Raw genomic sequence first — 71,481 nt, forward strand, 5'->3', positions numbered from 1 at the left:
GCACTCAGTGTCACAGAAACTGATGCAAGCAGAAACAAGCTACAGTTCAGCTCAATCATTTCGTATTTATTTGCCTTTTACGGCCACTAGATGATAGTATGGTAACACGCGGACATCTCAGCAGCATGACAGGTCTTCATTTGCTGAATTCTTGATTGTATTCATACTTTTATATGTAAAGAATATACAGAAAGCATCAATACTACACAGATAGCCTTTCAATAGCAGTGGTTAATTTAATCCCCATTGACTTTATACATTAATATACCCAAAGAGTAGTAGATATTATTAGCTATAGACTCAAACTGGGCTTTATTTAGGAACAGACATGATGCTGAATTTTTTATCTCCCTCTATTTTTGTAGATACTCATCCAGAGCTATGACGAGACGCTGATAGAAAAGGGCAGGGTAATTACATTTCCCTCCCAGGAAGCACAAGAATGGCTGGAGGTAACATTTACATTCTTGTCATGGGCAGCTTGCTCACTGCTGGTTCTGCACATCTGTTTTCTGCTTCTCCCACCTTTTCCATTTCTCCCCCCCTCAAGAGGATTCCGCTCCTCATCCAGCTGAGAAGCTCCAGGCTAGGAGACATGCAGCCAGAACAACACCTTGAGCGCACAGATATCTTCCTCTCCATAAAGCCTTTCTCTCTCTTAGTTCACATGTTTTGTTGTCTCCTAATGCAAAAAATAAAAAAATAAAAACAAACTGTTCACTCTTTCACTGTAATAGTCAAAACCCTCCAGTGGTGCATTTTTTTCCCTAAGTAAATCTTAAGACTCCACAATAACAAGGTCTGTTCTCCTTTCAGTAATCTAGTATGCATCTTCCCAGCCCAGAATATGCACCCCAGGGATTGGCCGAGTGGCTGGCTCCAGACCTGCATATTAACTTTCAGGTCACATTTCCAGATGCCACAGTAGACAAAGGAAAAATCTCCCAGTCTGTAACCTGTGGCAGACAGGTTGAGTGACATGAGTCTATTGGCACCACAAGACAAATGAAAATAGAAAGGCAGAACCCATGGTGAAAACAGACTGACTCTTGGGATGTACTCATGCAAATGTTTATATAGAGAGGTAAGTGAGCAAAATATCTGAAAACAAAAGCTAAGGGGAAGCTGCCCAAAAAGTGTGAGGAGTAGAGTAGTATCGAATCATCAGGCTGTAGGCTAATGTGTCTACTCAAAGGTTTAACTCAGTCAGCAATAGCACAAGTCGCTGGCTTTTTCATAAAAATTGGAGCTGGGTATAGATCTAGGGAAAACCTGGAATTTCCATTTTGCTGCATATTTGGTTACTTCTACATCATTTTGTTTTAATTCAAGATGAAGGTAAATTTGTAAGATTTTCATATTTAAAATACTTCTATGAGTTCTACATTAATTTAATGAATGGACATCTGTAATATAGCACATAAGCTGCTAGTTACATGTGTAACACTGAAATGAGTAATTTTCAATATTACTAAGAACATCTACTTCATGCTGATTGAACAGACTATTGCTTTGTAGAGTGTTTACCGTGCCACATCAGTTCCAGGAGAAACTGATTCAAGCATCAAACTCAATATTTGGACTAATGAGAACTTTGAAAGATAACTTGTTCCAATTGGAAACTAAGACATAAAGAATAAAGTAAAATATTTCGGCCATTACACTGAGTATTTTAACTGACATGGTGTAAAACACTTTAACAATGGTATAAAAGTCAAATCCCTTTACAGGTCAAATTGAAGCTTCAGAAATCAGAATTGGAATTCCTAAAGAAAATGTCTTTAAAAATGTCTGCTTTGAAATTTCTTTGTCCATGCTGAAATTTCATCTTATTTTACGCTAAAAACATATTTAATCTCACTTTCCATTTTTTAAAAAATTGCTTAATAATAATGAAAATATAAACATCTGCTACTTTATAATTCATATTTGAGCTGGCATATCCAGAGCTTCTGTAAAATGACGCAGCCCATTTTCCTTGTAGCAATAAGGATGGTCTATATCTCATGTATAAATACTAAATTTTGCAGTCCTGCTCTGTGACTGAAGACAGTGTAAAATCCACAGCCAGGCAGGGGTTCTGTGGCTAACCTGCAACCTGTCATGAAACAGTGTTTTCAGAGAGTCATATAAGCTGTCAGCATGCAGTGAGGGCTAGCTGGTCCATGGGGGATGACAGACTGGGAGCTGAGTGTGCTAAGGAAGATAATGAATGGTCTCAAGGTGTACTAGGGGAGGTTCCACTCACCGGGTGAGGAACTGGCTGGATAGTCACAGAGTTGCAATAAACAGCTCAGTGTCAAGTGGAGACCAGTGACGAGTGGTGTTCCTCAGGCTTCGGTGCTGGGACCAAATGCAAGGTCCTGACCAAGCACAAATAAAAACCGGGCAGAGAATGGCTTGAGAGCAGCCTTGAGGAGAAGGATCTGAGAGGTGTTGGTTGATGAAAGACTCAACACGAGCCATCAAAGTGCACTTGCAGCCCAGATGGCTCACTGTATCCTGTCTTGCATCTTGAGAAGCATGACCAGCATGTCAAGGGAGGTGATTCTGTCACTCTACTCTGCTCTCATGAGACTCCACCTGGAGTACTGCGTTCAGTTCTGAGGCCCACAAGGCAAGAAGGTCATGGAGCTGTTGGAATGGGTCCAGATGAGGGCCACAAAGATTATCAGAGGGCTGGAGCACTTCCAATACAAAGACAGGCTGAGAGAGCTGGGAGAGGAGTATGATTTGAGAAGACCTTATAGTGGCCTTCCAGTATCTGAAGGAGCCCTCGTAGAAAACTGGGATGGGGCTTTTTACAAGGGTAGTGACTAGATGAGGGGAAATGGCTTTAAACTGGAAGAGGGTAGACTTACATTAGATATTAAGAAGAAATTCTTTACTGTGCCGGTGGTGAGACACTGGAACAGGCTGCCCAGAAAGGTTGTGGATGTCCCCTCCATGGAAGCACTCAAGGCCAGGCTGGATGGAGCTGTGAGCAACCTGGTGTAGAGGGAGGTGTCCCTACCTATAGCAGAGGGTTTGAAACCAGCTTGTCTTAAAGGTCCTTTCCAACCCAAACCATTCAATGATTCTATGATCAGGGTGAGGCATTATCTGGTGATCTGCTGGGAAGATGACAGTGACAAGGCAGCTTGATCCCAGCCAGATGGGTTCACCTATGGTTCACCAAGTTGGCTCTTAGAAGAGAATGCACGCCTGGCTCTGACATCAGAGAACAACAATACAACCTTAGCATTTAACAATGTGGGCAATAGGTGAGGAATGTATTTTATGTGAAAAAGTCATTCAAGACCCTGAATGGGTGACTATATATATATTTTAAAAAGCTTTTATTGTTTCTTTCAAAGGCAAACTTTTAGAGTAAGAGTAAGAAACGTAAGAGCAGTTTGGGAAACCTGTCAGTGCATGTTTGCCATACAGACAAATTCAAAAAGCTTCTGCAGAGCCACGCAGAATGAGTAACGATCTAACAAAGCAGATTTTAATGCAAATGGAAAATGCTCCAAACTAAACTAATTTGCCGTGTGATTTTTTCTGATAACAGTAGCTCCAAATTCTACTGAGAGCACCATGCTCTTCAGCAGGATTTGCGTAGGCTGAGAGCCGCACTAATCGTTGATTTCTGCCTCCAGCAACGGCCTGTATATGTGGGTCAGCAACTGGAAGGTGAAAGAGATGATCAAGGGCTCCATCACTTCCAAGCTCTCTTTCTTTCTTGCCCAGTTCCACACAGGGGTAAATATCAGATGCGTAATCTTTGCTTCTTGCAGGATAGCTAGAGATCTTACTTACAGCCTTGCTCCCCTCATCCAGTGAAACCAGAACCATGGCAGCCAAGAGAATAAAAGAATATACAAGGCTCTAACAATTCATTTCCTTTCCATCTCATGTTTCAAGATTTGCAAAAACGTATCCTGGTGAACATGAAAACTGGGTGAAATAAATGTTATTTACCTTTCCTTTATTTTTCATATTTTAATTGAAATTTGGAGTGTTCTACATGTCAAGTCAATCATTACAAATTTGGTGTGGCTTCCAGAAGTAAAACAGAAGTATTCGGCATCTGAAAAATCTTCCCACCTCCTCAAAAGGTGTCTTTTGATGTTTCTGAGGAAAGCAAATGTTACAGCAGAGACTTGCAAAACCTGAGCGAAAAACAACTAGCACCTTCAGTAAGTGCATAATGAGGGAACTCCAGATATCTGTAACTCAGGTTTAGTCTTCTTAATATAGATGCAATTATTTGACAGAAGTATGCTTAAGATTTGAAGGATTCCTCAGGATTTCTATAGTGGGCAGGATATAACCATGATATTCAAAAGTCAACTGTAAATTCTGTAAAGAGTCTTGAGTATTGGTGAAACATATTCACATTACTAGATTTCAATACACAGTCTGAAGAAAGCCTAATGCATAGGAGTCATGCCTAGCTTCATAAGAAAGAAGGTGAAGCAGTCAAAGAACCATTTGTTTCTTAGAATGGTTGCTCTGGAGCTGAGATACTCAAATACCATAGGAATCTGGTATACCATAGGAACAGGAGTATCAAACGTGTATAATGGATTCAAATTCACAGAGTAAATATATCAAACAAAATAGTTTATTAGGTATTTAATAATAGTATCACACCAAATGTTGTTAGACTGTGGATATGAACAGAATTGTCTGACTGCTGGTTATGTATCACGGCACTTTAGCGTTGATTTCAGTTGGTCATGTCTTGCTGTGGAACCACAAGCCAGATCCAATTTGGATACTTTGTAGACCAATCTCCCATAATTATCAGATAAATATACTGATTGCTATGTTATACAAAGGAACATTTCTCCTTAAAAAACAGCATAAAACATTGTGTAGGGTATTCCTGGAAAAAAAAAAACGGTCTGAGATTTTGTAGTTTTTCTATGCCTAACAGTGAGAATAAGATGTCATGCAACTGGCTCCTAGGAAGATCCAAAGTAATTCATTTCCTTTGTGAAATTATGTTGCTGACTTCTTAAAATATACATCACATTTTCCATCATACGCAATTGAGTACATAAATTATTTGTGCAAAATCACATTATTGCTATATACATAAACAGGAGAATTTTGGACAATTTTGCTGCTTTTCAGGAGGTCACTCTCTCAATCTGAGTCACTATATAGGCTTTTTTCCTGCCAAAACAATTAGCTAAACCACTTCTATGAGATTTGTTGTCCACTAATGTAATTTGCCTTAAACAGTGAAGGGTCAGTATTTTGTTTGTTTTGTAACATGATGTACCAGGATCATCTTTAACAAATGAGAAACACTTTAAAAAAAATAATTGTTTGAGGCCTTAAACAGTTCATTCACGGAATCATTTTCAACTAAAGATAGCAGAAAACCAAAATCTTTTACCTTTACCCAATCCCAAAGCACTCATCTGGCATGGATCCCTCTTTCTGTACTGAATTACATGAAGTTAATCCTCCGCCAGCACTAAAACTGTTTACTGAAGGGCCTTCTCATGATATATCTGTGAATATTTTAATAAAGAAACTGTACAAAATTGGCAGGACTCTTAATTTGTTGACTAGGCTTGGCTACTTAAAAAAAAAAAAAAAAAAAAAAAAAAAAAAAAAGAGTTGTAACACCTTTACATCCCAAAAAAATAGTAATATTTGTGCTAATTAACTGGAGTATGCAAATTATTTGTCTTCTTGCTGGAGTATCCCTGTAGTGCTACAAGCAATTAACATCTATAACTATTAAATTTGCTAAGGTAAAAGAATATTAAGAATCTATTTCTTCAGAAATGATCACTCTGAAAACTAGAGGCCAAATTCACACCATCACACGTGTTAAATGCTTTGAGGGCAGAATTTAGCCCCAGACTACAGTTTTCTCTAAATACATACGCTCTTCTACAGAAAAAAACCAATCTATATCTTACTCATCAGTGCTCTTCCCTTCTGAAGGGTAAATATCGATATTTGAAATACCTAAATTGTATTTACAGCTGTACAACACTGATGTCACATATGTGTAAAATATTACTTGTACTCTATAAACATGGGCTAACTTATACAACCTGCTTAAAAACTTTTCTTAAAATAAAGAGCCAGCAAGCTTACACGTTTTCTTTATCGAATTCACACACAAAATACATGGTAATATGACATGCAACGTCATTCCACCCTCCAGATGCCACCATCTCCACACAGTCCTCCTCATCGTAGGCATTGTTGGGCTCCCCACTGCGCCACTTGTTGAAGGTCTGCATGGGTGACCGGTCAGAATAGACAAAATTTCCCTCTTTCTCTAGGTCGTTAATCCCAATGAAAACTCTGGTGAGCCCAGCTTGGTTGATGTACGAGGCAATCAGATTGTTGGCATTCTCATCCTTGGGCATGCTCAGCGTCCCTCCTCTTCCATGGCAGTAGAGCTGGGCTTCCTTGTATCTTTTTTCTTCCTTCACCAGCAGATAAATCTTATTATCTGTCTCACGCACACCAGCAACAGCTGCGGGGGAGGGCAGTGCTGAAAAGTGAGCACTCGCATTTCTATAAACCAACTTACTGTACACCCCAAAATAACTTCACAAATCCAATGCATGGCGATACTCTCTACGAGCAATTCACCATTAAAATGCAGCAATGAGAAAGGAAAATATATAAAGTTAGCCTACCATTTTTTATGAATTTTAGTTCTGTCGTCAGCTGGGCCACTTGGATATCCATTTCACCAATAGCCTTCCTTAGCTGGCTACACTCACAGGGGATGCCTATGAAATGAAACAGACGTGCTGAAGTCAAAAAGGTGTCTAAATTCAGTAATTATCTAAATAACTTCATGAAAAGGCCCAGCTGGGCAGCCCTAGGGGACATCTGCTTCACAAGTAATGGTCCGAAACCTGTAGCCTTTGCTAATACGTGCCATCATGATTCTCACAGTTGTCTGAATCTAATCATGACATCTCCTTCCTCTGAAGCTTCAGTTCTGTGTAACTAGGGCTAATCTGAACACAGAGAGATATCCCCTGTCAAAAAATAAAACAAAACAAAACACTAAAAATGTTTGTCAAAACATCATATTTGGGTGAAATTATCATCTTCGGTCTTTTCCAAAAAGCACTTTATCCAGAGCAAAAATCTACAGTTTCTTGTTCACCTGTTCCTCATAAGGAATCTAGAACAGTAGATCAAAAAGACTAACGTTCTAACCATGTAATGCACATAATTAGCTGTAAAATGCAATTCTTTACTTTTCAAATACAGAAGTTACTGTACCTCTTCCAGTCAAAGAATAGAAAGACATCTATTATGCCAAATTGATATTGATTTGACAAAGATAATCTGAACGAGAATACTAAAAGGATAATTGTTACTTCTATGAGTTCAGATCTCAAAAAGAGAATAAATTACAGTTTCCAGTTCTATATGCAATTATTCAAATCTGCATTTAACTGCGCAATTACTCCATGTAGATACCTAAGTCTAAGTGCCATGTAGTTGAACTATAAGACTGCCCTTCAAGACAATACCTGGCTCAAGAATTGAGTGACAAATTATGTTCTCATAAGAAAACTAACTGATGCACCTTCAGTGCACTCTGCTAGGAAGGAACAAAAATGGGCAAAATCAGGAGCCACTTTTCTAAGGCTTACATTATTATTTTTTTTTGCCAGACTTCCACCTTTTCTTCTGGAGGACCTTTATTCCTGCTAAGCTCCTGCAATGATACCCAGTGGAGGGGCATGATCTTCTGACCTGCTCCTTTGTGTTGGCTGGAATCCTGAGCAGACTATACAGAGATTTCCCCTTCCAATAGTGGTGAATGATACTGAGAGTTGCACTTCATTCCCACTGTATTCACCAAACCTCTGAGTAGCTCTGAGACACTGTTTGAAAAAATACACTACATGTCCAGCAACTTCAATATTATTATTTTTTTTTTTAAGTAATTCGAAAATATTACTGTGAGGAGTAGCTATCTAAATATTTATTTATCATGATTTTTCTCAGTATTTTAAAAGACACATTTTTTGTGATGATGCCTGTATGTTCTTAAATCCTTCACATCGTGGACAAAGTATGTTATAGATTACCTGGGTCACCATTAGGACCTGGTGGTCCTATGTCACCATTATCTCCCTTTTCACCTAAAATATGAAAAAGAATATAAATTTAAGGAGGCTTTTTCACTAATAGTTAAACACTTTTTTTTTTCTCCCTCTAGTAACAGGCAAGTGTGAAAAGTAGAAAAATGCCCAAGGAAGAATAAAAATGCTTCTGTCCCAGTCAATCCACAAAAAAGGCAAACCAAACCTATGAATGAAAAGAATATGTACTGATATCACTTTCTTTTTTGTGAACCTCACAGAAGCAATAAATTCAGATCTTGTAGACGAAAAGGGCCATACACACTATATTGCAACCTAAATCTAGATTCATAATCCAGATGCTTAGGTAAACATGGTTGGTCCAAATGACCAACCCTGTGGCGTATGAAAAATTAGAATTCAAGTACTGTGGTTCCTAGAAGGATACCAAAATACAGTGTCTTCCTATCTACTTCTCTTAACTGTCCACACTTATCTGTTAGGATGTGAAGCTCTTAATTTAACCATAAACCAGGATGCTCAAATCTTAATGCTTCTATAGAACAAAAAGTAACTGCTCGACAGATCTCAGCCAATAAGTAGTATCTCATACTGCAGTCAGCCAACTATGATGAAGTCTAAGAGTAGCTAACCAAACACAGATGATAACATTTTTTCATCTAAAACACAAATGGAGAGGCAATTGCACGGAGCATACCTTTTGAACCAATAGGACCAATTTTTCCATGCCGTCCCATGCTGCCTTTCTGTCCTTTGTCTCCCATTTCTCCTACATGTACCAAAAGACGAAACACATTAACAGTGTATTCTGATTAATTCAGATTCCAGCATATTTGCAATACTAGATTTTTCAGTGAAGAAATATACGCTATAAACCCAACATTCATTGAACTTCAGAAGTTCAATTCACTCCAGGTGACATTAAAGCAGTAAGCAGGTGCAAATGAAAACAGATCTTGGCTGAGATCCACTGGAAAAACATTTTACAAACTTCTATCAGATGATCATGCCAAAATAATGTTGACAGTAAGGGAGGATCCCGTCAAAAACATACGGATCAATGTATTATGGAGTTGAAAAGACCTAAGGGGTCCAAGCACAACAAATAATTGTGAAGTAACTCTACTGCAGCTGAGTTATAGTAAGGCTGAATTTGGGCTTTGTTGCTTAATTTTTCCGTAGCAGTCGCATCTTCATTCTTTCTTACATTCGAAGACTATATTAAAGAAAAATGAAAATGAATGGAATTCATATTTGAGCACATACACATGCTTGTACAAATGTGAAGTCTGATACAAAACAGAAATGTTAGATGTTACTAACTTTAAACATGCTTCAGTAGAATACTTCAAACAGCACTTGTAGCAAAAAAAGCTGTTCAAAAATCATTTCTCTTAGCTGTGTTTTTGCAAATTAAAACCAATCACCCCCCTCTCAAGGTGAATTGAAATTGTCAGCAAATCTGCTTGAACCAGCCACAGCCACCTATCTGTATATATCCCTGATGTATAGCCAGAAATCAAATGTAAGACAGCCTGATTCACTTACTACGCCTGACTTCAGCCTCTTTTCTATGAATTGTACCTTCCTTTGCAATATGAAGCAAATATTAGAATGGCTTCAGGAGAATTTGCAGTGGAACAGACAGTTTCTTTCCTATCACTGTCTTTACAGACCAAGCAGAAGCATTGCTACTAATAAAGTGTGTGCCATAGTCCAAGTATTGATGTAATAGAGCTGAGCTCCTCCAGAGCTCAAATGATAAAACAGATGAAACCTGCCTGTTACATCATGCAGCTTTTCTGTATGGCATTTCTCAAACATTATGAAAAATAATTATGTTAATGACGTAAATCTGAGAGAACTTAGCCTGTAATAGCAAAGCCTCATTCTATCCTTTTTTTCTTGCTTTATGTAGACTTTCTGAGACCTACAGAATGAGAACTGGCAGTCTGATGTTGGTGATACTCTTTCCTGAGTGAATCAATGCTCTGCCATTCAGATTTAAGCCTCTTTGTATCATAATGTCAAGAAGAAACACGGCTTGGAGGCTGCAGAGCTGTACAACTACATCATATGAGGTAGATTCCCTACTGTACCACACAACATTAACAGAGAGAAGAGATGGAGGGACTACAGAGAGAGAAGAGATGGAGGGACTACAGAGAGAAGACAAATGCCTCCTGAAGATCCCATGTGAAGAAACACAAGACTGAGACTGCTTTAGGAAACATGGAGGCAGTTGTTTCAGTTAAGACTGTTTTTCTGGTGTTTTTTTTTTCTTTTGCTCAAAGCAATGCCTGTTATGCACTATCCTGCTATAAAAGACCAAGGAGAAAATCAGATGTGTTCAGAGGAAAATCTACCACAAGGATCCATTAACTGAAACTCTATAAACTGTCATTGCTCAGCCTCAGTTCTGGAACTACAACTGAATATCTGTTGTCAGGATGTGGGATTCAATGCACCAGGACAGACAACTGCTTAATTTCTATACTTTTAAAACTGAATAATTTTATGACTGACTTCATCATTACCTTTAACTTAATGACATGTTTCAGAATATAAATTGACTACCACCGGAGATGTCTTCCTCATTACTACAAAAATTCTTAAGCAGCCATCAGCCGAAGGCATATGACTCAGAAAGAGGTCAAATGAGAAAGGTCAAAAGGATGTGGTGGAAAAAATGAACAGGAACCAGCAGTGTGCTCCTGCAGTTCAGAAGGCCAATGGTATCCCGGGCTCCATCAGACAAGGGGTGGCCAGCAGGGACAGGGAGTGTCCCTCTTTACTCTGCCCTCATGAGGCCCCACCTGGAGTACTGTGTCCAGGCATGGGGCCCCCAGTACAGAAAAGGTGTAGAGTTGTTGGAGAGGGTCTAGAGGAGGGCCACTAAGATGATCAGAGGGCTGGAGCACCGCTCCTATGAAGACAGGCTGAGGGAGCCGAGCTTGTTCAGCCTGGAGAAGAGAAGGCTGCAGTGAGGTCTCCTTGCAGCCTTCCAATATTTAAAATGGGATTATAAATGGAGGGGAATGACCTTTATACAGGGGTAGACAGTGACAGGACAAAGAGGAATGGTTTTAAGCTGAAGGGGGGAAGGTTTAGCTCGGATGTCAGGGGGAAGTTCTTTAGTATGAGAGTGGTAAGGTGCTGGAACAGGCTGCCCGGAGGAGTCTGTAGATGCCCCAGCCCTGGAGATGTTCAAGATCAGGTTGGATTGGGCCCTAGGAAACCTGGTCTAGCACCAGATCCAGAGGTTGGTACCCCAGCCTGTGGCAAGCGGGTTGGAACTGGATGATCCTTGAGGTCTCTTACAACCCAAGCCATTCTATGGCTTGTTGGTCTAATTCACCTGGCAAGTCCTACAATCAGTTTTCCTTTGTTTCCAAAAAGGATCAGATTCAGCCTCTACTTGAATTTTTATCTTCAAGACCACAAAATTGTTCTCTTATTCAGTATATTCTTACTGAAAGAATGGAAATAACGCACTCAGCTGCTGATTTACTTTCTGGATATTGCTTCAGTCTCAGAATAGATTCATGGTTTGCTTCAAAGACATATTTCCAAGGAATTGTGCAGATTATAAAAATACTGACTGCAACTAGTGGATATTTATCCAACAGAGATAGCATAGCCAGAAAGTATTTCCTTGAAAAACCTCAAAAATGTTCCAAACTTCCAAATTGGGATTACAGTAGTAATGTCAGACGCTATATTTGAAATGAAATAAACATATGCCTATAACACATAAATGAAATATAATATATAAAAGGACATCACATTCTTTCTCATAAATACTGCCCAGAAGATGAACAACTTACAGAGCAATTGCCAATAAGAACTACATGATCTGCTCAGAAGTAAAAAGTGTGCTACCTCAAACAACAAAGACATACATTAAGTCCCTTGTGCTCATTAAAGAGGTGTTTGGATTAGCTTTTCTCTTACAGTGAGTAACCCCAGCTTCTACTCCAGGGGCTTGCTTATTCTGCTTCTTCTGCAGAATAAATCAGATAGCTTCAAGAGAGACCCATCTGCCTTGAGGGTTTCAAAAGTTTTAAAACCTTTTAAAAAGTCCTTTTCAGTGGCCCTATGATTGCCAAAAATGCAGCCTAAAGAGTCTTAATGAAATCAGGAAGTGAGAGCTGGAAAGAAATGAGGACAATGAAAGAAATTAAGTCTCCATAGACCAAAAGTAGGAAACTTCACTGAGAGTTTGAATGGAGAATACGAAGCAAGTCATCTGTCATCTCTCAGATGAAGGTGATATACATTGGAACCAATTATAGAAGACATAAAGGATTTTAGGGGGAACTGAAGAGAAAGGAATTCTAATTGATCTTCTTGTTGGCCTTGTCAGTTTCACAAACAAGAGAAGAAATAATAACCAGAGATGAATGGTGGGCCGCACAACCGGCAAAAAGATGAGGGCTTTGGCTCAGTGCAACACTATAAAAGGGGTGTTCATACAGTATGGCCAATTTCTTCAGACAGAACTAATTGGAACAGAAAATAGGGCATAAAACTACTTTTAAAAAAGAAGGTGCCAGAAAGAGAAATCTAGTAGAAACTCAAATTCAACATTTCACAGCTAAATTGAATTGAGTAGTGTCAAAGAGAAAAAGAGAATAGTAGTTTACTTCCCAAACATGAGGGACAAATTCTTTATAATTTGACATAGTGGACATCACAAAGATCTACTCTGCAGCATAAGAGTCCCAAGCCAGACCAAAACTCTGTCAGCTCCAGTGCCATCTTTGACAGCAGTCAGCAGAAGATACTTACAAAAAGAATACAGAATAAAAAGAATAAATAAAATATAGAAAAAAAGAATAAAAGATACAGAGGTACAGTGTCTTCCACAGTACATCTTAGTCTTGCAGCCAGTATTCCCAGTGCAAATATTTAGCCTGACTTAAATGAGAATAAAAAGTATTTTTAAAAGATATAATGATGCTATGGCATAGTAGTTATTCAAGTATCTTCCCTTTTTAGAACTACTGGCAACTAGAAATCCAAAAATTCTGAATGCCTACGTGGCATTTCACGTGTTTGGGACAAACTCGTCTCACCCAGCATTAGCCACCTGAAGGTTAGGTTTTTAAGCTATTTATCTAAGTTTCTCTTGTGATTAATGGAGAACATCTCTTAGCAGTGATCCACCCCACTCATGTGAGACAGCTAGTTTAGCAACAAAATGCATCTTTAAAAGCTCTGCAGAACAAATAGAGGTGGGGGAAGAGGAAACTGTTAACAGCTACCTATACTGACAAGAAATTAGAAAGACTAGAAAATTTGTAACGAAAGCTAAAGGTAGTAGTACAAAAAATAATAATAAATAAAATAAGTATAGGAAAGCAGTGAAAAAGTCTTAATCATTTTGAAGTTCTGCTGCTAAGGATTTCAGGGTAGTGTTTGAGTTTTAAGCAACAGTTCTATTGTTTGGCGACTCGTAAATATACATTAAACAGTGTATCCCTAAGGTCCCTATTCTACATATTTACTTACACTGAAGCCTATGTTGAAGCCTATTTTGTCCACACTGTTTAGTACAGGTTTTCTCAAAATCCTACTGATTTCAGTTGGATTTGGAAGATAGTTTTGAATTAGATACCCACTTTGTGAATCCGCAGCTGCCAATGTCAGGACTTTTATGTGGAATTTTGCCTGCAGCGCTCCTTAGCGAGCAATAAATTCATGTAAAAGTTGACTCCAGAATGTAAGGGATTGATTGATTACATATTAATGAGCAATCAGTAATATTAAAATATAAATTAAGACGTTATTACCTCTCCTTAGAACTTGATTATACAAATGACTGAGCACTCTGGATCCAATCCAGTTAAATTAATGACTCCCCTCTCATACTTAAAGGCTATGTCTGTACTAGTAAACTAAATGCCTGGGACTGCTCCCCAGCACTGGGAACCAGCTGGCCAAGAATGGTGCACTCCATAATCTTAAATCATCTTTCTCTTCAAACCAAGGTAATCAGTTGCAAGCTGTTCATTGTGTTAGTTCCCAGAACATGTCTGAGAATTGTCTGGGAAAACATCAGCTGACAAGCTGAAAAAGAGCCTGGAGCATCTTCCATACAAGGAAGGGCTGAGTAACCTGAGTCTGCTCAGCCTGAGAAAAAAAAAACAACTGAAGGGGGATCTGATAAATGTTTATAAATATCTAAAGGGAGGTGGGAGGTAAATGGATGAGGCCAGGCTCTTGGTGGCATGTGGCAATAGGACAAGGAGCAATGGCCTCAAACCTGAACACAGGAAGTTCCATACCAACATGTGGAAGAACTTTTTTTTACAGTAAAGGTCAGAGAGGTGGTGGAGTCTCCTGCTATGGAGATATTCAGGACCTGTCTGGATGCCTACCTGTGCGACCTATTGCGGGGAATCTGCTTTAGTAAGGGGGCTGGACTTGATGATCTCTTGAGGTCCTTTCCAACCTCTGCAATTCTGTGAAGTCACACCAGAGGCTGTGTTAACACTGCAGAGGTAGAGACTGTTGGGTCCCATCCCAAGAATATCATATGACTGTGCTTAACATTTTACTTGATCCAGTGCTCTACACTTTTCATAAGGACAACACAGTTTTCTATTCTGCTGACACGCTATGCATCATAATTGACCTATACAATTAATTAAAAGCAACGGCAGAAGTAAGTGAATTTAACTTTAATCAGTGCCCAAAGACATTGGGATATCTGATGTCACCCTGAAACATCAGGACATGCAGAAACAGATTTATTTCAAGAAAGCATCAGAAAGTTTTAATGTTTATGAGGGTCTGAATTACTAAAATATGACAATATTACGAAGAAAGAATATGATGGAAACATTTGCAGCACTTTCTAATTCTGAAGTGTTCGTTGCAGGTCAAATGTACCATAAAAAAAACCCTTTCTTATGTATTTTATTTGTTCACTGACTGTTGTACTTCTAAATTCAAGAAACTGAGCAAGTTTCCTTACAATGAACTTGCCTAAGAAACAAAACTGAGAAAGGAAAGTGAAAAAAAAAAAAGCTGTGATTCTGATATTGTAAATTAACACCAAAACAGAAGAATTATAATCTTTCCCTCGTGTAAGCCAGCACTTATTCAAATAGTAGTGACATACAATGAAATGTAGCAGTTTCTATCCATAGAAGGAGATGAATATTAGCCCAATAACACATCAATTATCAAGCTTCAATAAAAATATGCTTAAAAACTACAGGGGGCCATATGCATTAACATCAAGACTGAAGTTTAACAGCATACTGAACAGAAACAGAGCTTCTGTGATCATCCAAGTGTGCTCACAGAATGGGACAAATGGAATGTGAGACAATAGTATTATTCATCTTTCATTATTGACTAAGCTATGTGTTAAGTATCTGGATCATGAGACTAAGCTTTACACCAACTGCGAGTTTAAAATAGTTAGCCAAGACTATCAAGGGCATTAGTGTTATATGCCCAAGAGGACAAAAATAGTGCTAAAAGGCAAAGCCAATAGCAGATCACAAACGGATATTTGATAATCTGATCAGGAACAGATGCTGAAGTGGTTATTTCTGATAAAACTATGGTGAAATTTCTTACTGTACTAAAATGAAGCATTTACTAAATATTACAAGTCTATACACATGTCAAGTCAAATTTGGATGAGCAAGAGAAAAGCAGAAAAAATGCGGCTACAGAAACAGTAAGGATTATTGTACTGCAAGCGCTCCCTGGAAAAATGTGATATAGAATGCATTAATATTCAATTTTGTTTCATCTCTTTTCTGTTTCATGTACATTTCTCTTGCAGTGAATGTTCACTTCAATGTTTCTTCATCCATTCACATCAATGTTTTGGACATATTGACATATGAAAACTGGAAATTTCTAATTATTTATCTAATTATTCTAATTATTAGAATTGAGCTTTCCTTAGAATGATTTTCTAAGTAAATGCAATATTGCATATAAAATTATATAAATGAAATGTTACATTGTGGAATTGATTCAACAAAATGCAAAGCTCAAATAAATATTTAAGACCGTGCAATGGGAGAGATTCTCCAAGTCCCCATGAAAAAGGTGATATGACCACTTACCCATCTGAAATACCAGTGAAAAACAGTCATAACCTGGGAAACAAACAGGAGAAACTGGGAGTCTACTTAATGACATCAGCCACTCAGATATGATGGGACAACAAGCACAATGGAAGCACACAGGTTAGGCTGGGCACAGAGAGAGGCTAATAAAAAACAATATGTAAGTATTCCTTAGGTATTCAGGGATGAAGTGAGAAAGGAAAAAGTTCAGCTGGAGTTGATCTTGGCTGAGTATATGAAAATAGCTTGAAACACAGTACAGGTAAAGCAGCAGTAAAAATCAGACTGAGGATAGCACAGGCACTCTGATTGGAAAGAAACAATGATAAAACAGATGGACAATGCTGAGATACTTGGTACCTTCTTTGCTTTTGTTTTTACTGGCAAAGTGTTCTACTGGATCTCACATCTGGTGACCGAAAGTGGGGAGGAGATGCTACCCGTGTTAGAATCACAGAATCACAAGGTTGGAAACAACCTGCAAGATCATCTAGTCCAACCACCCTCCCATTCCTATTAGTGCCACAAGCTACTAAACCATCTCTCGTAGCTCAATTAGCCAACAATTGAGTATACTTCAGTTGGACACACGTCCATAGCACTCGTGAGAAGGCATCCAAGGGTGCTGAAAAATTCAGCTGAGCTGCTGCAAGGCTGACAAAATCTAATCAGTAGCTGATTATGAGTGCCACTCTTCAGGAAGTTGGTCCTGGGACCAACAGTGTTTAAAATCTTCATCAGCGACAGGAAGGAGTGGAAGGCAGCCTCTGTGAGTCTGCTGGCAATCCCAGGAGTGGTTAGTGTGCTGGAGAGTAGCGAGTCCAGTCAGATGACCTTGACAAGCTGCAAGAATTTGTTGACAGGAAATTCAGTCAGACCCTGAAACACTCCACACCTGGGATGCATAGGCACACTGTGGTCAATGGCTGCCTAGAAAATTGCCGTGCGGAAAAGGACCCAGAGATTTTTGCACCTTCAAACAAGAGAGAGAAAAAAACTGGAGTCCAGCTGAAGAAAATCCTTTTATTTAGCCTAAAGAAGACAAAGGTAAGGGGGGAAACCTAATTTCATTCTTCCACTACAGGAAGTTTGCAGAGAAGATGCACCTTTCTCTTCTGAGAGATATATAGCAAAAAGATGAGAGACAATGATCACACATTGCAAGCAAGAAAATTTTGATTGACCTTAAGGAACACATATTTCACAACAAGACTGGAGAGCAAGCCAATCAAAAAGATTGTGGAATCTCCATCCTTCGAGATTTTCAGAAGTCAGCCAGACAAAAACCTTGAGCAGTCTCATCTAAATTTGAAGCCTGCCCTGCTTTAAGCAGAAGATTGGACTATAGACCTCTATATGACCTTTTAACCAAAGTTATTCTGTAGTACTTCTCTTCATGCTGCATTACCCTGCAGGAGTTAAAATTTTAGTTTCTAAAATTTTTTATGACAGTTGTCCTTGAAGGCTACATCTCCATTAGGAAAGTACACTGACTTAACACACACACACACACACACACACACACACACACACACACACACACACACACACACACCCTCAGGGAGTTGTAAGTTTCTCAATGAATTTTAGGGGATGAGCTCTACCCATGGTTCTTGGTCTCAAGGGAGACTGCAGAAATAAGATTTCCGTATCTGCCCAAAAGTACTTTGTAACAGAATACACATCACTGAAAGGAAGAATGAATTACCACTGTGATGGCTTTGAAAAGAGGCTTGCAAATTCAGTTTGGTAAGAACTCCGACATTCTAATGATAGGAATGTCAAATGTTTCATTTTAGTATTTAAATAAAAGGTTTTGACTACTCCTAATGAGTTTTTTTTAGTATATGCATCTCCTGGAGAACACTTGAAGGTCAACTTTCCCTTTTTCAGGAGGAGAACAAATGCGAAAAGACAGAATTTCTTGTAGGACAGAAATGCTCTTTCTCCTAGCTCTATAACTTAATACTGTTGAACTCCATTCCTCTCAAGAGCTCAAAATATTTTTTGAACTACAACATGAACAGTTTTAATACCATCTTCCCATAAATATCACTGAACTATGGTCTAAGAAATGTGAAATCAATGATGGCCATCCCTGCCTATTATGGCTTAATGCCTTCCCACAATGGTTTTAATTAAGGTGCTGAGAATATTCATATGTACAAACAGAAGGAAACCAGGAAAGCAAACCTCATGATTTCTTCCCTCTGCCTTAATTTGAGGACTGCATTTACAGTGGGCATTATGATACTTAAAAAAAAAAAAAAAAAAGAAAAAACATTTTTTCCAAAACTTTTTGCACCTGAAAGCAAAATTCAGTTTACAAATAAGCTTATAAAGGTACATGGAAACATCTAAAAATGGTTTAATCATCCAGTGGAGGATGCCCATCATCATTGCCTTACAAGAAAAGGCAGCATTTGGTAAGGAATTACTTTCAAAATATCTTCTTTAACAACGTTACCTTTTTCTCCTGGAGGGCCAACTCTACCTGGACGACCCGGAGCACCTTTCTCCCCCTTTTCTCCGGCCTCCCCTATTAACATAAAAAGAAAGAAAAAGAAGAATCATATTAAAAAAAAAAAAGAACTATTTTCTATTGGTGTTAGTGACAAGAGCGTCATTTTCCGTGCTGAAAATACAAACCTACTAAAGAGAGAAAAAATAAAAACAAATGAAACATATCTTGAGAGCTCTGAAGCACAGAGAATAGACTTTCCTGCAAGGAATGTAGACACTGACAAAACCAAAGTCAATAAGTTACTGAACCCTCAAGGCTCCAGTCAACACTACAATGACAACACTACAATTTAGTTAAGAAAAAGCCTCAGAATCAGGCCTCAACTCAACACATAACCTTCTGTTTCCACATTCTCCAAGCACATCTTCAGTACACAACAAATATTGCCTCTTTATAGCAAAGAATACCAGAGGACACGTTTAAGTCCCAAGTGAAAATGGCATAGCCATAACTTAAAATTACCAAAAAAAAAAAGTTTATACCAAGTACTGAGTGAGAACAAATCTATAGGATAGCACTGCTACATCCATCATTTACTGGATCATTTCCAAGCGTGGAAAACTGTCTATTTAATCTGCATTCTCACTTACATATATCTATCACGCCTTCTGATTGTCACGGTTTGAATCACCACAAAGTAATCACTAACTATATTCACAAGACTCATGTTACGTTATATGCATTGAGCATATTTAAACATAAAAATATGTATGTAGCAATTGGACAGATCAATACAATGGGAAAGGCATTGCAACAAAAGTGTGATGATGGAAGGATCGGCATGATAGAAAGGTGCTATAAAGGAAGAAGATTGCTCATGTGTATCAGAAGACTCTAGGTTCACAGGGGAAAGTTTCACCAAGGAAGGATCTCCAACCAGAGAACCTTCCCCAGCTAGCTGTCAGCCCTAAAATGGGGTCTAAGAGAGCTGCAGCCAGGCTCCACTCCTTCCAGTCACGCAGCTGAATTGCCTTCACCTGTGTCCCAGGGCTGACTGGGTCCTTTTCCCAGGTGATCCATCAGTGGTTCAGGCCATGATTCAACAATTCCCATACAGTGTGCCTACCTAGTGTCTTTCATTGGAGTCGCATAAATTGTTTTGTCCCCTACTATTGTTGTTTTCCGCTTATATAAATTTAAAAAACTCTTAGGCAAATAGAAATTTAAAGAATGATTGCTGTGGTTTAACCTGGCAGGTGGCTCATCACCACACAGTTGTTTACTCACTCGCTCCTTCCCAGTGGAAAAGGGGAGAGAATGGGGAGAAAAAACAAAGTAGAACTTGTGTGTTGAGATAAATCTACTTACTAAGATAGAGAAAAGGATAATATTATGACTATTTATATACATGTTTATACAAACGTAAACAACAAGTGATACACAAGCAATTGCTCATCATCGCACAACTGATCCTCAGCTACCCACTCAAGCAGCAGAAGAGAAAAAGATGAACTCCCACTCCTTTCAAAACTCCTTCTATGTGATGTCACACGGGATATGTGTATGGGATATCCCACTGGCCAGTTGAAAACAGCTAAGCTAATTCTGTTCCCTACCAGCAACATGGACCCCTTGCTGAGCATAGCCTTTGCTCTGTACAACATCGCAAAGCAGCAACTATAACCATCGGTGTGTTATCAACATTTTTTTTTCTCCTAAAACCAGAACATAGCATCACACCAGGCACCCTGAAGGAAACAGTTCTGTCCCAGCTGAAATTAAGACAACAATTTAAATAACTATCTTTATTAAATAGAATATGTAAAAGAACAGAAACTTCTACAGCTTCCACAGAAAAGAAAACGTTAAGATCAAAAATCTGGAGCTAGCACAACAGCTCTGTAGCACACGAGAGGAGAGTGAGCATCAGCTGCCCTTGAGGAAGCCAAAGCAAGCACCATAACAAGAAGGTCAGTGGTTATCTTGTTCCCCTCAAGCTCTGTGACATAGCTGGAAGGTACATTTTGGAGAAGGACTATAAAAATGACACATAAAAACAAGCTGAAATTGCACATTTCTGATTCGCAGCCTCCGGCACTCACTCCTTATTGTACACATAGGTGGCTCAGCCCTCCATCTGTTTCCTTCTTCAGGCTGCCAGCAAGCTCCAGACCAACTCTCCTGTCTTCAGACATGCAAAAATAGGCCACTCTCTGACCTTAATGAGGACAAACTCCACATAATCCCCAGCGAATAATACTGTTAGTAGGAAACAGGCTATTATTTGGCACATTTGGGAACACCACTTCTTTATTACCAAGTAACCAATAGGTTCTGTATGATTGTCTTTCCCTCCTCAGGGCTGGTTATGAGTTCTTTGCTTCCCAAAGATAAATCCTGACAATGACTTTTCCCTGCTCTCTGGAGGCTCAGAGCAGGCTATTACAGCCTATTGCTTTACACGTTCTTCAGAGTGAAAGCTGCACATTAGGGATCAATAAAATAGATCACTCTTGCTTCAGGCCATTACACTTGCCTGCATTTATTCCTATAATAAGATGACACTGCATTCCTTAGTGAGAGTGTTTAAGAAACTTTGCCTGTGAAGAGATTACCCCGTTACAGACTACTTAGCAAGTTTTTGTTATTTTGTTTCAAGCACCAAAACCTTTGCTATCAGGAACTGAGCAGTGGTCAGTTTAGCTTTGCAGTGCTACGCCCTTGTTTTTGCTGTATTCACTGACCATTGTGCAGGTGTCACGGGTAAAAAAAAAAAAAGGGGTTTTCACTAAGTAATTTTAGAAAAGAAATTATGTATCAGCAATTTACATCAACTTCTCACTTTTGAATACTGACTTATGTAAGTAAATAAACAAATATTGGGAGCTATTGGGGGTAGGTGGACGGTTGGACTGGGTGATCTTTTAGGTCTTTTCCAACCTTGGTGATTCTATGATTCTATGAAATAATTAAAATTTGAGAAAGATACATAGTCTTTCCAGTCCCCTTTCTGGTTTCTGGACAGTCACTGTCCCTTCAGTGCAAGAGGCTGGGGTCATGCAATTGTACTTCCCACTCAGTAGCTGCATTGTGGCTTCCTTCTCCAGCTGCAGCCATTCCTCCTGCTCAGCATCCTCCTTGGCCCTGCCTCCTGTGCCCCAGCCCTCTTATACATACACACAGCGCATCTCCCAGTGCTTTGCAGTGACAGGACAAGATGCCCAGCAGTGCTCCATGGTATTGTGATGCCCCACAATCCCAGAAGAAATCAAGCCCTAGTGCTGAACTGAGGGGCAGCAGGACCTAGCAAGCAGATGCAAGTCTGATACTGCGCCGTACTGTCATCACTGAGAGTGATCTCTGATAGTTCATACAGCAAATCTTACTATTGCTGTCATTTTGCTTTCGTGAATTCATTGGGACAGGGTTTGTCTCTGATTCTGTTTGCATTCTTCCTACTTCAAGTGACACAATCTACTGTAATAAAAATAGCACACCAAATATTAACTACATGAGCTGTTAAGCATTCCTTGGCTGATGCTAACTGCCTTCCATTACTTCTGTGTGAGAAGTATCATCAAGTAAGGGTGTAAAAAAGAATATTGTTTTTATTTATGTAGCATTAACTTTCTGTGAATTGTATGTCATTGAGTAAGATACTTATTACAGAATGGCTTAGGTTGGAAGGGATCTTAAGGACCATCTAGTCCCAATCCCCCTGTTGTGGGCCAGTTGCCACCCACCAGATCAGGCTGCTCAGGGCCCCGTCTGGCCTTGAATGCCTTTGGGGATGAGGCATCCACAGCTTCTCTAGGCAGCCTGTGCTAGGGCCACACCATTCTTTGAGTGAAAAATTTCTTTCTAACATCTAAACTAAATTTCCACTCTTTTATTTTAAAACCATTCTCCCTTGTCCTATCACTATCAGAGAGCACAAAAATTTGATCCCCCTCCTGTTTATAAGTTCTGTTCAGGAAGGCCACATGAGGTCTCCTCAGAGTCTTCTCTTCTCCAAACTAAACAAGCCCAGCAGTCCAACATGGATCCATGGGGGATGCCACTTGTTGACCAACCTCCATCTGAACATAGAACCCTTGACAGAAACCCTCTGGCTATGACCGCCGTCCAACCAACACTTTATCCACCAAACAGTCCAGCCTTCAAACTCATATTTCTTCAATTTAGAGATAATTCCTGCTTTAGATTATGGAAAGGAGACAAAAGAAGATGACCAAAAAAAAAAAAAAAAAAAAAAGGGTTTAAAGGATTTTTCCGTGTAATGTTTTTTCTTTACAATATAGTAAGCAATACATTAGGACACTGCTATCCATTTCTTCTTCACACAAAATGCACTTTCCCATTATTAATACTATTGGTTTTCTAAAAAACAGATCATTCTGTTGTCTGGATTCTCAGAGCCATAGTACTTTTCCCTCCTTCATTTCATCTTTCTCCTTTATACAGCTGAAGTTTTAGGGGGCAAAAAAATATATCAGTCCCAGACCTAAGCTGCTGACCTTAATCTCATTTGTGCCTTTTTTCTATTCTGGGTTTCTTCACTGGCTTTCTTCATTTTCCATTTCCACCTTCATTCTCATCTCATTCCCCTTCCGACATCCTTTGTTCTGTAGGGTCCTAATTGGCTTTGTGTTATTTTATTATGTCTTTTTTTTCCTCCAGTTTCCAGCCTCTCTGCTCATTCTCATTCCCTGTGCCCTTCTTCTCTCCTTCCCTTTATCTCTTCCCGTTCTTCTAAAATTTCTTCATTTCACTCCCCTACTTTGGATGCTTTTTCCTGGTGTCTTTCTCCCTCAGGCGCCAGTTGGGCTCCATTCTCTGCATCACCTCCACCTTCTCTTTTTACTTTTCACATAATCCATGGTCTCCACAAATTCTTCCACAGGTTCCCAGTACCTCCTTTTTCCCAAGTCCCATCTAGCTCATGCCTAGCAGTGGAGCAGGGTTCTGTTGCTCCATCTCTGCAGATCTTGCTCAGCCAAGAAGGAGCAGGGGGAAATCTAACAGCTGCAGCGAGAAAACCCCGTTGTGGGGGAGCTGAAATTTGGGCACACAGCCACATCAGCGCTCAGTTGAAAGTAAGGCTTGGCCACTGAAATGGGTTGGAGTTGTGCCAGCAGGGTACAGCAGTATTTCAATACCAATGCTCAGTGCCAGGCCCCCTGACAGTGTAGCTGGGGCACTGATAGCTTTTTAGAGACTTCACATCAACTGGGGCTGCATCAAGCCATTTTGTGCTTCACTAAATTTGTACATCAATCTCTCTCACTTCTGCAATGCCTTCAATGCATGAAGCAGAGTGAAACCATTGGCACGTGATGGTTTTCAGCCTTCTGCGCTGTTTCCTCTTGGCAAAGGGCCAAGATTATTATTGTACTGCTTAAATGTTCTAAGAAAAAAAAAGACTAAGCTGCATATAACAGCAATAATGGCCCTTTCATAAAAATCATAGTTAAAGGTGTTAATTTTGACGGATTACACAAGTAGGGAAACTAAGGCAAAGTAGTCACAAAACTTGTCAAAGCCTTACAACTTCTCTGACCTGAACAGCCATTTCAAAGCTCTGGTTCCCATTGGTATGGTCACCATTTGAATGATCTGTATAAGTCTGGACAACATATATTTACCTTGGTTGTATTGTTCTTTGTATTACATAAAGATTTTATTATTTTATGCTTATTCTGCAGCAAATGTCTCAGTGAAACAAATTTATTCAAGGCGTAGTCATACCTCAGAAGACTTAGATGTAACAGACCAGTGCTGTTCTTCTCAACTGGAACATTACTCTCCAGTAGAAATACCACAGCCTCCATGATGGACATCTGTCTTACTGACTTATCTAATAACGGGGCTGGGATTTCACACCATGGTCGATGTTGTTGCTTTAAAATGCTAGTTCCTCCCAAATGTTGATTTCCTACCTAAGGTACTTCAGTACATGTTCAATTGCAGAAGGATCAACAGTTTATACCATCTTCGGTGCACAATAGTTTGGGGGGATATTTTTGAAAAATGCTGCTTCACTTGACAGAAAATGTAGAAGTGCTAAAACCTAACTTTAATTTTTGACTTCCTCTAAAAGGTAATCAGGCATTTAAAACCAATGGAAATTTAGCCCAAAGGAAGGCAAGTATAAGAGCATAACATACAAAATACTTCCTATTAGGACACTGCAAAATGGCAATGAAAATCTCTCAAGGTATAACACAGGGCCTGACTTTACAGTCTCTTTGTGTCAGTCATGAGTATAAACAGAGAGAAAAAAAAAACTAGGCCATGTATATCAGAAAAGCAAGCATTAATGATCAGGAGTAAGTTTGGGAAACTTTGGCATGCATTCTTTATGCCATGTTAATTTTAACAGACTAATTATTCTTAAGGACATTGAAACTTCATGTATAAGGAGGCTACAGACTGGACAAACAGAAAACATACTTTTTTTGTCTTGTTTAGAAACCACCAGTGGTGCAAATGAGCCTGTTAGAAAGAAAGGATTAGCATTTGAATGATGAAGTAGACTTCCACATTACCTTTGAGGCCTGGGACAAGAATCTGAACAGAGCAGGACTCCTCTGCAATATGTTGAGGATATCCAGACCTTAGCAGTGACAGGAAGGCAAGGCTAATTAGAGTCACCAAGAAAACCAGATCTGTCTTCATAATGAGCACTTACAGGTCACTGACTCCTAAACAAAAGAATGAATAAACAATTATAAGAATTCCACAGACTTTCAACAGTTTTTGAATGTATGCAACATCTTTCTATGAACACAATATATTTTTGCATGCTATAACCCACACAGCATGAGAAGGATGTGTCAGGTTGCATGTAACACAGGCATATATGAAATATGTAGCGTCACATTCAGCAGTTTGTTCTGGTGCTACAGTGGGTAAGATAAAGCTCAGGATGAATTTAGTCAAGAAAGAAATTAAGTAAAGTCAATGACAGGCAACTCTGCGTTCACTATTTCTCACTGTAGGCAGGGAAAGGTCAAAGGAGAAAAATCTAGTACATGGGCTTGCACTGAAAAATGTCAGCACTTAGCTGCTGCTTAGGAGTGCATAGTGCTCTTAAGAGGCAATTCAGTAGGCGATGAGACCAACCTGCAGGCCTGAAATTTCACATCCCATCTGTCCGAGCACTGAAATTGTGCCCAGTAAATTGTCTGACACAATAGCCTTCACATAACTCAGTGAGAGTGGGATGGAGATATATTTCACTATATCATGCAGTGAAGTTACATCAGAGCCTTCCATAAATCCTGAGAAGATTCACATCTGAAACATACCCTCACCTAAGCTTACATGTCAAATGGCTTTCCTGGCTGTGAAGAAATCTTTTGAAAACAAAGCACAGAAATGGAATTTGTGTGAAAAGACCATCAGAAGTTGATATTTAGGAGGTCTATAGAAATACTCTTAGACAAAAGTGTTATTTATGTACTTCTGGCATGTTTTTCCAGTCCTTCTTTCACCAAGGCTTTCTACTACACAAACAAGCTGAAAGTCCTATCAGGGTTTCAAGAGAAAGCATTCATATATCACTTTTTATAGCCCTGACACAGCTGCGTGAGTTTTACATCTAGAACAGGAAGACTGGCCTATATTACCCTCTGAGCCATGGGTCTCAGTGCCATATCTCCACAATTCTTCAACACCCCCAGGGAGACAGTGACTTCACCACCTCCCAGAGCAGCCTGTTCCAATACATTACCACTCTTCCTGAGAAGAAAGAAAAAATTCCTTATTTCCAATATTTCAGCCTAAACTGGCCAGAAAAGAGATACCAATCCTTCCCTCATCTGAACAGTCACAGATATAGTTACAGTTAGCAATGAAGTACTGCTTCCCTAGCATTAAACTCACATTCACAATAAGATTGCCACACAGCAGAACCTTATTTTCCTCGTAATGAAAAGCTTAAAATACTATACAGGATTAACTAATGCTATATTTGTATTAAAAAAAAAAAAAGAAAAAAAGAAAAAAAAAAAAAAAGATGTTAATGTTGACATTTTCGCATGGATCAAGAGATTCAGGAGAATGTGTCGTTGTCGTCCCCTCCCCCCACCCCCAAAAAAAATCCACTAAGCTGTAATGTCACAGTTTTATTTTTAAAATCTCAATTTTATATTAGCTATAATCTAGCAGACTGCAATACAAGCAATCTTTCTAGAGACATGTTGTAACCTCACAACATTCTGCTCAGAATGCCAAGTACTAATGTCATCTACACAAGTCTCCTCTCATAACTTCAGGTGCTGATTCTGGAGGGACAATACTCACACACGCAGATGTTTACAGTATGTTTTTCCTTTCAAGAGCTTTCAGCATACAGAATTTTGCTTATGCTGCCATAACAAGGATGACTGCAGCTCATACATGCATGTCTGGATCAGCATTAAAATACCTAGCTCAGGTATTGCTGGGAGCACACAAACCCACTGAAGTACAAATCTCAGCAGGGGCTGCTCAAATACAACAGGCACAGTACCAGCAGGTCTTTGACTGATAAAATCAGGAGGAAAACATTTGCTGTGCTGTTGTTCTCAGCTGTCTCAGACCGTCACCTGCTTTGCCCATGCACACAGCCACTCCTGGCTGTCAGAAGGCAGATCAGACCTGGCTTATAGCACATCAGAGCGCTATGATAGCAACCTTCTCCCAGCTGCCTAAATTGTTTCACATACATAAAGCTGGAATCCAACCACATTTCCCTCGAGGAAATTTTTAGCCACGGGGTAGAAGGCACTACATCCTGATGAACTTGGCATCCCTGAGGAGCTCTTACTATCCACAGTGGATGGCCTTGCTTTTTATGACAAGTCCATGGTCCAAGTCACAACAGACAGCAAGTGAAATAGGGAGCAATAAAACATAGTGAGGTGAGGCAAGGCAATTCAGTTGGAAAGAATCTTCAGAGATTACTGATTTCAATTGCCTGACCACACCAGGACTAATTAAAAGTTAAAGCATATTATTGAGGGCATTGTCCAAACACCTCTTCAACACTGACAGGCATGGGGCAGAAGGATATGGCAGAGGCTTGTGCCTGGAAATCTCCTTCCAGCACCTAAACATAGGTGTTTTAACTATCAGCAACAGCATCAGTGAGAGGTGATGGACCATTGTGGGTGGTAACTGCAGAAAGAGGAAAAAATGGATCCTGCCTGAACTCACACACCCCTCCTAAAGCAATTTCCCTACAATAGGTCACACAGGTAGGCATCCATATAGGTCTTCAATATCCCCATAGAAGAAGACTTTTGCAACCTCTCCAGCCAACCTGTTTCAATGCTGCATCACTGCAAAGAGGTTCTTCCACATGTTAGTATGGAACTTCCTATGTTTAAGTCTTAGGTCATTGCTCCTTGTCCTATCACAACACATCACCAAGAAGAGCCTGGCCTCATCCAACTGACTCCCACCTCCCCTTAGATATTTATCAACATTTATCAGAAGAAGACCCTCTTAGTCTTCTTTTCCCGAAGCTGAACTGACCCAGGTTACTCAGCCTTTCTCATATGGGAGATGCTCCAGGCCCTTTATTTATTGTGGCCCTCCGCTAGACTCCTTCTAGGAGTCTTTTGAAATGGGGAGCCCAGCACTGAACAAAGTATTCTAAACATGGCCTCACCAGGGCAGAATAAAAGGGGAGGACCGCCTCCCTCCAACTGCTGGCCATGATCTTTTTCATGCACCTCCAATGCGTCCAGAAGATCAGAGAAAGGCATGTAAACCAAGTGGTTCAGATACTCAGTGCAAAGCCTGCAGATCCAGGCAGTTTCAGCATGAGCATCCAGCATCCTAGTGATAAAGACTCTCAGTGATGAATTGAAAAGCCCGAGACAGAAGGAATTGAAATGAGGAAGGTGCTGCAGTCTCTGCATTAGTGAATATAAAGGCAGCACTACCTCTGCCAGTTTCATTTTATGGGGTTTTTGACATATCTAGACTACAACTGGAAGATCAAAGTCTGGGGATATGTTAAATATTCATCTACCTTTACAAACTCCCACGCAGCTCAGGCATAGGACAGGCTCTGTCAGGGCTGCTTGTTGGCTCTGCTCTTGACAGCTCACCTGGCACAGAAATTGGGCTGTCACACCACGACTTTAGGGGAATCACAGCGGAGAGCAGAACTCCTTGGTTTCAGGCAGGTCACAATACCCAGGCCTCTTGTGAATGGAAAGGAAATCACCTCAGTCTGAGAAGAGCCAGAACAGAGGAAATCTCTGAAGAGGCTGCAGATAAATGAATCGCAGAAACCAGACCAGAAACACTGTGGATATCACTTTCAGATCACTATCACTTGCAGAAGTGCTTCTGTGCTCTCTATGAAACAAACCTACAATGGCCAGTACACCACAGCAGGTTGAAAGCTTTGAAATAAATGAAAGGAGAAGGAAGAGAAAAAATTTGCATGGTTTTCCCTTAAAAAAAAAAAAAGAAAAACATCTCTAAGCATAATAATTTCAAAACAACTGATGAGCTCTGTTGGCTCTAGGGAGTCTGCCTGGGCAGCTGAGAGATGAGGTTTGTGAACCCAGATTTCAAGTGACAACCCCCAGTGAAGTCACTGGGAAGTCCAGGGGCAGAACACGCCCCAGGCTGGCTGGGAACAGCTTGGGACAGCCAGGCCAGCTGGCACCAGGCACTCTTGAACTACCCTGCTGCGGGTGGAAAGCATGGAGCTCACTTCCAGCCAGCTAATAGTTCAAATACAGGGCCCCTGCAAGTGCTAGCAGCTGCTCTACAAGGGCCGAAGGCTTAGTGGTTCTTTTGGACCTAAAAGCAACAAGATGGGTGACAGATCTGCAGAGGCATCCCACAGCTGGAAGCAGTACAGCACATTTGGGGGATGATTTCTCCAAGCAGGTTTGAGTCAGCACTACAGACACATCAGTACCTTCACACAGTTTTCACTTCCCTGACTCCTCAAGTCCTCATTACCTGCATCCCAGTCCTGGAAAGTGTTATCTGGCAGCTTGTGTATCCTCAAATGCCCAAACAGGCTCCAAGCCACATCCCAGTGGATGCAATTTGTACCCACAGTGATGTCATTGAAATGCCAGGCTGCAACACAGACCTCACACTGTTTCAAACACTTTGAAGAGATAAAAGCCAGAATACAGTTAGAAGGATGGTACCAGGAGCCAGCACAGCCTAGGGATAAGTTTCTGGGATAAGCAGTGCCCAGAGGCTATGGATAATTCCCTGGAAGGGAAGTATTTCATATTGGAGATGAAACCCGTGCCACTGACCTTCCCTTTCCCCATTACAGCACTGCTGATAATCCTAACCTACGCCTTGTGTTGCTCTATTTTTACCTTCTCTAAGAGTTCTCTCATTTGTCCTCCTAGCTCTCCCATGCATTACCTTGGGTAATCAAGAGTTCTCAACTTAGGCAAAATATAAAATCAGAATCAATGATAAGGCTGTTGAAACATTAGGTGATCATTTTAGCATTTCATTTTAAAGCACTGCAATGTTGCAGAAATGTTGATTTAAAGGTTAAAGCAACAAGCTTGAAAGAGAAAAAAAGAATACCCAAATGTTAATGCTGTTGGAATTCTAAAAACAGGGATTGTAACTGCTGTGGTTACAAAGTCTCTGTGAAATCTATGGCTCGTGGAGAGGCATAAAGCAGCAACATAATGCATTTCAGGTCCTGATGATGCTGAAGAACAGTGAGGTTTGCCACAGAGGACAAAAGAGCAAGTCTGAGTTGATGAGAAGCTAACATTAACTAAAAGCCTAGCTGATGGGAAGTCATTGGTTACTCCCCAAAGTGCATTTAATTCTGGCTCAATAGAGCAATTTCCTCAGCCCATGTTTGTGAGGTATGAGGGACTATTAGCTCTGGCTGTACCATGTAGGTGCCCTTGTCGCAGGTAGGAAAAGTTGCTTCGCTTTTCATCGAGAATAATGTTTTTAAAAATTGTGAGACAAATTTCTTCCTGATGCAGTTCTGCAGAAGTGAGTTTAAGTCAGAATTAACGTACCGTCATCTGTGCTGAACATATAAAATCGGGGCTTCAGCAACGGTGTGAGAAAGACTGAGTATAGAAAGAGGCAAGTACTCCATCATAATGTACAGCCAGAGGGAGATGGGACCCTCATGATTGCTTGCACTGAGTTCCAGATGTCTCACAATGTCTCCATGTGGTGTTTTTAGATGGCAGAGCAAGATTCAGGGAGAATCTTAGCTTTGTATTTGTCAAAATAAAAAAAAAAAAAAAAAGAGAAATAAAAGCCTCTGTTAAATGACAATCGCTCTGCCATAGCCTTGTTTGCAGCTGTAATTTGCAGAAAGAGTTTGTGATTTTTGGTGCCATATTTAAAAAACGTCAGAAACACTGAAAATTTGATCTAACAGCCCCCAAACCCAAAATATCAAGTTCACATGAGGAAAAACTTATTTGACGGTTACAGAGCACTGGAACAGACTACTCAGGTGGTGGAGTCTCCTCCCCTGGAGATATTCAAGACACATCTGGACATTTTCCTGTGCAACCTGCTATAGCAAATCTTCTTTAGAATGGGGCTGGACCCAATGATCTTCAGAGGTCCCTTTCAACACCTTTGATTCTGCAATTATCTGAAATACAGTTGTCAGTACTTTTAAAACTCATATCTAAACTGTCTCAACTCGGTCTTAATGCTATGCCCCACACATTTCTGTAAAACACCAGAGTCACCAAGAATCAGTGAATATCTGGAGAACGTTGTGGGAAACATTTCTGTACATAAATGAATACATATTGTTGACATATGCATTTTTCATCTTATTTCTGAAGCTTTAGTGCACTACTTTTTAACTCTCCGCATCCACATAAGCTTAGGACTGGCTGAACAAGTTGGCATATTTGTGCAGTATCTGAGCATTTAGTGCCTATTCAATCAACTTATGCTTTCCAACATATTCTTGGCCTCCAGACACCTAAAAGTTTTCCAGGAGGGCCTGACAGTTGTCTTCTTGAGGGCACTGAAGAGATGCGCAAGGCAAACTTAATCTGGGGAGCATGGTCCCAGTTCCCCAGATAAACTCTGAGGTGCAGAGATCAGGCAGATAAACACCTCCATCATCCCAACACATCCACACTAGTGAGTGCTTTCTCCACAACAGAAATACCACTCACGTATTGATCCAAAAATGAGAAATACCAGTTCTGGAACAGTGTTAAGTGAAAAAGATGGGAGCCCACAGTTCCTCAGGAGAGGAACTGCCCCCAGGAGATGGATGCTATATATGAAAGTAGCATAAACTCAGGCACAACAGATTAAAAGATGAGAAGCAAGGGAAGAAGCATGGTGAAGAAGCCAAATCAAGCCTAGCAATATTTTACAGGGGAGAACAAGAAAAAGAAAAATGAGTGCTTTCTCTTACTTATCAAAATTGACTTCTGTTAACTCAGGATAAAACAGAAGGCACCACCCTAGAGCACACATGAACATGAGAAAGGCTTCCTTTCAGTTGCTCCAGCATCCTACCCCTCACTCCTCACTGAGAAGAAAGAACACAGCAGGGGAAAATAGCTTTTGCCTCCATTTTCTCATGTATTTGATATTGCATCAGCTGAATTTAGATGAGGTTCTAGGAACAAAAGAAAGCTACTTGACTGCTGCTCAATCTTTCTGAACGCAGCATGAACAGCACCTCAGAAAAGTGAGCGAGGAGATAGAACTCAGCTGGCATTAAGGGATGCCTATTTATCAGGATCATTTTGCTACCAGACCTCAACCTAGCAGAAGTTACAGGCAGGCCCTTTGGTGGGATTCAGTCATTCTGGCTGAGTTTCTGAGTCTGAGAAAAATCATCCTGAGCTCCCTGTATAATCAAGTCGGGGAAAAGCACCTTTCTGTGACAATTAATTTCACCCTAAAACAGATTGGATAATTGGCTCTCTAGAGGCATGCATTCATCTCCCAGCATTGTAGGTACGTGAAGCTGGGTGAGGGAAGCCCCCACATCACTACTGGCTAAGTCTATCTATATGAGGGCTAACAGCAGCCTGACTCCCCTGCTGCAGGTACACATCACCCTCTCCTTCTTCATGCTGTCACCAATCGCAATCTGATCCCATACTCAGCTAGCATGGGTAGCTAAGCCAGCAGAAAACCATTCGTCTTTTTGCAGTGTTATTTTTCAGTTGATTTAGTTGCTTGGCTCCTGGAGAGGAAAAAATGGCCATCCATTCCTGCAAAAAAATGCTGCCAGCCCTCTGCAGGAGCCAAGATAGCCTTCAGTGTGTTATAAAACTGTCCCCTCACATGCCAGAGGCATACAGAAAACAAAAAGACACATAAGTGAAAGAAATAACTAAATTCACAAAAATGTGAGGAAAAAAAAAAGAGTGAGTGCATAATTAAAGATTGGGATTTAAGATATGGCAAAATACCAGGCTGCAGTGGAAAATAATATCCAGCAAAAGATATGGAGCATTTGAGATACAGCAAGATGAGACATTTTGCAGTAGCATTCAAGCCAGAGTCATGGAAATGATCCAAGAATATTATCCTCAAATGACAAGGACATGCTTCTTGGAATGATATCCTCAATGTAACAAATCACCATAGTACAAAATCTTGCATTTGAACTGGGGCAGCAGCATCAATGCAATTTCAACAAAATATTGTTTTTATTCTCAAACTGAGAACCTGCAGGAATCAAATAACATTTGACATGTGAACCTATGCTGATACTTTCATTATCAGCTGGGATTTCATAATCCCAGATGCCTGGCAAAGGTGGGAAATAAATTATACTGGTGATACAAGGACTAAAAACACCTTCAGTAAAATGGCCAAGTCTCTACAAAAAAAAGCATCATGGGGAAAAAGCAAGCCTCACAGGGAATACAGCCAAATGTCTTCACTGGATAAGTAAGCAGAAAAGGATAAACTTAATAACAATAGTGTTGTTGAATAGATTTTCACTCTTAAGACTTCTGAAACACTTTTCTATGTGCAGATGCAGGAAAGAAAACAAAGGAAAGGAAACCCTACAAAGACAGCTCCCCAGATTAAGAAAAATAAGTGATTTGTATATAGAAATAATTGTAGAAGCAAAAAATATGGGGAAAAAAATGTGCAAATCTGATGTGTCCTCGTAAAAGCATATGCTAAATAATGCTGTCCCTGCAGATGACTACACATTAATGAAGTCCTCAGAAGTATTCTTACACTAGGATGCTACAGTAGACTTTGGCCAATCAGTCTACATCTTTGCCAACAGACATGATCCTGTTAGAAGACATGTCAAATGGAAGCCAGCTGAAAGAAGATATTCAGTGGTAAACAATTCCCAGTGCAGCAATTATACCACAGCAATTGCACTTCAAGTCCTCTGTCACACACAAAGATTTAAAGAATGAAAATACAAGTGATTGCATTCAGGCCAGAGGTGTTTTGACAATTTGGTCTCATTCTGAAAAAGAAATGTGAATTCAGAAAGATATAGATAGAATGCGTATAAAAGAGTTGCAGACAAAGCCATTTAAACTGAAGGTGTTACTTCCCTTACCCACATGCCAGGATGCTTCTTCTGCCAAGAGATTCCTTAGAATGACAACTCCCTTTGGGAATTTTTTATTAAATTCCTTTCATCTAACCAACCACCCTGAGAGATTCCTCTCTATTAATAAGTATGTTTCTAGGGAGGAATATAACAACTCATTTTAAGTAAGTGATAACTACTGGCATTTCTACCTGCTTTTGAGCTCAGCAAATTCTCTAACAATAGCCATAGATGCATCTCACACAGCCAGAACATGACCAGAGGCCATTCGTACACACACTAGAAAAGTGCACATCAGCTATGATCACTTGGATCTGCAGATACCTCTTTTGTGTATGTGTTCAGCATTTATAGAACATTTACAACAACAGAAGCTAATGCCAGAGCTCTGATTATGCAGCTACTAGCAAAAGAAAAGACTTCAGAGGAGGTATTAAAGGCAGTGCTAACCTTGTCCTGGCTGAAATCCCAACATCTGCCAGCTGACACAAGCAACAGAAGGATGAAAAACAAGAACAACAAAAAAAGACTTGCCACAAAATTATTCAGTGCTGCCAAAGGATCAACTCTGAACATATTATATCCATGTATCCAGTGCTGCAATGGTGACATTTAGCATCATCATCCCTAAAATCAAGGAACAACTTGATGCAAGTAAACTCAGGCTAGATGGACAAACGCGTTTAAAGAGGGTTGCTTAGAAGACAGAGTAAAGAAAATTATTACCAGACTCGATAAGAAAGCTCCTGACCCTAGAATCAAGTGCCAACAGATTCACTTGACAGACCAGCATGGACATGTGCCTTTAGAGCTGAGATAGTAACATTCATACTCACTGCATCATGATGATCCTTGCACAAGCTTGACAGATGACATCCAGAAACTGTACTCGGGATTTGCAAAGAATGGAATGCCCGACTGTTCTCTTTTCAGGTGAAAGGTTTTCAAATGAACAGTAAAACCTCCCTAACATTTATAGTACACTGTTGAGTGTTGTCTAAGATCCCATTGCACTCATTGCACTGCAGAAGTAGCGGTGGACACTGTCTGCTTGAAATCACACATGAAAATCAATTTTATTTAGAGCACTTCAGGAACATAACTCATTTACTTATCTTTCCAAAGCTTGTGAAGATAATATGGTTATCTCCACATTTGTCTCTCACATTTTAAATGTAAATAGTCCAATCTGAATAATTCTGGAGACACATACTCATGACTCAAAGATATTTGGAAGCTGGTGAAAATCAGCACATTCTACCTAAGAACGTCACAAAGACTTACTTAAATCAGGTTCCTCTCCACTATATATCAATAAAAAAAGATATCTAGGAATACTCTGTGAAGATATCTGCCTCGTCCTTTTGAAAATTGCCCTTGATAACAAAAACAGCAATAATTTTAAATGTGCCATCTCACTTTCTCTCAATTGGTTTTGAACTGAGTTCATTGCACAGCTCCACAGAAATGTTGCAAATGCATCTGTGGATACTGCTGAGAGCACAGATGCACAGCTCTTCTCTTGTTCAACATCTCTCTTGCTCCCAGTATGTTTCCATAACATTTTTGCTCAAAATTCCACTAACCAGTCAGCTATCAGGGAATCCACTTTCTTGTTAATATCCTTCTGATGACAGACCTCAGTGAGAGACATTCTTCTTCTATGCAATCAGACTTTTTTTTGCTTCCTATGCTAGGCCTTTATTACATTCTTGTCCCACGATTTATTTTGACTAGTCCTAACTACCATGCCATCCAATATTGCCAGTTATTTCATACATACATTATTTAACATATTTATTTTACGTATATATAATGAAGACCCTTGTTTTGAATCCCAAGCAAGAGGTGATATCATAGAAATCCTTCTCTGATGACAAAGTCTTACATATATTAAAATGTCCTTAGAAATGAATGATTTATGAACTCTTGTCTTGTAAAAGAAAGCATCATGTAGAGAGACAAGTACTACTTCAGACATGCTTTGTTGATCAGCCTTTGCCATTTGGATGCTACCAAAATGTTCCCAGCATTCACATCAGATGGAGATGAAATCAACTTGTGAATTGAGGTCTCTTAGACCTCTAAGGGGTCTGCCAAGGACACTTATATGCACAACTTTTATGAGCAAGTTTCAGCATCTGCTAAATACCCCAGTCCCATCACAGGAGAATTTGAAGGAATCCACAACTAAGCCTGAAAAATCACTGAAAAAAATCAACCTGAAAATCTGAGAGAGCTATCTGGATGATTTCTTATTATCTGTGCTCATTCCACAATTACCGTATCATACTAACAACACCGAGTCACAGAATTGTAGAATCATCTTCCTTGGAAAAGCCTTCAAAATCACCAAGTTCAACCATCAGTCCAACCTACCCAAGTCCTGTCGCTCAGCTACATCCCTTAGTGCCGCATCTACACAACTCACATGTCTCCAAGGATGGGGACTCCACCACTGCCCTGGACAGCCCCTTGCAGTGCTTGATCACACTTTTTATGGAAAAAAACTCTTTCTAAGATCCAACTTAAAGCTCTCCTGAAGCAACCTGACACTTGCTCACGTCCATCCTTAAAAGCAGGCAAAGAAAGATGGGCACCTGGAAGCTAAACACAACCATGGACACAACTTCATTCCTAATGGTCCCCACCCAAAAACAGGCAGAGTTGAAGTAGATGTTCTTTCTACTCTTCATTTGTTTTTCCCCTTCTACACCCCAAAATTCCCAGATGAGACCTGATCAAGTCAACACTGGCAATGCTACTAATGAAGCAAATCCTCTCTAACCTTCTCCAAACAAGAGACTGGGCCAGCAATGAAGAACTCAAGCAGCCGCAGGCCCACAGACATATAATGCTCCTAAAGGCAAATCACCAAGACCACGAATTGCTAGAAATGGCATCTAGATGGAAGAGACAAAACCAATAATTTCTAACGCATAAGGTTCCCATTGTTTTCCTTATTTTTTTTTTTTAAACAGTTTACCTACCTTACAAAATCCAGTCATACCTTGTAATTGCAGTGTTCAGCTCCAAGTACGTAAAGTGCAATATTTTTAGTGCAAAAATTGGCAAAGTCTTGGAAATACTTATAAATGTTCTCTCCCTTGTATGGGTTTTTGCATGGCTAAAAACAACAGAAGATTTTTAAGCCTTTTACTGACACATCTAACCCTCTTAAAGGGTCACACTTGCAAGGTCCACAGCAAATAGGGTGCTATGAAGCTCACACACAGCTACAACCAAGCATTCAAATTTTAAGCTAGCCATTACCTACTAGTATATGGGGCTGCTTCTCCTGCTTTTAATTCCCTATGAGCCCAGCCTGTGTCCCTTCCACAACAGTGCATCTGACAAAATACAGCACAGTGCTCCTTGCACCAAGGCACATCACAGCAGCAAGTCCTTGTGCACGGGGCCTAAGGGAAGTGTGGTTCAACCGTAAAGGCCAGCCAGTAGTGAAAAGCAATGCAAAGCACTACAGCTCCCAGGAGACACTGTGAGTATATTTTTGGCTAAACTCTTCTGGTTTTCAGCCAAAATACTTTGACAAAAGGACTAAACTACTCTGAAAAATTGACACTCCTCTTCAAAAAACTGCTTCATCAAAAGCCTTTCCACTTCAAAATGATTCTAGCTCAAGTTTTGGGCAGCCCTTAAGCTGACTAAATGGAGCTTTTGAAATAGTGTAAAATCACTCAAAAGTAATCAGAAAAACAGCTCTCAAAATGACGTACAATCTGCAAACTACACTGTGCAATTCCCTGCTGGCTGCAGGGCTACGCCATATTTAAAATGCCATTTTAACTATGACTTTCAGTTACATATTCTGTCTCCTTATGCCAATTTGCACATGACTCAAAAGCATGAATATGGCCCTCTGTTTACTAAACTACTGCTTACTCTCACGGTCAAGCTTATTTAGACCAAAATTTTATACCTTTGCACATTCTAATTTTCATTTAGGATTCTTTTACATTACTGCCACCAACTTGATCTGGTTTTAACTGTATTAACTCTTGATTACAGTGGTGTAGTCCTTACTGAATCCACTGTCATCTGCTTCATTTCAGCAATGTCAGTCTTCATTCCCTGCCTCGCAGATGTATTAAAAATTTACTTTTTAAAGTGGAAAATAACCAGCTGCTGGGAAGTACAGCTACAAGGAAGGAGAAAAGCACTGAGTATTTCCAACAGTTAAACTGAGATATCGATTATCTGTTATAGAAAATGATAACAGCCCCTTAATAAACTGCAATAAGTTTCAGTCACATGAAAAATTAAAATATACCGCTTTGTCCTTTGTTACTCAAAGAAAGGAATTAACTCTTGCAATGGCATTTTTACATTTTCAATAGAAACACTGATTAGGAATTCTGTGCTCTAACCCACATGGGTGCTTCTGAACAGAAAGGTCCAACATTAACAGCTTGCTCTGTTCTAGCAGATATTTCCCTTACCTTCCCCTGTTGTGTGGCCATTGCCAGTCATGTTTTGCTGCTTACAAGACAGCCAGCCAACAAACATCCTTTTTTTCCTTTATGTTCTTCTAAAGAATGAAAGTATAAAAGTCACTTACCTTACGGTTGCTGAGAAAACTGCAGAACACTCTGTGCCTGCAGGGACACTGCACAGATGAACCTCATTGCTGCTGTTTACAGAAGTCTGACAGTTTTTAATTTGAAAGAGGTTGTCTTTTGCTTTTCGACAGTTCAACAAATCAGACAACACAGTTGCAAGTGTTATCTGTAAACAGCTTCCTGTTTGAAATAGATCAGCTGTCCTGCAGGACAATAATTAGGAAAGAAGTGTGGGAAAGCTGAAGAGGTCCATGATGTAAGCTTTTTATTTTGGGAATGTACTTTTTTGGGAATGCACTCTTACTCTCCCCTCCTCCTCTCTAGCAGAGAACCCCTTTTTAACCATTTAGATCTATTCAGCTCTAAGTTATGCATGCACACTGCGCTTTTACAGTACTTTCCCTCCTTTGCTTAATTCCTAACAACTGATAGTAAAAACACACAGTGTGCAGCACTGAATATGATCATGTTATGTAGATAATTAACATATTTTCCTTACTGACACTCTCCCTATTTTTGCAGTTGGATGTAGCATCCTTGACTTGTTGAGTAAAAAACATGAAACTTCCAGAGCCCACTCAACACTCCACAACATTAACATTGTTACCCACATTGTTTTTTTTAAGAATACCTTTTGATATCACTTGGTATTAGTGCAAAAAGGAGGAAAAAAACCCAGAAATCCTTCATTATAGCTTCTAAACATTTGTACTACTTTTTCCTCTTAATCAGCTGAACCATCTCATACATTCCCCAAAATAGAAATCATAACATCAGAAAGATTTTGAAATGTGGAACCGGAGAAAGCTGTGATAGCATTATGTGTGTGTGTTTGTTGGCCTTCTGATTTGTTCTCAAGGAGTTACAGGTCCTCTCCATTGTAGATTTTGCTACAGGTGGTTGTGGTGCACTTTGCAACCCCAGTTGATATACTTCTCCCCCTCTCCCATAGAAGACCCCTCCCAGCACTCTTCTCCTAGCCCTGAGTATGCAGCTTCCTTCCCACCAGGGCTCCCATTTCAAGCTCCACCACCTCACAGCAAAGCAACTTTGTTGATGAGGGAAGAGTTCTACTGGCAAAGCAATCCCTTGCTCTTCTGGAGAAGAAAATTTGTTCAACCAGCAAATCCCCACCTCCATGAAGCCTGTAGATTAACAGGCAGCAAGGGTACAAACAAGACAGCAGTGCTGCAGCTGTCACAGCAGTGCAGAGGTAGCACTGCTGCCCATTCAGGAATTGCCATAGTAAGGGCAGAGCCTTTCCTACACCACTCTGTTGTCAGTTGGGGCTGGAACCTGGCTAACTTTCCTTCATCACTATCAGCTTCTGGATTTTAACAACACCAGTCACAAGGTGTTAAGAGCTGATGCTCACTTCCAGATGACATCAATAAAAATGAGAAAATCATGGAACGAACATAACTGCATAAGCATTGCACAACTCTAACTTGAAAGCAGTTTCATGTGTACAAGCACTGTTAGTTGAGTAGGATCAGAAGGCAATAACCAGGACTGGGCCCTTGCAGCACTCTGTTGGCAGCAGCTTGCTGAGAGAAACGTTTGATGTAAAGAATGCAGCCAAGTGACTGCAGTCCAAGCCTTTGAAGATCATATTACGATGGCAAAGCAACAGCTATTTACATACATATCTACTCTCCCTATATAAACAGGCAAATAACTGAGGCCAGAAACAGAGTTCAAGGGAGAAAGTGCCATTTCAGGGAAGGTTTAGAACCTTCTAATTCTACCTCAGAAAAGGTAGAATTAAACACTAAGCAAAGAGAACTGAAGAATAAATGTAAATGCCCAGAGTTCAAAAGTGAAGGCCAAACACTGCAGATGTAATGGAAGCGTATTTGTTAAAAAAAAAATGAGAAAATAAGTGTATTGTTTTAACTAGGAGAATAAAAGAGGTGTGTTCCTCTTACTGCTGGACAATAGCATCCCACAGCCACAGAGATGTGACGGGAGGCTGCACAGCCATTCTAGGACCTCACCTGAGCTGGACTGCTATGGGCAGATTGGGGTGCTGCTTCCCAGGCTATGCCAGAGCAGCTTAAGTGTTCACCTTCCATCTTCTCCATCTAGCTCTGTCCCTTTCCATAGCTTAGCCAAACCAACAACGGCTATTAGGCCTCATTAAGTCTCAGTAGCTGTTGGCAACTGAGCAAACATAAATAGGCCAGCCTGCAGCCACCCTTGCTGGTGGAGGGACAACCCTGAGGCTTGTGTATATAAGAAATGCATGCAACCTAGATCAGCTATCTCTGCTCAGTCCACAACAGACGTTCACTCAGCTTCCAAAATCAGGTTATACACCATGCTGACACAGAATATGAGAATCCAAATATGAGAATATTTGGATTGAAATAGTTCAAACAAACAAAAAACAAAAGCTTTTTTTTTTTCTTGAAACAACAGGGAAAAATGCATTTATACATTCTCTGAGCCTTCAGGCAGATTCTTCTGCTCTCTCCACAGAGAAATTGCATTATCCCTATCTGTAAGAGGATTAAATATAATATTCATTGAAAAATACGGTATCCACTTGAAAATATTGTTTTGGAAAGACAAAGGCCTAGAATTCTCTCCTCAGTTTGGTAAAACACCCAAGAGTGTCAAAGAATCACAGAACAGCTGAGAATGGAGCAGATCTCTAGAGGTGCTCTTGTTCAACTCCTGCTCAAACAAGACAAGTGACATTCTAGTGCAGATTTTTAAAGGATGAAAATTGCCAATACCCAAACTCTTTAATAAAAAGTTAAAAATTCAAATTCAATTGCTGGATTTAAAGTGCATCACAAGTTGTGTCAGAAATACAGTTCCACTTCTTGAAAATATGAGCAGCCTTGCTAACCAGCCCTTGGTAAGCCTCCCAAGGCAAACTCCAAAAACAGGCAAGAAAATGCAGTAGATCCACTTTCCATGGTACAGATCTTCACATCAGAGTGCTGTGTGGACTCCCTTTTTTTGTTCCTTACTGCAAAGTGTTGCTTCCCTTTTCCTTTGGCTTCACCTAATAATCATTCAGCTAAGAAAATAAGAAATAATTTTATTACATGTAAAAATGGGGGGAAAAAAGTCTGTGATCCTGCCTCTATGAAGATATCCATATGTACCTCATTCCATTAATGGAGCCAGAAAGGGCAGACACAACCACTTTAGTCTGATGAACAGGAAAAAGAGGAACCATCATCCTTAATGTCTTTTCTGATAGCATATCAGATGTAGGTGGGAAAGTTCACCACAAAAGCAGCAATGCAGGACATTTTTGTTTTTTTTTTTTTTTTAATACAGCAGTGTAAGATCTAGCTTTCTAAGCAGCATTCACTCTAGAAGTTGCAATATGACTGCATTTTGTTATTCCCTGTCTCTTAATTTGAAAGAATCTCTCCAATGCCTGGCTCTACTTTTATTTTTGTCTGTCCAGGAAGAGATCACATCCAAACCAAAAATGTAAGCAAAGACCAAGTTCATGATCACCAGAGGGATCTGAACATCCATACATCTACTGGTCCCAGTGAGATGCATCTTACAGCCCTGAGGGAACAGGCTGATGTAGTTGCCAAACCACTCTTGATGATATTTGAAAGGTTATGGCAGTCAGGTAAAGTCCCTGGTGACAAGAAAATATGCAATACTGCACCCAATTTTAAGAATGGTAGAAAGTACGACCCAGGGAACTACCTGTCAGCCTCAGCTTGGTGTCTGGGAAGATGACTGAACAGATTCTCCTGGAAGTTATGCTTAGAGACAAAACTTGAAGGTGATCAAAGACAACAAGCATGGCTCCAAGGGCAAGTTATCCCTGATCAAGCTAGTGGCCTTCCACAATGGCGTAACAGCATCAGTGGACAGGGGAAGAGCCACTGATGTCATCTACCCAAACTTCTGTAAGGCCTTTAACATGGTCCCCCACAGCATCCCTGTCTCCAAATTGGAAATACATGGATTTGATGAGTGGACTGTTTGATGGATGAGGAACTGGCTGCAACACTGCACTCAGGGTGATGGTCAATAGCTCAGTGTCCAGATGGAGATAAGGAACAAGTGGTATCCATCAGGGATCAGTACTTGGACAGATGTTCTTTAATATCTTCATCAGCTACATCAATATTGAGATCAAGCACATTCTCAGTAAGTCTGCAGATGATACAAGCTATACGGTGTGGTCAACATGCCTGAGAGATAGGATACTATCCAGACCTAAACAGGCTTGAGTAGCAGGCCCAGAACCTCATGAAGTTCAACAAATCCACGTGGAAAGGTCTTGCATCTGGGTCATAACAACTCTACCATCAGTAAAAGCTGCAAACAAAAGGATTGAGCACAGCCCAAAAAGGACCTGGGGGTACTGGTGGGTGGCAAGCTGGATATGAGCCAGCAATACGACCTCATAGACCAGAAAGCCAATCGTTTCCTGGGCTGCATCAAAAGAAGTGTGATCAGAAGGTTGAAGAATGTGATCCTGCCTCTCTGTGCTGTTGAGACCTCACCTGGAGTACTATGTCCAGACGTGGAATCATCAGTACAGGAGAAATGTGGATCCGCTAGATAGCATCCAGAGGAAGGGCACAAAAATGATCCAAGACATGAAACATCTCCCGAGCTGTGGGGTTTTTTTTCCTTGTTTTTTGTTTGCTTGTTTTTTGTTTTTTAAAGTAAGTGTAGTGAAGCACTGGAACAGGTTCTCTGAGAGGTGGTGGATGTCCCATTCCCAGAGACATTCAAAGTCAGGCTGGACATGGCTCTGAGCAACTGGATTTAGCCGTAGTATCCCTGTTCATTGCAGGGGGGTTGGACTAGATGGACTTTAAAGGTCACTTTCAACTCGAACAATTCTATGATTCTACATCAACACAGAAATCCAAGCTGGTAACATTACGTGGCCCATTAGCTATTAACTATTTAACAACACCCCACAGCAGCAACACTGTGGTAAGCTTAAGAATGATTTTCCTGAAAAAAAGAAAGAAGGAATAGAAGAAACTGATGGCTGGAAGACGCAGTATCTGCACCTGCATTCAGAAACAAAGCCAAAGACTTTCTCCTCTTGATCACAACAAATAAGATCAAGTACATGCAATTTTCTGTAGGGGATAACTTTTTGCACACACACTCAAGGGCAGCAATAAGAAGCATAGCAAAACCACTTACAAAAAGATCAATGATTTGCACTGATCGATGCTGCAGTCAAGCTTGTCTAGTGGAAAGAGACTCACACTCCCCTAGTCTAGCCATAATGCTTCTTTTTCTGTGACTGTACGACTTTCCATTATCAAGTTTTTTTTTCCTATCATTTGATACAGCTATAGAAACTAGAAAGCCCATACCACAGAAGATCAAAGACAGTCTAGGGGAGTTTTTTTTTGGTATTGCTCTGGCTTTCAGATGCAACTCAAAATTAGACTAAAGCTTCCTGCTTAGAAGTTTTAGGAAATGTACAGGCACAGGAAAAAGATTCTTGAAGTGCATAACACAAGAGCAACATTTTCATATTTCTTTTAACACTGAAAACATATTTCTTTTAACACTGTTTGAAGGCTGAGAGAGCTGGGGTTGTTCAGTCTGGAGAAGAGAAGGCTTTGAGGTGATCTGAGAGTGGCCTTTCAGTACCTAAAGGAGGACTGTAAGAAAGAAGGGGATGGACTCTTTATCAGGGTCTGCTGAGGCAGGACAAGGGGAAATGCTTTCAAACTGAAGGAGGGAGATTTAGATTGGATATAAGGAAGAAGGGTTTTTTTTGTTTGTTTGTTTGTTTTACAAGGGCAGTGAGGCACTGTGTGGGCGGTACTGTTTGCAATACACTGGCACAGGTTGCCCAGAGCAATGGTGGATGCCCCACAACTGGAGACACCTAAGGTCAGGCTGAATGGGGATCTGAGCACCTGACTGAGCTGTAGGTGTCCCACTTGCCAGATACCCCTACTTACACTCAAGAGGGACTTATAAGATGTGTTATCATGCATTAAAGTAACACATCAATAAGTCAAGCACTTCAAGCACAGTCCACACTAGACCAGTAACACATCTATATACCTATTCCAATGGACATCAACCAGGAGAAACTTTCCTTACAGATAAAAATATTTGAGGACATCAGCAAAATTCAAATGGAAAGTCTTATCAGGTTCAAGAGTTAAGAACACCTAACAGCACAGCGTCTTTGTTTCTCATTTTGCTTGATTGGGCTACTCTAGGCAAGAATCTGTTTTTCTATACTTATTAGTATGCAATCTGTCTCTCCACATTGACACTGTCTACATACAATTGCTGCACAGGCCTTCATACAGAATGCCTCATCACTTTTTCACAAGGACCAATAATTAACTCCTGAGGAATCATGCTTTCAGAGTTCAAATGTGACAGCACATGAAAGGTACAGGGAAAGTCTAGCATCATCTCATTTGGAGGCTCCTTTAGGTTAAGGTAACATTTGACATCAGTATTCCATCAGCCTCATTAGCACTTGACCAGATGGCATCTACTGACTTTCCAGATTGCAGGCATTCATTTGATGCACTTGTCAAGGGAGAAAGGGAGTTGTCTGACTGTATCACTGACACTAAGGCACAAGGGAGTCCATGAATGAAGGTAAACTAGGACAAAAGTCTTTTGCTGAGCATTCAGCCTGGTATTTTTATGCTACAAACACTCATCTTTACTTGTAGCTTAGTTTATATAAAAAACATCGTTTTATGTGTTACCATTTCAAACAATTTGCTTATAGGACCATCATGGGCCTCTGCATTTCATGTAGTTCAAAGGGCTTACTATGACAGCCAAGAAAAAAATTCCACAGCCTGCTGGCAATGCCTGCAAACATTTGCAATCTTTGTGTTCAGTTTACTTGATTTCCACACCAAGCCCCCCAGAGCATCAAAACTAGAACTGCTACTGACATTTTCATTACTAAGAGAGCAAACCTATTTCACCATGGAAAAAAGAAATACTGCCTACTGAAGATTGCAGTCTGAGAACTACCTCTACTTGCAGATGTTACACAGCCTCAGTAGGCTCAGCAACGTCTACCTAAACGCAGACAACATCTGCTAAGTCTCCATACAGTCCCTTAACTGCTTCTTCCAACCCATGCTAGCAACTATTTGCACAGGATATCACCTCTGACTGCTGCAGAAGAAAGTTTAGTAACACATCTGACTTGAGAATAGATTTCCTCCCCAAACCCCATGTCATCAACCAGACTAATGCCCATTTTATTGATGAAAATCTGAATTCTATCATACCTTTTGCCATACAATCTTCTGGAATTACTCCACCCAAACAGACAGAATTCAAGAATATACTCCAGAGACAGAAGGAGAGAGAAAAAGGCCTTAAAATAAGTAAATTTCTTAAAATTACAGCCTGTTTTTGTGCAAAATCAAGCCTTCTCAGTAAGTAGCTCTAAACTAGCTACTAATTACAACAGGGAATATATATGTGCTTCATCCTCTTTGTATTGTCTGCATCAAAAACAGCCACCTACTACTATCTGCCCTACGCTACTAAACAGAAACTACAGCACAACTCAAATAGCTTCATTCTTGAAAAGAGCTGTAAGGTAGGAAGCCAACAAAACTACAGTAAACGAGAAAAGGATGTAAAGGTACAAATACTCCCAATAAGTGGCACTTGCTTCAATTTACTCTCTAGGGATACATGCAAGCTATTACGAGCTTCTGGTATATGGTCCATTACCTATTTATCTCTCCATCTATTAGGCCATCTCTGTAACGAGGTGCCTTTTATTATATTATCCACTTCCTCCTAAGTAGTAGAATAGTCAGTTCAGCAGGGTTAAGCACTAAATTAATATAAATTGCTTAGAACATTTACACACAAGTCCAAAGAGTCGTTCTGCCATGAGCTGGAAATAATGGTGCTGCAGGTGTTTCCAGACACAGGTACAGATGTCAACTATGCATGGCTTTTGGAGCATGTCACAGCTGCTATCATACAGCTAGTCCTCCCCCACTTCTCCCCCCCATATGGCCAAGGATATCTGGAATTATGGTAGAATGCCACGAAGAGATACCATTCCAGAAGTCATTTCTTCACCATGGCCCATCTATCCCTGCTTTAAGTTATTAGAGATGGCCTGGCTACCTAAGTTACTCCAGTACTAATACACATACTTGCTAATACATGGAAACTAAAATTCACGACTTCTGAGAGCAAGATCAACTACTACACAACTGTAATGTGCATCCAGAAAGATGGTTAATCCCTCAGTAATGAAAATGTCTTCCCATTTTATTCTTTTGGGAACAGGAAGCCTCAAGAATTGCTTTTAGATAAGAGCCAGTATCATAGTTCTGTCACTTAATAAGCATGGAGGTTACTTCGAATTCAGTCTCTGCCTTCCCAAGCATTTCCCAAAATATTAGACCCATTTTTCAGGTATGTCATTGCTTTATGTTTCAAAGGTCAACACCTGCTTTGTAGAACACTACTAACATCAGGAACATGAGTCTCCAACTGACAGTCTTATGTGGACAATTCAGTTGTACAACTACTCTAAGGTAAGTCTTCACATTCTCTCCAAAAAAGCAATAATTGACATTTTTCATTATGTTTTTCTAAACTGATTCTCTGTGCAGACTAGACTCTCTCCTGCACAGCAGTGCTTTGACAGTGTCAAGAATAACCTAAGAAGGCCATGGCAAAACACTGGCAACTTAGTACTTTGGTACACAATTCCACTCATGCAGAAAGTAGAGAAGTCCCATGAACCAGTTAATTCCCACCTAGGTTCATGGAACTGGAACTTCAAAAGAGATTACTCCGTTATATGAATAGTTGTTTATTCAGCCATCTTTTGTACTTTACAGCTGGAATTCTGGAAACTCAAACACCACATCTTTGCCTGTGAGCTTCTTGTAGACACCAGAAAATGTTTCCACCTGTGAAGACAGACAATCTTGTTTATATACACTGTATAGAAAGATAAAAATCAATGTTAACAGTTTAGATACATTTTTTCCCCACTGTACCACCACAGTGAAGTGAATTCACAGGCTGATTATTTTCTCTCTATTTGTATTTTCAGATGAAGGTTATTGAGCATTTGCACAGAAGACAAAGTTTTCTATAAATATTTATAATCTTGATTTGGAAGCAATGGAGATCCATACAGTTAAGTTACCCTAAATGTGTTCCCACAGAAAAACAAAAAAATAAAAATAAAAAAGCAAAGTGACTGGGAGCTTCAGGTTGTACAAAACAAATCTAAGATCAAAACTGGAATCTCCACTGAAACAAGTCCCCTCATGAGGAAACAAATACAGCTACTTTGCAATCAGGTTTTGGCAAGCTGAGCTAGACCTTCAGTTGAAAACCATCTTGCCAAATCTGTAGCATCTTATTCTAGTGCCAAACACGAACTCTCCATTGCCACTATCCCTATAGCAGCCTTTTGCTTTAAGTTAGCCAAATCAGAATGCCACCCCATCTGCACAGCAATGTAAATTTGTTTACCTTGTGTTCAACATTATTCTGTTGTGCTTTGTCCAAATGGACTTTTATGAGTCTGCTGCCATCCAGTTTTACACGGATTCTCTTGCCCACAATTTCACTTGGGAAGACCAGATCTTCAAGAATGGCGTCGTGCACTGCAGTAAGCGTACGGCTGAAATGCCACATTTGTATCATTAAAATATGTCCTCTGGCCAAATTACCTTGTCTGCTAAATTTTCTAGTCAGACAAGGCTTCAACCTCCCCTACTATGCCTCCCCTGAAAATTCAGTGAAGTGCTTTTTTGTTTGTTTGGTAAATACTGCAATGGTGACAATTCCATCCCTTCACAGGTCATAGGAAAAAATAAAAGCTAAACTTCTGCAGGCTGTGTAGATCTTAACAAGAGCATGAGGAAAAAAGTAAGTAGACGGGTTTTTGACCTATGAGATCATATACTGCTCTGTCAAACAACACTGAAGCAGTCTAACTCTACACATTTAAGGACTATTTTCTGTACTTCGGAACTAAGTTGTCCCATCTGCAATTTTGCCAGACAATCACCAGAAGAGTTTAAGTGTGCAAGTATATAAACTACACAGAATACATTCATAAGAGAGACGGTTTTGAAAACACTGCTTTCTCCATCTTCCTAAAGCCAAATGGTCTACAGCGTATTACGGGAAAAGTCTAGTTGGCAAGCTTAGCCCTTGCTCACAAAATACGGACTACACTTGCGTTCTTGCCCTTGAACTGTCTGAAAGTGAGGCAAAACTAGAAAAATAAATCCAGGTCATTTTGGTTATGAGTAGACAACTAATAAAATTACAAGCTTTCCTATCTGTGGTTTCAAGGCAACATCGCTAACAGCAAAGACTATATCTGCAACTGCATTTCAAGCTTCCAAAAATTAGCATAGATATGAGAAGACATACATCCATCAAGTTTCTGTAATTTGTAATACACATATCATATAGTTTTACTACCCTATTAGTCTGACCTAGCATCAGGCTACAAAAGGACAGCCTCTGCACACTCTCTTTCCCTCTTGCTAAGTACAGCAGTATGCTGACCAGGTACACAGACAGAACTTCTCTAGCAGTGGTGCAACACAAGTTGTAACAGAGGCAAAGTCTTGCAAGGATGGAACTGCAGGTAGGTAAGTTAATATGAAATGGCAACTTTAAAATCTTTGCCTGAAAATCTCAAAACACAATTTAGGCAGGACACAAGCCTAACACCTGAAACTGAAAGAAGACTGAAAGAAGTTACAGGATCATGCTACCCGGGCTACGCGCTGGCAAAGTAAGATTCAAAACAGCACAGACAAGACACTGACACACTAGCATTGTGTATCTAGCAGTACCTCAAGGAGACCAAACAAGCAGAGATGCCCTTTAACACGTCACTATACTACTGCTGTTGAACTCACATCCAGGGAGAATTACTTGCACCCCGCTCCAGCCACTCCACCACTCACTGCATCTCTTCAGCATGACAGCCCTGCCTTCTGTACAGTCTACCATGCAATGCAACTCTTCATACAATTTTAAAAAAATCATAAAAATTCTTGCCAGCGTGCTGTGCTAACAGAAGCAGCTGGACAGGTCACTTAAGTCACTTTCTGAAGCCACTTCTGCTAGCTACAAACTGGCTAGAGCTTTATTGAGAAATACACATGCATTTCTTAGAAAAAAACTTCAATACACTTCCCAAAGACTGTCTATTCACTGTACCCTTTAGTAGTGAAGTGGCAAATACTACTTCAGCACTATTAAGCAGTAAGAAAAAGGATGAGACCACCCAATCATTGAAGTCATTTCTCAAAAAAAAAAAAAAAAAAAAAAAAAAAAAAAGAATAAATTCAATTGGACATTACTTGAATGAGCTACCAAGTTCTGATTAAAGGCTGACATTCTGCATTCATCTAATTTACTTACCTCCTGGGACGTTTTTGCTTGTTTTTTGTGCGGCTTTTTCTCGTTGGCTTGGGCAGAATCCTTCTCTGTTAAAAAAAATAAATAAAGAACAATAATAATAAAGGATGCAACTTCATAGTATGTAGCATTCACACTACCATGCTCGTATAAACATGTTTGTTTGTTTTTAAATACAAGAAACAGATGCACAAATCACCAAAAAAAATGGACGCTTAGGTATGCCCAAAGCTACACTTAGAAACTGTTAGAAATTGTTATTGCTTGCTGAAATACTGGTATTACTTTATTTCTCATCAATAAGTGAGAAATTATTTTAGTGCTCTGAAATAAAAGATTCATATTTCATTATCCTCACCTTCCACAAATACAGCAAGGGTAGCTTACTACAAAACACTAGTAATCTAAACTTGCTGCACCCTACACTAAGGCACCTGCCTCAGCTGGGGGATTGGACTGGATGATTTCTAGAAATTCCTTCCAACGCCTGTGATTCTGTGATTCTATTTTTCACTCAGGGAATAGAAACCGAGGTTTCTCCTGGATTGAGGTTACTCCTCCTGCTTCCAACTAAATGCTACCTAAATCCCACATAAACATAGAAGACACCTTAGACAGAAGCACCAGTATGAATTATGAGATATATTATATAGTCCCCTGATTTAAAAGTATTCTGATCCAAGAGCAGAACCTACAGATATTTATAACAGCTTAGGTTAGGGAAGTAGAAAATAACTTTTACTATCTTCAAAATATCAAGAGCAGATATTTTAAACCCTGAGGTTTCAGATGCACTTGAAGACACTTGCAGTATTTTCCACCAACACAGTACAGCTTCTTCATGACTGTATTTATGGGGTGGTACTATCATCCACACTGTTTTGTCATGTTCAAAACCATTTCCCTTTCAGCAGAATTGCACGCTGCCTTTTAAAATATGGATTGCTATGATGACAGTGAACCAGAAGCACTCTTAACAGAAAAAGTCATCTTGCAAACAAAGATTCTGGACAAGGTAATCTGGCTGTCTTAAAGTTACATTACAAAGAATTTTTGCCAAAGAAGTGAAGCCTAAAAAGTAGTTAATTGCCCACCCTGCAGACAGGTTTCTAAGTCTGTTTTCCCCTCAGTACTCCCCACAGATCCATCCATAACATTTTGTGGCATAGCTTCTTCCATAAATTCAGAACTGTGATTAAGTCACTTGATTCACGTCTTCTTTCCCTCTCATCAACCTGAATGTGAAGTGCTTAGATTATGTAAACGTAGTAAGGTTATTCTTAGTATTAGCAATATTTTCATGCTTTGCTTCTCAAACTTCTAAAGGAGTAGAAGGGGCCAGAACAAGGAAGTTAGGTCATCTTCCTCAAACAAAACTTTGCATTTCACAAAAAAATTTTACATGGCCTGGCTGTTAGCAGTAATCATTTCAGTTTACATTCACAGAGGAACTACACTACATTTCCTGCTGGTACAAAAAAATACACACTGTATTGCTGTTATCTTGAATGGACAAAACAAGCAGGGTAGTGGAACATTACAAGAGATTATACACAGACACTCTGGAATCTCAGTTTCTGGATGTTTTCAAGACTCCACTAGACAAAACCAGGGCTGACCTGACCTAACACTGGTAACAGTCCTGCTTCGTGCAGGAGACTGAACTACATCACCTCTAGGGACCCCTCCAAATTAACACTCCCGTGCCTTCCAAGTGTTTTTACCTGAGCAATGAACACCACGTGCTTTCCACTGAATTTCTTCTCCAGCTCTCGAACTAGCCGCACTTGAATCTTCTGGAAAGATTTCAGCTGAGGAACTGGTACGAAGATAATGATGGCTTTCCTGCCACCACCTACTTCAATTTCCTGAAACAGAAGCAGAAACTAAACATCATCTAGGGATTGAGAAGAAACATTCACTTTGATCATGAATACCCTGAATGCAGACATTTGATAATCTTGCTTATAACTTTCTAAGAAAAGAGCACCAGGAGGTACCTATTTTAATACATTTAAGAGCAAGAATTAAACAGAGAAAACCTCTGTCAGAACACTTGAAAGAATATGCATTACAGCAAAACAAGATGAGACTCATAATCACAGAATCACAGAATCACCCGGGTTGGAAGGGACCCCAAGGATCATGTAGTTCCAACCCCTATAAGTGAGAATCTTAACCATACTGAATGCTTACCATCACATCTGAAATGTTACTCACATGCTGATACCAAGTTTCAAGATTTGCTTCTAAAGCAGGCAAAGATTACAGCAATAACTGTTGGCTTTTGAGTAACTACTTCATGGCAGTCACCTTCTATCCACTACTTGCCAAGGCTTGCACTTGGCACTATTCAACTCACTACTCAAAACACTTCCTCTTCACCTCCAATAAACAGGCTTGCATCATATCTACACAGATTATTATTCTTGTTATTTTCTTCAGCAGTTGTCCAAAAGGTAAGGAAATTGTAGAAGTTTACAAGGCATGAGCCTAACCACAGGGACACACACACGCTCATTCTCCAACAGAGTAGAAAGCTGAGTTGTGTTTCACCAGCTATGCTCCCACATAAGCTAATTCAGATCCCACAAATTGTCTCCATAAGTAAGACCATGTAGCTAGAATAAGCTCGGTAAATTAAAACACTGTTCAAAAACTCACTACAGACAGTACGAACCACTGTACTTCAGCAGCAGAACAGCTCTTCTGATGGCCCCTTCAAGGAAGTGAACTCATATACCAAGCTGACTCCTGCATTCTCACCCTTTCAACTATGATCTTTCTGCCTTTGTACCTACATATGTCAGTGGGCTTGGGCAAGAACAAAAAAGCAGCCTGCCTAACTATAGCAATATAGCAATCAGCTTCAGAAGTCCCATCTAGTCTCCTTGCCTGACAAATTCTATAGATTTTCTTCCTACTCTTAGGATTCAGTTGGCTCTACAAACTAAACCTTAAAACCAACCCACATCATCAAGTCAGTCTACTACGCTGATCCACCTCTGATTTACTGTTTGTTGTCTAAAGCAGCATTTACCAGAACTGTTACTGTTTATGCTCCCGACCAATATGAGATATGTCAAACATACCTACTAAGCAGATATCCACAGAAAAAAGCCAGTTTAGATCTCAAGTCCAGGTTGAAGAGATACAACAAAAAATTACTTAGTCTAAACACGCTTACTTAAAACATCAAACTGTCATTCATGTTCTAGTGACTTCTCAAACAAACTCCTAAACAAGAAGCTATTTATAATAGATCCTCTGTGTAAATAGCAAATATGTGAAATACGCTACAACAGCACACAGTACAACCACCATAGGCCACATACAACAAAAAGCACCATTCAACAAGCACGATAACATCAGTAAAAATTAACACAGACAGCAAGCCAAGATTCTTTGCCAAGAACATCTGGCCTACCTTAGCTGCTGTGATGTTCAACTCTCGCAGCTGAGCCTTTAAGTCAGAGTTCATCTCCAACTCCAGGAGAGCCTAGAAAAAACAAAGTTGCAGAAAAATCCAATCAGTTCAGTTCATAAATAATCCTCGAGAATAAAGTGTGTCCACAGTGACATAGAGAAACTGTATATATTTTCTAAATCAAACATTCTTTCACTACAGGCCATGCTGACAGATGCAAAAAAACTCAACTGGTGGGAAACATTATCTAGTGATGGCAACCCTGCCAATGGCAGGGGGGTGGAACTGGGTGGGCTTTAAAGTCCCCTTCAACCTAAGCCATTCTACAGTATCCCATGGTTTCAGGAACACAAGGCAGACTACCAGTCAGGGTAGTAAGAGAAGAAATGCATTCAGACAGCATCAGCATTCAAGCTGAAGTTTTAGAAAGCTGTCAAAGCACCAACTCAACCATCTGCACTGGGTTACTGAACAACAGAAGGAAAATGCACATACCTGGGATATACCAGACTCGAACTCATCTGGCTTTTCACCATTAGGCTTCACAATCTTTGCACTTGAGCTGAACATGGCCTTTCTGCAATGCAAAAGAACGTCTCAATTGCCACTCGGAACGTATCCTCTGCTACAAGTACAGTAACGTACTGGATTTCAGTCACACGCTTTAAAATGAAACCAAGGACAACCTCAGAGACCACGCAAATCCCACACAACACTCCAGGTTAAGCTGACCGCCGCAAGGCCAAAACCGGACGGGTAAGAAGGGACCGGCCCACCACGGCACCTCGCGCGTGCTCTACGCTCCAGCAAGGTCCCAGCAGCGGGCCGGCCGCTTACGGAGTCCACGTGCCGCCGAGCAAGGCGTCCTTCCCGGCACCGAGAATCCGCACCTCGGCCCAGCCCCCCCTCCAGCCCTGCGGCCTGCCGCTCCACCGCCGCGGCCTCCTTCAGGGCGCGACCAGGGGAAGGGAGGCGGAGAACCCCGCCAATTCCCTTCCCCCAGATCCGGGAGCCCCGCGATCATCGGGCCTCAAGCAGGCGGTAATCGGAAACATCCTCCTCCAACGGAGCCCCTAGACGCGCCACTCGGCAGCCGGCGCCGTATTGCCGCGGCGGAAGGGTAAAAAGAACCGCCGGCACCCAGGCCCGAGAGAGGTCCGAGCACCTACCTCGCTCAGCGCCGGCCTAGGAAGAGGGAGAGCTCTCGCGAGAGCGCCTCAGATCGCGGCCCGGGAAAGCGTTCGCCCCGCCCACCGCAGGCTGAAGCCGAAGCAGGAAGTAGGGCAGAGCGGATCGTTTCGCTCTTTGCGGAGCCTGGGTGGTTTCCGGCACCATGACGCCGCAGAGGGCTCTCCAAGTACTGGCATGGCGCCCACGGATGTGCTCATCATCAGCTGCTGGACAGAGAGGAGGTGAAGGAGCGTTGGTACCGCGCGTGCGCGGCGGTGGAGGCGGCTGGGGGACCTGCGCCCTGCGGTAGCTGCATAGGAGGCAGGTCTTTCCCGCTTGTCTCATAGGGTTTCTCCATGTTGAAAGCTCGGAAGAAAAGGAAGGAAAGCCTCTTCCGCTCTGTCTTTCCCCCTTCACCCGTGATAACAGAATCACAGAATGGCGCGGGTTGGAAGGATCATGAATCATGAATCTCCAACCCTTCTGCCACATGCAGGGCCACCAACCTCCACATTTAATACTAGACCAGGCGGCCCAGGGCCCCATCCAGTCTGGCCTTGAACACCTCCAGGGATGGGGCATCCACAACCTAAGTGATGTTTAGCCTTCAGCCGAGAGAGGATATCCTTGCTGGGTCTCTCCCAGGCATAGGAATAACGTGTGAGCTATCTGCTGTGTTCTGAAGTGCTAGCTCAGGATATGAGTCCTGGGTTATATATTCTCTCATCTCTGAAAGCACTTTTATATATCATATTAACACAAAGGCAGCACTATTACGTTTCAGTTGCAGGTTGCTAAAAACAGAACGACAGAATACCCTGAGACATGCATCACTGAATCCACCTCCTGTCTCCACAGAGGACCACCAAAAATTCTAACCCTGTGTCTGAAAGCGGTGCCTAAATGCTCTTTAAACAGGCTCGGGGCTGTGCCCACTGCCCCCAGGGGCCTGTTCCATGTACATCATCGTCTCTGGTGATGAACCCTTTCCTAACACCCAGCTTGACCTTCCCGTGGTATCAGCTGGCTTTTCTCCCCACAACAGCAAACAGCATCTCTGTGGTCTTCCCATGTCACCTGACTTTGCTTCCTGTGGGCATACACATTCTTTTCCTACCTAACCTCCAGAACAAGATTCCTCCTCAGCCAAGCCAGCCTTTTGGACCACCTGCACAAGTTCTGATTTTTTGAAATTGCCTGCTATTATGCTTTTAACAGGTATTACTTAAAAAATGACCATCACTCCTGAATCCCAATGCCTTTAAAAGCAGTTTCCCTGGGGACCTTGCTAACTAGTTCCCTGAGCAGTCTGAAGTCTGCTTTCCGCAAATGCAGGGTTGTAGTTGTGCTGACAGTCTTCCACTCATCACCATAGATTTTAGGCTGGACTATTTCATGGTCAAGATGGCCATGAAATAAAGCCATCGGTCACCACTTCATCCACAATACATTCTGTGCTTACAAGCAACAAATCTAGGAGTACGCCCTTCCTAGTTGGCTGTCTTTTTACCTGTATCAGGAAATTTTAGGAATCTCCTGGACCTGGTTGTCTGAGCTGTGTGATATTCCCAGTTAATGTCTGGCAAGTCACCTAAAAGGACAGGACATCTGATCTAGAGTTATCTCTTAGCACAGTTCTGCAACATCTGCTTGAGAAAGGTCTGTCTCACACAAACTGCAGTCCGCTCTTGACTTGCATGTTGATTCATGAGAAAGTGCCTGCTGTGCACCTAAAATGAAGTTGAGAGCTTGCATTATGGGACTTGAGGTATGATCCCACTCGCAACAGTTCCTGTTGGCAAATTTAGACAGGTTCACTACTAAGGAAAAGTCCCACACTGAGGTAGGTGTGTGACTCACAGGAGTGTGGGTCAGAGCACTGGTTCAATGCTCAGATTCCATGAGTAATCCTAACAACAGACAATTTTAACTTGTAATATCACATTCAGTAACACTATATCATCTATTATGTAAATTCTGGTAGTGGAGCGATGAGCTCCTGTTGTAAACAAAACATTACCAAGAATCCCCCCACTCTGATCATCCAAAGCATCTGCAGAAGACAGCCTATCATATTTTCTAACATTAGTAAGCTTTCTTACTAAACTTATAATAGTCAGAAAATCAGATTGCTCAGCTACTATTTTTCCTTGCACTCTTTATTCCTTGCGTGAATTCACAGAATGGGAAAAACTGCCCAACTCATACTCACGTTCAGGATTAGTATTTGTAGAGATACGAAATTCTCTAAACAGCAGTGACAAGGATCTGACTGAAGAGTAGAAAAAGAAAGATAGCAAGTGATAGTCTCAGCATTCAGATTATACTGAGAAATCCTTTACAAGAGTAGATAGTGTGCAGGTGGATCAAAACTGGACTATTCAAAGTGCTAATGAAGAAATAAAGGAGCAGTGTGACTTTCTACATCTTCATGTTTCCACCATGTTAGTGCTACTAAACAGACCAGGATGCTACACATGAGAAATGAGAGAACAAGAGGCAAAGAGTTGTTTCCTTTCTGTCACCTACTAATTAATGTGGTTTCCATGTCATGCAGACTCAGAATGGGCAGGGAGAAGAAGTGGAAAGAATGAATTAGGTGTATTACGAAAGGATTCAAAAAGCAAGAGGACAGGGTTTTACTATGCTATGCAAAAAATGACTGAATATATTAAACAAGAAGCAGAGATAGGAGGCAAGATTGCTCAAGGTCATAGCAAACTCTAAAATCAGAAACAAAACTGAATATAGTTCACTTTACTGAAAGAGGCTTGTGTAACCATGCCAAATTTTCAATGCTCATTGGTAGCCTGTTTCTGTAGGGATCCCTGGAGTTGTGATGCTGGGAGATTACTGCTTCTCAGCTGCATTGACATAGTTTTACATGAAAGCATGGGCAGGTTCTTTTTCTGCAAGCTCTCAGTTCAGAAACGTAATAAAAACAATACCTCAATTTCTTTTTTATTTTTTAATGAAGGTAATGATATGGCATATAACTTACTCTTGTAAAGTGTACTAGATGAATTGATTACTCAATCACCTACCTACCTAAGAGCTTAGTTTAAAATAGAAGATGCTTCCTTGATTCAGATCACATCAAATTTGCTTTAAAAGCTTCTGTAGTGAAATATTTTTTTTGAGTTTAAGTATGTAAGTATGTTTCAAGCTAAAATATTTATCAAATAACATTAAAATGTTTAATTAATATATACAATTTATTCATTAAGGTGGGACAAGCTAACTGTCATTTACAGTAAGTTTCAGTAAAAATGTCATACAGACACACTCCTACTTAGTGGTGTGTGTATTTTTGTATACATGTATTTGTTCTTTTTTTTTCCTACAGACTCTGTTATAAATACAGAAGTGGCTGCCAAGAAAATATGCTAATAAATGAATTAATCAAACAAATTTTGGTTGACTTATCTAGCAATAGGCAGCACTGTTAAAATGCCAGCTGCCACATGAGGAAAGAGGTCCAGCTGTCCTACTGCCACAATGCAGCAGAGCTAAAGGTAGAACTAGCTGATTATACCAAATGGGAGAAAAAGCAGTGAAGGCAATTTGTATGGTTCTAAGAGGACTTCAGAGTTATTTATTTTTGTTTGAATCTCAACTCCGGTTGTTAGCCATGACAGCAGAATGACAGCAGAAGAGCTACTGTTCAGTCCTTGACTGCAAACTGGATGCATGAATCTATCTGTTCAACCAAACAGATGAGTGACATAGAAGGTCTTTTCTTTCCCTGTCATTTACTGCTGGCTGCTCTTTCATTATGTCCTGCCCAAAGAAGACTACAAATTTCATGAATGTGTAAACTTGTAAGGAATAAGAAATACATCTGGTATAAAAATATATCATTAAAAAAAAAAAAAAAAAAAGGCTATCCAAGAGCAATAAAATAAAAATATCACAAACAAGAGGTAGCAAAAAAACCTGGAAGTCTCAGTGGAAATCTTTCAGAAATAATTCATGGAAATAATCTTGATCTTAGAAAATCAGAAGTAAACATTCTGTAAGTAAGAATAAAATAAAGTCTCATAGTCTCATGTATTTTTGTATTTTTGTTGGAAGAAGAAAGAAAAATGCTGTAAGTGTATTTTGATACTCTGACTAAATTGTTTTCATATTCCTACAACATCTGTCAAATGATGCATCAGATCTTCTCACAGTACATGACGCTGCTTGACATGAAGACATGAGACAGCAGGTTGTGGCTGAGCACTGTGTGGTACATGGCTCTGGGCAGCTGCAGGCAGCTCTGCTTCTCTAGAAGCCTCAATGAGGGGGACATACACAGCTGCAAGTTCTTTTCTGACACCATATTCCCTCTGTGCAGTGAGCCGTCACATTTCAAGGCAAGCTGGCCAGCACAAAAGGTCATGGAGCTGGAGAGAGGATGGGACATCTCTTCCCTGCTGACATACAGGGGATTTATCAAAGCAGTTGAGTCCAATGTATTGTGCCGTCAAGGGATGCAACTGATGCTCAGTGTGCTAGCTTTCTAATTGGACAAGGCGGTTCTCATTATTTCAGAGGCTATCTCTGTATACAGTTCAGATGGAATGTGGGCCCTTGATTTAATAGAAGGATGTGCTGAGAGAACCAGTTTAATGATCTTCAGCTCTTATAAGTATCAAATAACAGGGCTGCTCTGAAAGTAATGCCTCGTATTTTATTATGAGGCAGAAGCAGATGTTGGTGGTATGATAGTAAAGGTTGAACCTGCCTGACAACATTCTGCCCATTTTGTTGCCGTGCAACAGATGGCAGTAGAGGGGCAGTCTGACCAAATGGTACCTGATGTGGAAGTGTGTATGAAGCAAAAGTGTGGAATTCCTCCATTCCTCCACGTAGTAAAAGTTGTAACCACTGACACTTGCTGATGCTTGCTGAACATTTATGGAAATCAAATGGTGCATATGAGCACAGTGAGGCAGAGGGTGGTGCATTTCAGCAATGATGATAGTGATCTGAAAAACAGGCCACATTCTGGGCAGCCACGCAGATTTTTACAAGCGTAGCATGCAGGTTTTGTTCATTGCTGGTGAAAATGCATACTGGTGATGACTATGTTGAAAATAAGTGTTTTGTAGATGAGAATTTATCAAATAGAGTTATTGTTCTCTTTGTATCTGTTGTAGTTTTCATGGAAGTAAGTAGGAGGCATTATTTTTGGAGTGACCTATATATATAGAAGTTGGCATAATCTTTTAGTAATCCTTTTCAAGATAAGAAGGGTAAATGGGGATTTTGCAACAAGTTTGAGGGTATGTTCATTCCTGGGTGGTCCTCTATTAAGTTTAATGGCTTGTTAAATATGAAGAGTCTGCTGGAGCTCCTCACAGAACCAAGATCACCATTTAGGTAGGCAAGGAAGCACCAATGAGCTTTTATTGTTTTTGTTTGTTTGTCTGTTTGTTTGTTTTCTAGCTGGGGCTCTGAACCTTCACACAACTGCATGGAGTTTTACTTACAAGCAGAGCATGCTACCAAGCTCTTACTTTTGGAGGAAGGGCCCAATGCAATGATTTAATCAAGCAGAAAGATGGTGTGATTCTCTCAAGCTGCATAGGCAAAAATATCTCCAGTGCTGCAAACACCACTTTCCAAGCAGACACTTGTGTCACCACAGAATCACAGACCACACACCACAGAATCAGCAGAGGTTGGCAGGGCCCTCTGGGACAATCGGACCTAACCCCCGCTCCAGGAGGGACACACAGCAGGGTGCCCAGCATCAGCTTCTGAAGATCTGCAAGGAGACCCCGCAGCCTCTTGGCAGACCGTGCTGCTGCTCTGCCATCTGCACAACACAGAAGTGCTCCCGGTATTCAGAGGGGACCTCCTGTGCTCCAATCTGCATCCACTGCCTCTTGTCCTGACTCTGGGCACCTGTGAAACGAGTCTAGCTCTGTCCCCTTTGCACCCTCCCTCAGATATTTATGGATATTGTGAGATCCCCTTTCGCTTTCTGCACAGTCTCCCCCCCGCAATATTCCACGCCCCACTTCCCAATCATTTTGACCCCACTCGCGGTCCGTAGCGAGGCGCTCCCTCTCTCTCTCCCTTCTCGCATGCGCAGAATGGGGGCGCGGGTGCAACCGCTACGGCGCATGTGCTGCCGGCTGTGACGCCTGCGCAGTGCCCAACGGCGGCGGGTGTGCAGCCCGCCCGGGGCAGGGGCCGCGGGGCCGCGGGGCGGGGAGGGGGCGCGGATGGCGGTGGGGCTGCGCTATGTTGCGGTGGCTCGTCGCGCTCCTCAGCCACTCCTGTTTTGTCTCCAAGGGCGGCAGTATGTTCTACGCGGTGCGCAAGGGCCGGCAGACGGGTGTCTACCGCACCTGGTAAGGCTCGAGCGCTGTTTCGCTGCCGGAGATGCTCCGGGAAGCGCACCGGGCCGGCCTCACTCCCCGCCCGCTGTGTTGCAGGGCGGAATGCCAGCAGCAGGTGAACAGGTTCCCTTCCGCCAGCTTCAAGAAGTTCGCCACCGAGAAGGAAGCTTGGGCCTTCGTGGGCGCCGGACCTCCGGGTGGGCAGCAGTCCGTGCCCGCAGGTAGCGTGTCCTCGGGGTGGGGAGGCAGAGAAGGAGGCTCGCAGGGCCACGTGCGAGGTGCCGCTTCCCCTCGGCTGCTGGTGCAGGAATCCCAACACCACCAGGGGTCTATGCACGAAAGAAGCATTTCCATAAGCGTGTGGATTTGCTTGTGCCTTGTCTGTATTTAAGGGCTGTTGTGTGTGTTTGTGCTTTGAGCTAAGGTAACTGGTGTACTTGGCTTTTTTTTTTTCCCCCCGTAATTATTTTTCAGGGTTAGCTTAATGGATAAGCGTTACTAATCAATGAAAGCAAAACTATTGTCTTTATCACAGAACGACTGAGGTTGGAAGAGATCTCTGAGATCACTTAGTCCAACTGTCCACTCATCCCCACTGCACTCAGTGCACCACGTGCTCAGGTGTCACAGAGCATCATAGAAATCCCCAGTTGGAAGGGACCCGAAAGGACCATCATCAAGTCCAATGGCTGTTTCTCTTACCTTCAAAAGCTTTCACCATCTACACGTTTCTTCTAGGATTTATTTTGAATAAAACTTGACCTTTTGTGTGTAGGTGAACTTTCTTATTTTGTGTTTTTAGAAGAGACACACGGTGCTTCAACTGTAATGCAGGAAAATGCTAGCCAGAGAGAGGAGCTGGAGGCAGATGTCTTGTGCTGCAATGCATGCAAAAGGCCATATGAACAGTCTACAAATGAAGAACATACTGTAAAGCGTGCAAAACACGATGAAGGGCAGTCGACGCCAATAGTTGGTGAAGATAAGTTTTCATATATGGGTAAGTTCTTTAGTTATTCCATTAATTCTTTTGAGTTCTTTCTCTTCGTATAAAACAGTGTAATTATTAGAAAGTTTTTAGGGAGGTTTATGTATGACAACACCAGGCCAAGTGCAACCTATCTTTTTAAAATTGAAATCTGAGCCATGATGTGTGTTTTTCATATTATCTTTCTGTGCGACATTAATTGACTGTAACTGCTATCAAGATATGGCTTGATTTGTTCACTGTATTTGTGGTTTTACATGTATCTAGATTACAAACTTGATTTAAGTGCAGATGTAGCTGGCAAGTTTTAACACTGACTGAGGAGGGCAAGACTTATAGTGAGATTATGAAACTTAGCACACAGATACTTTGTGAGCCTTACTGGTTTGGAAGCAGTGGGAGGGTGGTATTGCAGTGGGGCTTCTGGTATTATGCATTACTAATTAAATCAGTGATATCTCTAGATGATGGTGTTTTGAAGGACTGCCCAGGGAAGGAAGTTCAGACATTAATCTATTAGCAGGTGTTTCATTCTGTTTGAAGAGCCTATGTTTGTGAAGGAATCCTTGAATTTCTGCTTTTGCTAATTCTTTTGTAGGTGAATTTGCAGTTGTTTATACAGATGGTTGTTGCTCAGGTAATGGACGTAACAGGGCACGCGCTGGAATAGGTGTTTACTGGGGACCAGGCCACCCCTTGTAAGTAATTCACTGGGTTCTTTTCTTAGATAGATATGCTGATGTTTGTTTTGGGTGTGCTTCACTATGCCGGCCTCTTTTTGAATGTGAAGCCATGCTGTTGAAACTCATGTTAATGGCAGTGCTATTAGAGTAATGACTTACTGAGGAAAAATAGAAATAAAATTTTCTAGAAGGTAAGGATGTGGGAAAGAAACGATGGGAAATAATAATTGTAAGTTGCTGAAGCGGATTCAAGGAGTGCAGGAAGTTAAAATAGTTGTATGTGTGTACAAAAGGCAGCAAAAGTAGCTGCATGTTAATGGCGAGTCCAGATATGCAGGGTGCTGTGAGGGTGGAAGTTAGACCTTGAGTCTCCGTTCATCCTTCTTTATAAAAAGAAGGTGATCTCTGTTTTATTTGTGATTCTAAATCATAATGTATTGTGTAGTGATAATTTTGAGTAACTACTGTTTGTTCTTTGGATATAGAAATATCAGTGAAAGACTTCCTGGACGGCAAACGAATCAAAGAGCTGAAATACACGTAAGTAGAAAATGTCCTAAAATGCTTCCACATGTAGAAAGCATTATTATACTCGAGTATTTCAGCTCTGGACTTCAGAAGCCAAGTATGGAGCTGTGAGAAAAGTACACAAAATACCAGTTGTGACTTCAGACAAATTGTTTTCTTTAGGTTTTATTGTTCTTTGTTGCTCTCAAATAGGCAATATCTCGAGAATTCCCAGATGTCATGAGGCCAACCACAGATATTTAAAATTGCCTTGCATTAGGAAAGCCCCATTCTCAAAACTTTGTATTTTTAATGTCTATGTCCTAGACTTCAGGGAAAGGTCAAGAGGATGATTGCCTTCTTTCTGTGATAGGGTCAGAATATCATCTTTCTTTGATTATACATAATAAATAATTCCAGGAGTAACTTTTGTTACTTTAGAAATAAGTCTTAACAGCAGATTTAGTTTTCCTTCTCATCTAATCTCAATTCTGGTACTGCAGCTTCCCTGCACTGTGTCTTTGGAGGTAAAATTAGGTGACAAGCCGACCTGCTTAAAAAATAACAAGAAATCCCTTTCAGTGAGAGCCAAGCAGAAGCGATGGTGGTATGTCAGAAGTCAGACTTGCTGCTGGAGAGCTTTTCAGCACGAATTTGAGACTATGCCACTTGTCTCTAATTATTCTGTTTCGTGGCACCACTAAAGAATGATTGGAAACAGTTCCAAACATTTGGAGCTGATATGAATCTTTGCTCTCCAAAGTTATGGAGAAGATGGCTGGAAGCTGATGTGCTGTTAAGAGCCTTGGAGAGCTGAGCAACTGGGCAGAGAGCTGCTCCTGCTGGAGAACTGAACAGCAGATTTTACTTTATTTAACATGTGGGAAACTTAAGTTGCTCTCTGTCTTTATGATTCATCTCTGTTCTAAAACATCTTTGTACTTACTGATGGAGAGACTACAGTAATATTCTTTGTAGTTCTTCTGTATTAGCATCAGGTACTTTGCTGGTATTTTAGTTACACGTTCAAAATACTGTACTGAACTGTGATTCTATTGAAATGTTCTTAAGGCAGCCTGCAAAGCAATTGAGCAAGCAAAGAGTCAAAATATCAAGAAACTAATTATCTACACTGACAGCAAGTTCACTATTAATGGTGAGTTGATTATTTTAGAGTTCCTGATTACATAAAGCACATAGAACATACTGGGGTTTGTGGAGACTTCTTATATAAAGAAGAGAACGTATAACAAAATTCAATTCTCAAGACTGCTTGGTGAAGAACTTGCAGAATACTGTAAGGATTACCTTCTGTCTGCATGTGATACAGTTAGAGACCATTGCCTGGAACAGTGAAGAATGACAGAAGTAAATGATTTTTGTCTTAATGTACCCAGTATGGCACATACAGTCTAGAAAAAAATGTTGTTTGTGGGCCTTCTGTTAAGGAAGTCTTCAAGAGAGTACTCAGAAGTTGGTGTAGTGACTTTGCAGTTTCATTTTGGTTTGTTTTGACTTCTTGGGTTGGAGAAACTATCTGTACACAAATGTGAGCTATATTTGAGGTTTCCCTCCTTTCCACATATGGATGGCCAGAATGTTAGATTTTGTTCTCTAGAAATCTGCTTATGTGTTCCTTCTCTGAAGTGTTCTGTTTAGCCAACAAAAATCTTAAAATATGTGGTCATCTGTTTCTCCTCTGTGTGTTTACGTCTTCAGACAAAACAAATTTGTTCTAGTTTATTGTACAATCAAGCAAATCTTTAGCTTCAGTTTGTTGAAGTTCATGTCATAATTATGCGTGGAATGTGTATATAAAGCTGTAATCTTTAAATACCTGTTCAGGAAAACACTGTTGGTATTTCAAGTAATAATGAGAAAATATAATCCTGAAGACCAAATATTCTTATTTTTTATGATGTTTTTGCCTGAGACTTTGTATGGAATGTGTTGAAAGACTAGTGAAACAGTTGTTCTTTCATAACACGTTTTATGATAATACTCCCTTTGCATAGGTATTACGAGCTGGGTTGAAAACTGGAAAACGAATGGCTGGAGAACAAGTTCAGGAGGAAGCGTGATAAATAAAGAAGATTTTCAAAAACTTGATAGTCTATCAAAAGGCATAGAAATTCAGTGGGTGAGCACCTCATTTCTTCTTCCTTACGACATCCTAAATACTCTTGTAAATTCTTACTAACTAGGACCATAGCAATGAATTGTATAGGATATTAAGCTATACATCTATAAATACAGTGAATCTGCTTGTTTTATTTAAAGCAAGTGAAATTATCACTTCAGTGTAAGCTAGTCTCTTGTAACCACTATTTGTTTGTTAAAATGCATGTTTGTTTTTTATTGTTACTACTTAGAAACTGCCTAATAATTATTTCAATTTCTGAAAATGTAAGCTTGGAACATAATAGTGTCTTCTTGAGTTGTAACTGCTAGAGTTGCTTATCAAAGCTTTTAAGATACTGGCTCTTCTGTGTAACTTAATCGTACGTCTGCCTTTAAACCAGGAAAACTAGGATTGTAACCCCAAATCAACTTAACTCTGGTTTTCTGTACCTTAGTATTTTTTTCCAAGAAAACTGAGCACATAAGGGTCTTTAATGTAAAAAATTGAAAAAAATACAGATACTTAAGTGAGGTGTTACACAGCTATTGGTTTTAATGGTGTAGCTTTCTGGGAAAAGTTGACTGAATGTCAGAGAGGTTTTCTCTTTCATCTGAAGGTAGGACTTCTGAGTTAGTAACTAAGTGTTAGTGCTGTTTTCTGCCTTTTTTTTTAAAGGCTAGGTTAGGTGCTCCTTAGACAGCTCACCACTTCTTATAAAGATGGTTTTTGCAATCTGGCAATCCAGTTCTTGATCTTTAATGAGAGTTTACAATCATTACTGGGAAGAACATGTAAGGACTTAATGTGAGTTCCACTAAGAAGCTGCTACTATGCTATGAATAGAAGGGCATTATGTGCTCAAGTTTCATGTATGTGCTCTTTTTTTGGATTTCTTTCATGTCTAACACTCCTTACTTTTGTCCTAACAGATGCATATTCCTGGTCATGCTGGTTTCCAAGGAAATGAGGAAGCTGACAGACTAGCAAGAGAAGGCGCTAGTAAACAAAAGTTGTGACATACTGGGACTGGAGACTGTTGCAGTTGGAGGAAAAGGACTAATGTAGCAGTGACAGTTTGAACTGCTGTTGCTTCAGAGTTGAACTTTGAACTGTGCTTATTTCTAGCTCAAAGTACTAAATGTATAACCAACTTCAGGGGAGAAAAAAAATGCATCTATTTCATCTATGCTTGTTTGTTCTACATCTATGTTTGTTTTACAATCAGATCGATATTTAATTGATGATAAACTGCTTTTTTCCTTCATCTTACTGAAGTGCTGCTGTCAGTGTTTTTGAGCGGTCTCATAGGTTTCTGAATTCACCATAAAGACAGACTTCAGAAGAAATGATACTAAATTTTTATCCTGTGTGTTCTTTTATTTCCTTCTTATGAAATAAATTATTGTTTGTTTGTTTTTTTTGTACAGAAGTATATTTTAATAGTGCAAAATTGTTGAGGAGGTGAAGTTGGTTGGATGATTTGATAAGAGATCAATGATGTGACATAAAGATGTTTATTAATAAGCCTTAGCATTCTGACAGTAGAATCCTCCTCTCAGATGTCCCAAAGAAGATAATCAGCCATTTTATCTGAGGTGGAACTGGGAGATCTGGAGAAGTTCCAGGTTGTCAAGCATTTGACTTCATTTTTTTCTAGTCAATGTTGAGATGAGTGGAATGACTGATGTGTGCTTGAATTAGAGAGTAAATACTGCTGCTCAACAAGTGTTATTTTTTATGTATCTATGAAGGAAAGGAAAACGTGCTATATTGTCTTTGTCAACTATTTTGTAAGGCATCTGAATATTACTGACAGTAGTGCTTAAGTTAGAAGTCATCGAGGTTTTTTTTTTTTTTTTTATTTGTTAATGGCTGCATAGATCACTGGAGCTGCTGAAGCTTGATTTCTTAATGGTTATCATTCCTTTTAATATCCTTACTCGCAGAAAAATGTATGCTTTTAGGTATTTAGTGTCACGTGAATTGTGATGGAGCTAGGAAATTAATCTATTTACTAATAGATGGGAGAGATTTTGTTTTGTGTCATCCAAAATTGCATGGTAGTTGCACCTGAAGGGATGAGGTAGTACACTGACAAAATTTTGTTCTCTGGGTCTTGTATATGTACGTATATATGCATGTGTACATCTCTGCATATGTACGTGTGTGTATATACATGCATTTGCTAGGGTTGCTCTGGAGGTGATACCTTCTATTGTGTTGGCCCACAGTGTCAGAGATGGACATTGGTGTTATGGCAGTAAAAGCTAAACCTTCCCAACAGTATTGTTACGTTTTGTTGCTGTGTGACTGATGGCAGCAGAGGGGCAGTCTGACAAAATGATGTCTGATGTGGAAGTGAGAATGAAACAGGTGTGGAATTGAATTTCTCCATGTGGAAAAAGTTGCACCTATTAACATTCATCGACACTTGCTGAACATTCATGGAGACCAAACAGTGGATGTGAGCACAGTGAGGTGGTGGGTGGTGCATTTCAGCAGTGGTGACAGTGATGTAAAAGAGAAACCACATTCAGATAACTTTGAGTGTAGTATGGAGGCTGTCAAAAATGCAGAGCTAATGGTGGCAACTATATTGAAAAATAGCATTTTGTAGTTGAGAATTTGCTCTATCAAGTAGTGTTATTGTGCTCTTTGTATCTGTTGTAGTTTCTGTGAAAATATATGGGAGATGTTACTTTCAGAGCAACCTATGTATGCACATACACAACTGTCTTTTCTTACTTTAGAAGTTCGACTTGGAGGGAAGTATGTAGTGATCCTGATTAGATCTCTAGCTGAAACAGTTAAACAGCATGACAGATGTGCTGAAGAAGTGTCATAATCTGCAGATCATACCTCTTGTGTTAAATGTGCAGATCCTACTTACTGCATGGAAATCTGTTATTTGGAGCAGCAATTTTGAGGAAACTGAAGATAATAGTGGGTAAGTGGTAGAAGCAGCATCACACTATTTAAGTTACTTTACTGCCTGAAGGATTTCTGCAATGTGGAAACAAGAAATTTAATTGTCTGGAGCACAAGTCTTATGAGGAGTGGGTGAGGGAGCTGGGATTGTTCAGTCTGGAGGAGGCTCAGGGGAGACCTCATTGCACTCTGCAACTTCCTGAAGGGAGGCTGTGATGGAAAAGGGTCTGGCCTCTTCTCGCAGGCAAATAGTAGGACCCAAGGAAACGGCCAGAAGTTGTACCAGAGGAGGTTTAGGTTGGACATTAGGAGAAACTTTTTCCCTCAGAGGGTGGTCAGGCACTGGAATGGCTGCCCAGGGAGGTGGTGGAGTCGCTGTTCCTGGCAGTGTTCAAGAGGCGCCTGGATGAGGAGCTACGAGATATGGTTTAATAGCTTGTGCTACTGGGAATGGGAGGGTGGTTGGACTAGATGATCTTGCAGGTCGTTTCCAATCTTGTGATTCTATGATTCCAATAGGAAACAGTTTTGTTCTAGTTGTTACTAACGTTTATTTCTCATTCTGGAAATGAAAGAAGAATGCCCATGGGACTATGAACAGATTGAAGGATGGGAAGTGAATAATATTTCTAAAGCAGGCTTAGGAGAGGCTTGAGGTTGAGAACGTTGGCTGTTCATGGGGATCTGAAACTTCAGAGGTTGTTTTTGAAGAAGAAAGTAATTGGAGGCCTCCAGGAGCTGCCCGAGATCTTGGCGCTCTCCCCATAGGCCGGGCCTCAGCTGCGGGGCGGGCCGCTGCCGCCCAGCTCCGCGGAAGCTGCCGGCGCCGCCATGGTGGAGGCCTGGTATATGGATGAGTCCCAGGAGGACCAGCGGGCTCCCCACAGGCTGGAGCCCAACCGCGCCGTCAGCCTGGAGCAGCTGCGCCGCCTCGGCGTCGCCTACCGCAGAGTAAGCGGCGGGGGCGGGCGGCGCTGCCCAGGGGTGCGAGCCCCAGGACGTGGCTGAGGGACGCCGCGCGGCACCGGGCCGCGCTGCGCTGCCCCCGGGAGGCGGGCGGGCGCCGGCGATGCGCGTCATGGCGCCGTGCCCCTGAGGCCGGGAGGCGGCTGCGGGGCGGGCTTTCCCGGGGGCTCTTCTCACGTTGTCTGCTTGCGGTCCTCAGGGCTGCCTTTGCCGTGTCTCTGAAACAAGGGTTTCATGTGATATCCCCTTACAGCCGCGTTGTAAAATCGAGACATAAGTTTTTACGTGTTTATTTGGTAAACCCGTCCGTGTATCGCCCCTGGTCGCTGTGCAGCCTTCACCCCGCTTGATTCCCACCCGAGATGGTGGCGGTGCTGCTACAAACCTGCGGGTTGGGGCTGAATCCTGAGGCACGACGCCCACCAGGGTGAGCTGTGTGTTTGTACCGGACATCTCCGAATGGTGGGATGGTTTGGGTTGGGCGTCATACCAGTACAGGTCAGCAGCTGAGCCCCTGGAGAGGAGCTCTGTAGAGCATGACTTAGGGGTCCTCTAGTGTGCCATTGTGGACATGGCTAATGGTATCACAGAATGGCTGGGATTGGAAGGGACCTCAAGGATCATGAAGTTCAACGTCCTTGCCACATGCAGGGCCACCAGCCTCCCCATTTAATACTAAACCAGGCTGCCCAGGGTCCCATCCATTCAATCTGGCCTTGAACACCTCCAGGGACGGGGCATCCACAGCCTCTCTGGGCAGCCTGTTCCAGCACCTCACCACTCTCTCTGTAAAGAATTTCCCCCTGACATCCAACCTCAATCTTCCCTCCTTCAACTTAAAACCATTTCCCCTTGTCCTACAGTTATCAACCCTTTCAAAGAGTTGACTCCCCTTCTGTTTGTAGGCCCCCTTTAGGAACTGAAAGGCTGCAATGAGGTCACACTGCAGCCTTCTTTTCTCCAGGCTGAACAAGCCCAGCTCCCTCAGCCTGTCTTTGTAGGAGAGGTGCTCCAGTCCCCTGATCATCTTTGTGGCTCTCCTGTGGACCCTCTCTAACAGCTCCCTGTCTTCCTTGTTACTGGGGGCTCCAGACCTGGATGCAGTATTCCAGATGGGGCCTCACAAGAGCAGAGTAGAGGGGGACAATCACCTTCCTGTCCCTGCTGGCCACCACTTGTCTGATGGAGCCCAGGATACCATTTGCTCTCCGAGCTGCAAAAGCACACTGCTGGTTCATGTTAAGCTTTTCATCCGTCAGGACCCCCACGTCCTTCTCTGCAGGTATCTTGGGTTGCATTAAAAAGAGTGCAGCTAGCAGGTTTAAGGATTCTCCTCCTCTGCTCTGGTGAGGCCACATCTGGAACACTGCGTCCAGTTCTGAGCTCCCCAGTCCAAGAAAGACAGGGATCTTCTAGGAGTCCAGGGGAGGGACGCAAAGATGGTTGGGGCCTGGAGCATCTGCTTTATGAATGAAGGTTGAGAGGCCTGGGGCTGTTCAGCCTGGAAAAGACTGAGAGGTGATCACATCAATGTTTATAAGTTTCTGAAGTGCAGGAGTCAAGTGGATGAGGCCGGTCTTGTTTCAGTGTGCCGCAACAGGTTAAGGGGCAAAGGGCACAAATCCAACACAATTCCATATAAGCATGTGAAAGATTTTTACTGTGAAAGTGATGGAGCACTGGAACAGTCTGCCCATACAAGTTCTGGAATCTTCTCTGGCTATATTCAAGATCTGCTTGAATGTTTACCTGTGTGACCTGTTGTAGGGAACCTGTTTTAGCAGACAGATTGGACTTGATGGTCCCCACTGGTCCTTTCCCACCCTTGTGATTCACTGATTTGTAAGAGACATTTCAAAGTATCCTTCTTGGGGTGGTTCAAACAGAAGAGCTACGTGATGGATAACTTCTGGTACAAACCATAAATCAGCCATGCCTCAGCTGTAAAATGTATTCATTAAGAGCTCAGGATTTCTCTTCCCAATAATCATACCTCCTGGGCTTGAGGAGTGCAGCACAAGCAGTGCTGCAGAGTGGCAGTGCCTTGTGGGGATGGGGATGTGTGTTGGCGGTTGAGGCTCCAGCCTTTGAAGTTCTCTGCAGGCTGTGCAAGGTAAGGACATGCTGCAAGAGTTAATAAACCATAGCAGATCTTGCCATTCTGAAACCTCAGGTAACCTT

General features: G+C 41.0%; 4 protein-coding genes across 6 annotated transcripts in view; 2 read left to right on the top strand and 2 right to left on the bottom strand.

The window, feature by feature from the left end:
* Window positions 1–4,591: 4,591 nt before the first annotated feature.
* COLEC11 (collectin subfamily member 11) lies at window positions 4,592–47,449 on the bottom strand. Of its 3 annotated transcripts, none has more exons than XM_048935944.1 (7): window positions 38,780–47,449; window positions 25,208–25,363; window positions 18,663–18,734; window positions 8,794–8,865; window positions 8,082–8,135; window positions 6,663–6,758; window positions 4,592–6,496 (listed from the first exon to the last, which is right to left on the bottom strand). In XM_048935944.1, exons 2-7 carry the CDS (start codon window positions 25,335–25,337, stop codon window positions 6,105–6,107), a joined length of 816 nt encoding a protein of 271 aa, XP_048791901.1. In that variant the 5' UTR covers window positions 25,338–25,363; window positions 38,780–47,449; the 3' UTR covers window positions 4,592–6,104. The 3 variants fall into 3 exon arrangements, with proteins under 3 accessions (XP_048791901.1, XP_048791899.1, XP_048791900.1); XM_048935942.1 differs by having other exon boundaries at window positions 4,592–6,514; XM_048935943.1 differs by lacking the exon at window positions 38,780–47,449 and adding an exon at window positions 26,291–26,691 and having other exon boundaries at window positions 4,592–6,514.
* Window positions 47,450–47,566: 117 nt separating this feature from the next.
* Window positions 47,567–54,820, bottom strand: RPS7 (ribosomal protein S7). The gene is made up of 7 exons (XM_048935945.1): window positions 54,771–54,820; window positions 54,097–54,178; window positions 53,602–53,673; window positions 51,899–52,042; window positions 50,178–50,242; window positions 48,261–48,411; window positions 47,567–47,686 (listed from the first exon to the last, which is right to left on the bottom strand). Exons 2-7 carry the CDS (start codon window positions 54,169–54,171, stop codon window positions 47,609–47,611), a joined length of 585 nt encoding a protein of 194 aa, XP_048791902.1. The 5' UTR covers window positions 54,172–54,178; window positions 54,771–54,820; the 3' UTR covers window positions 47,567–47,608.
* A 6,120-nt stretch (window positions 54,821–60,940) lies between these two features.
* Window positions 60,941–66,822, top strand: RNASEH1 (ribonuclease H1). Its single transcript, XM_048935941.1, has 8 exons — window positions 60,941–61,118; window positions 61,203–61,327; window positions 61,909–62,106; window positions 62,693–62,792; window positions 63,263–63,317; window positions 64,356–64,440; window positions 65,300–65,424; window positions 66,336–66,822. The coding sequence occupies exons 1-8, from the start codon at window positions 61,009–61,011 to the stop codon at window positions 66,420–66,422; spliced, it is 885 nt and encodes a 294-aa protein (XP_048791898.1). The 5' UTR covers window positions 60,941–61,008; the 3' UTR covers window positions 66,423–66,822.
* Window positions 66,823–69,126: 2,304 nt separating this feature from the next.
* ADI1 (acireductone dioxygenase 1) overlaps window positions 69,127–71,481 on the top strand; it is a 7,879-nt gene continuing 5,524 nt past the window's right edge. The window contains exon 1 of the mRNA XM_048935947.1: window positions 69,127–69,285. Within this exon, the coding sequence (XP_048791904.1) occupies window positions 69,166–69,285 (120 nt within the window). The 5' untranslated portion in view covers window positions 69,127–69,165. The remainder of the gene's footprint in view (window positions 69,286–71,481) is intronic.

This window comes from Lagopus muta, chromosome 2 (genome assembly GCF_023343835.1).
Source record: "Lagopus muta isolate bLagMut1 chromosome 2, bLagMut1 primary, whole genome shotgun sequence".
Taxonomy (NCBI): Eukaryota; Metazoa; Chordata; class Aves; order Galliformes; family Phasianidae; genus Lagopus; species Lagopus muta.

Coding starts and splice junctions, on each gene's coding strand:
- COLEC11 (XM_048935942.1), bottom strand. CDS start 25,337: ATGAAGACAGATCTGGTTTTCTTGGTGACTCTAATTAGCCTTGCCTTC. Junction 8,866..18,662: donor TGGCCCTCCAGGAGAAAAAG/GTAACGTTGTTA, acceptor TGGTACATGTAG/GAGAAATGGGAGACAAAGGA. Junction 6,759..8,081: donor AGGTCCTAATGGTGACCCAG/GTAATCTATAAC, acceptor TTCATTTCATAG/GCATCCCCTGTGAGTGTAGC.
- RNASEH1 (XM_048935941.1), top strand. CDS start 61,009: ATGTTGCGGTGGCTCGTCGCGCTCCTCAGCCACTCCTGTTTTGTCTCC. Junction 62,793..63,262: donor TGGGGACCAGGCCACCCCTT/GTAAGTAATTCA, acceptor CTTTGGATATAG/AAATATCAGTGAAAGACTTC. Junction 65,425..66,335: donor AAGGCATAGAAATTCAGTGG/GTGAGCACCTCA, acceptor TTGTCCTAACAG/ATGCATATTCCTGGTCATGC.
- RPS7 (XM_048935945.1), bottom strand. CDS start 54,171: ATGTTCAGCTCAAGTGCAAAGATTGTGAAGCCTAATGGTGAAAAGCCA. Junction 53,674..54,096: donor TCGAGTCTGGTATATCCCAG/GTATGTGCATTT, acceptor TGTTTTTTCTAG/GCTCTCCTGGAGTTGGAGAT. Junction 50,243..51,898: donor ACGTGGTGTTCATTGCTCAG/GTAAAAACACTT, acceptor TTTTTTTAACAG/AGAAGGATTCTGCCCAAGCC.